Source organism: Ctenopharyngodon idella, chromosome 22 (assembly GCF_019924925.1).
Source record: "Ctenopharyngodon idella isolate HZGC_01 chromosome 22, HZGC01, whole genome shotgun sequence".
In the NCBI taxonomy this organism is placed as follows: domain Eukaryota; kingdom Metazoa; phylum Chordata; class Actinopteri; order Cypriniformes; family Xenocyprididae; genus Ctenopharyngodon; species Ctenopharyngodon idella.
Window position 1 is genome coordinate 2,572,145 of NC_067241.1, and position 72,089 is coordinate 2,644,233.

Genomic DNA, 72,089 nt, shown 5'->3' on the forward strand with positions numbered 1-72,089 from the left:
TTCTAAGGTGCAAATACATTCTCAGACTCAGCCGAACGCACAAGTGCTCTTATTCTTGAGCATTCTGTTAAAAAATAGCCTAGAGCGCAATCTTCTGTTAAAAGCTAAGCTCAGAATCGATTTGCGATGCTTTTAGAAAAATCACAATGCATCGATAGTATTGTTCCAGCCCTAATAATAGTAATGTGAATGTGTTGAAACAGAGTTAACCAGACTTAACCAGAGTTTTTCCATAAAAATTTAAAAAAGAAAAGAAAAGAAAAAAAAAGTATTGATTATTTCAAGGGGTTACTAATGACACATCATTTTGGATATTTTCATGTCTGGGAAAAATTTGGGATTAAACGGGTTAAGTACTGTTATAGTTAAGTATTGTCAATTATTTTTACAGTAGATATTCTCACAATACAGACGAATTAAGTTTAATTAAAATTTACAACATAATTTTGTGGATTGTGTTCTGTCAGAGATGAATTTGTTGTGTCAGAAATATGTTGCTTTGCTCCATACAGCCAGTGTGGTTTTCATTTTGTGTCATTTTATAGTCTATTTATAAGTGGTATACCGCCTGATTGTAATATATATATATATATATATATATATATATATATATATATATATATATATATATATAAACTGCTTTATTGTAATGAGAATTGGGTGAATTTGTTCTTACAGTTTTTTCAACTGCGTACACACATTTTCAAAACTTTCAAAACTCTTTTTTTCAAAACCTGACACACAAATCCAAGAATTGCACACACAAAATGCAAAATGCCTCACATCTCTTGCAAAATGAAACACTGCATTCAAAATATCACAAACACATCCCAAAAGCAAACATTTGTCTTACTTTGCAAACACATTTGCCATAATATTCTATTTTTGGATATATCATATACACACAGTTATTCAAAACCTAAAGCTCTTCTTTCATAAGATGCTATGTACATTTCTGTACAAGACTGAAAGTAATTGGTAGAGAGATGTTCATGGTAAGCATGAACGCAAGATTGAAACCAAACTATTTTATTTTTTATTTTTTACTGTAAGCATGTGTGGTTGTGAATACAGTATTACACAGTACGAAAGAAAAAAAATACATCAACCATGTGTAGTTGGACAAAAAAAAAAAAAAAAAAGCAACCAAAAAAATAGCATAATTTTGAAACAGGTGAATATTCCAAAGGAATGATGTGTATGTGTGTCCTGGTAGGGGACCAAATGTCCCCACAAGTATAGTAATACCAGTGCATTTTGACTTTGTGGGGACATTTTTTTTTTACAGTAAGTCCCCATGAGGAAACAAGCTTCAAATCCGTAAATCATACAGAATGATGTTTTGTGAAAATCTAAAATAGCAGAATGTTTTCTGTCATGGGTAGGTCTAGTGGTAAGGTCAATGTAGGGAGATAGAATATACAGTTTGTACAGCATAAAAACCATTATGCCTATGGAATGTCCCCGTAAAACATGGAAACCCATGTGTTTGTTGTGTGTGTGTTTGTTGGTGGGTGAGATGGTTGGGTGTATCTAAGCTCCATCTCTCCTCCTGGCTGGGTCCGATCACAATACTTCATCCACGTCACATGCTATGTTCTCTCTTGCGTATCCAACCTTGGATGGAGGCAGCATCAGTGTCTCCACATGCCTCCTCCATTGCCTGGAGAAGTGTTATGTTGACATAGGGACGACGATCATGCACTTTCCAGCAGCATGCGGAGAAAAAATCCTCAATAGGGTTTAGAAATTATGAATATGGAAGAGAGTAGACAACAGAAAAGTTGTTCAAAACCTATAACTTGACCTTTGGCCTATTTATAGGCCTATTCTAAAGACATGATTGGATGGTGTTAAGTAAAGCAATGAGTGTTTGCACATGTGAGGAGTTAGTGTGAGGCACTGATGAATTAGTGTGGCATTTTAATTGGTTGTGTTTGAAAAAGGAAATCAAGATACTTCCTGTTAGATTTTTGTGTGTTACATAGAGAATTGTGTGTTGTGTTTTGCAAAAAGTGTTTTATGAAATTGAAAAATTAGTCAAAGGCCAAGAATTAGTGTATGGTTTTGCAGATTTGGCGTGTGGCTCTGGTGTTTGAGTGTCAAGTTTCAGAAATTGTGTGACAAGTAAGGATTCTGTGTGTAAGTAGTTGAAAATTCATGAGGTCCTAAAAAAAGGCTTAATTTTATTTTTGTAAAAATGTCATATTTTTCTTTTTAATCTTTAGGAGTAATATAACCAAGACATGTTATTAAATTCACCTGTCATCCAATATTTAAAGACTGCATACATATTTATGACCACAAGATGGCACACGTACACTATCATAGACTTCTCTGATCAACAACACTGTTTCTGAGCTGCGAAAACACAGTTTGCCTTATTATAATATTATTTTAAAGCACTTTTAACCGTTTCTGCTGACAGATAAAGTGGCACTTTTGGCAGATGATATTTTAACGATAAGCTATGAACTTATACTTATTTTACAGTATAAAATAATACAAATGCTTTAAATATATAAAAACTTAGAGTTAAATAATTTCTACATAATTGTAGCTTGTTGTTATTCATCAAAATGTTATGCAGTAGAAGCGTTTAGAGTCTCTGTTGATGATGGAAAACTATAGGACATGTTCACATATTATTATGTATATGTAACTAATATGTAATCAAACCAGTATATGAGTGTAACAAACTTGTTGAAGTTATCCAGGCTTGAGGCAACTCAAGGAATGTCTATCACATAATTTCTCATTTCAAAGACAAGTCTTGGCATGACATAATTCTGGTCTCACAATATTCACAGAAAAAGAAAGTAAGAGTGGCAATGCGTTTTCGGCAGCCTTTATGTTATCTAATACCTGCTATTGTTGAGCGTGACACTGAAACTTGTCTCTGACAGTGACTCTCTCACTGGCCCGTGCAGCTGCAACAGTCTTTCCAGTCCAACCACCCACTGTGTTTCTGCACCTCGCACGACACCTTATCAGTTACATCTCAGGTGTACTTCCATGTGTTTTAATCCATTTGTAATGACACTGACAATGTAATTTCTACATAAGAAGCTGTTGAAGGTGCAGAAACAGTTTAGTGCTTGTGTGCCCTTGAGTTCAGCTGTTCTTTACAGCATGGCCTCGAGTTCAGTAACTCTGTTAAACACACATTCATTAAATAATAGTTATTCTTTATAAAACTCATTTTATACATTCATATAACATTAAATTAACATATAACTGTTAGATAAGTGAAACAATAGCAACACTTTATCAATTTATGTTAACTCACAATTAGTTAACTCATTGTTATTAGTTCATTAATGTTAGATGCTTTTTAATTTTAAATACACACACTACTGTTCAAAAGTTTGGGGTCAGTAAGGTTTTTTTTTTTAAAGAAATTAATACTTTTATTTAACAAGGACATATAAAATTGATCAAAAGTGAATGAAAATAAAGACATTTTTAATGTTTCTTAAAGATTTCTTTTTAAAAATAAATGCTGTTCTTTTGAACATTTTTTTCATCAAAGAAACCTGTAAAACTATTATGGTTTCCACGGAAATATTAAGCAGCACAACTGTTATTTCTTGCGCATCAAGTCATCATATTATGCTGCGTTCCAGGCAGGTTTTTGAGCCCGTAAGTCACGACTTCAAACCACGACTCACGACTTTGTAGCGTTCCAGGCAAGTCACGCCAAACTGCCTGAGAGCAAGAAATTGTGTAAACAAACCAGCACGGCGGACCGGACGGGGCTTATGCTCATTTACAATAATTTCTATCGCCAAAGGTGCTTACTCCTTTGCTTATTTGAGGGAAATGGAGGAGGAAAAACGACGCATGAGGCAAGAGAACCCTTTTATAGCTTTTATTTTGCGTTATTTGTCTATTTCTCACTGTGTACCACTTGCATAAACACCGCATCCGTAGGGGCTGCCATTGTTGTTTCGCGGGCTATGTGACGTCAGAGGGCGGAACTGGGAGTGCATCGATCTAGTACGAGTTCACGGGTGGGACGTCACGAGTTTGACTGCCGTTCCAGTGCCGTTCACGGGTAGAAGGCTGGAAAAACACGGGTTACGGTTTGCCTGGAACGCGGCATTAGATGGAGTAATGATGCTGAAAATTCTGCTTTGACATCACTGGAATAACTAAAAGCGAATTGAATAAGCCTCAGGCAAAAGGAAATGCAAATTCACGCCTGTACAGTAGAGGGCGCAGCTCAAACATACCTTTCAGCTGTGCTGCAGTTCTGGATCACAGAAGAATAGGATGCAGGAAAAGAAAGTTCAACACTCTTCAGCAGTAAATAAATAAATAAACAAATGTGCTTTTGGACTAGTCTTTTTTCTTATTAGTATGGTTGAATTGGATCATCAAAGGTCAGAAGCAAGGACATTGGTCAATAAAGTGAGATTAAATAAAAAGTATATTTGTGTTATTTAAGATATTGAAATACAGTACTGCAGGTTTGCGTAATATTCTGTGTCTGCATTTCACAGTTTTATTCATTTAGAGGAATACTGAATCTGTTTTTGTGCAAGTGAGATTAGTAAATGCATGTTCACATTTAAAGGGATAGTTCAACCAAAAATGAAAATTTGATGCTTATTTGCTTACCCCCAGGGCATCCAAGATGTAGGTGACTTTGTTTCTTCAGTAGAACACAAATGATGATTTTTAACTCCAACCGTTGCAGTCTGTCAGTCGCATAATGCATGTCAATGGTAACAAAATTTATGAGAGTTAAAAAAAACATGCACAGACAAATCTAAATTATACCCTGCGGCTCGTGACGACACATTGATGTCCTAAGACACGAAACAATCGGTTTGTGCGAGAAACTGAACAGTATTTATATTATTTTTTTTTACCTCTAATACACCACTATGTCCAACTGCCTTGAGCGCACACACGGCATCCGATGCGTAAGGTGTGTACGTGCTCTGGCGTAGTTTACGCAAGTGCCGGAAGTGATCTCTCGCATGTATACGTCACTCATTGTTTACACAGAGCACAAATATTGGAGGTACGACAGCTAATAAAAATGGTACTTGCGCTTATCCGGATTGTTCAAAAACATTTATTTGTAAAGCTGCCTTTACGAAAGTAGCAAAATAAAATGAAGCTTTGATGTCATAAAACCATGTTTTTTAGTGGTTTACTTTCATTTGTATAACAACTGTTGTACTACAGGCACCATGTTTAAACTACGTCAGAGCTCGTACACACCTCACGCACCAGATGCCGTGCGCGTGCTCAAGGCAGTTGGACATAGTGGTGTATTAGAGGTAAAAAATGATATAAATACTGTTCGGTTTCTCACACAAACCGATCGTTTCGTGTCTTAGGACATCAGTGTGTCGTCACGAGCTGCAGGGTTTATTTGGATTTGTCTGTGCATGTTTTTTTGACTCTCATAGATTTTGTTCCCATTGACGTGCATTATACGACTGACAGACTGCAATGGTTGGAGTTAAAAATCATCATTTGTGTTCTACTGAAGAAACAATGTCACCTACATCTTGGATGCCCTGGGGGTAAGCAGATAAACATTAAATTTAAATTTTTGGGTGAACTATCCCTTTAAGCCGTGTTTCCGCCAAAATGACCCGGAACAATTTGTCCCAGCAACTTTTTAACCCAGGAACTTTTTTCCCCCAGACCTGTTGCTGTCTGCATTTCCATCGCGGTCTAAAGTACCGTGAAGATTAGTCCGGTAACGTTGGACTACGCGTGACTTTCTAGTTCCCACTGGATTTCATCCTCCGCATATAAGTTTAATAAAGCCTGAACCTCATCGTCGGTCCATGTGTCGTATTATTTAAACTCCATTGTTGATTCGAATAGCAAACAACTCTTAATGCACACACCGCAACACATAAAATGCTGCGTGGAGTCAACCCATCAAGATGCTGCGTGAACTCAACTCAGCATGTTCAGCGCCCAAGTCCCACACCTGAAGGTTCCAGAACTTTGAAAAAGTACTGCCTCGCAAGCAGAGACTTTCTGAGGGGGAGAATTTTTACCCAGAACTTCATTTAGGCCCTAGACCCTGTGGTCGAAACACACAGAGTACCACTTCAAAGTCCCTAGTTCCTGGGGAAAGTTCCTTCGGTGGAAATGCGGCTTTAGTCTAGAACTGCAATAAGCATCATGTTCACACAGCACACACAATGCCTCTGAACTTACTCACGATTCCTCTCAACATGGGGACAGGAGAGCTGTCAGTCAAAAAATGGGATACTTATTTGAAAAAAAAAAACAGCTATTTTATTGTAAATTTAAAAGTAATGCGTTACTTTACTCGTTACTTAAAAAAGTAATCTGATTACATTACTTGAGTTACTTTTAATACATTACCCCCAACACTGATACTGACAATCAGTCAGCTGATTGTGTTAACATTACTCTATGATAAACTGTTGCTATTGTTTCACTTAACATAACTGACAGTAACATGTCTATGAAATAAGAATGCAAAAGCAGTCTGGCAACATTATAGATATTTCTTGCTCTGCCTCCTGAAAGAGAACTGCCTTATATAAACCTTTTGGCATTTTTAGATTTGAATTGAGACATTTTTAATCCCTTATGAAGTCAACCGTGGGACGGTCCCCACAATGTACGAGATTTCAGGTTTTACTATCATCAAGGTGACATTTGGTCCCCACCTGACCCACACACACATTCTCTCCCATGCTCTTCTCTCTCCGTCTAAACTCTGTAATCAGAATACATAAACATGTTCTTACATAGACAGAGGTTCAGTTGGGTTGCTCTCTCACAGACTGCCGCCAGGACCTTCATTAATTCAGGATGCCCGTGCACGATTCCAGATGCCGTTTAGCGTGTGCTCCTCACCACTGGCAGGACAGCTGCTATGGTTTACACGTGACCTCCTTTATGGCTGGAGTTGCACTACTAAAGCCAATCTGTTTTCCCCATTGTATATCTTCTTGATGTAACCCAAGGATCCAGAGCGAGATTCTAGCCTGAAATGTCTGCTAGATGTTCCAGGTCACCTTGCATGGATGATTGCACTATGAGTTTTGTCTAATTTATTTTAGCTCATTTTTATGAACCGACATGGACTGGAAAGGAAAGAACATGAGGGATCCCAACTAATCCCTTAGTAGCCTATTCCAGACAATACATTCTTCTCTGAGCGGGAAACAGACAGGGAGATGCTTTTTTTGAGTGCCAACTCTACGTCAGTGGATGAACTTATGATACACGCTTACACATCTGTCGGCACTGTATAAGAAAAACAGTTGTTGCTATGCGTTATAAACAGCGACTCTCTTCAATTTTACCTTAGTTAAAATTTGACAATGCATTAGATTGCTTTCAACAGCTTTAAAATGGACAATGCCAAAAGTCTGTAATAGTTTTCCAAATGAGATGTTTCATATTCCAGTAGTAGATTTGCATGTCAGGACTACTCAAATGAATAGTGTTAAAGCTAAGCTGTTTAAAGGTATATAAAGTTTTAGGTACTTCAAAGCTATCTGTTGGCATTCTCATTCATCTCATCTGTGTTTGTTTCTTGGCAAACTCAAACAGTTCTGGAAGTATGTGACCTGAATTCTGCTGTCAGTACAATGTAACCATTTAGCTTGGGTAAGGACTAACTGCTACCAGACAAACAACCTGGATCAGTTGGATGGTGCAGTGCAAGGATGAATAGGGAAAAAATACAAGGATTTGTGGAATTGTTTTCCTGCTTCAAACTAAACCCTTGTGCAATTTAGCATTTTTAAAAGCAGGTACTTAATGTAATGTTTCAGACACTTAATTGCATGTTAATTTAAATATATATAAACTGCAGTTAGTTGAAATTTAAGTACATCTTTGTATGAAATTTCATAATTCTATTGTCTTTGAGATATGGTTAAAGACGTGTAAGACTGCTAAATGTACTGACAAGCATTTATGGTAGAATAAAATATACTTTAAAAAAGAGTTCTTAAGTGTGTTGAGAAACATTATGAAAGTGCACATTTAATAGAACTAAGTGCATTTCTTTTTCACAAAGGGATACTGTATAATGCAGAGAATAGTTAAAATCATGCTCAATATGGAATGGAAGTTCTGGCTTACAAAATACAGGCCCCGTTTAGGTTATGTTAAAATGCATAACTTTTGCTTCGGTTACACCTATTGTTTACACTACTCTGTTTCTGAAACACTGTGGAAACGCCAGTGTAGACTAGGATCGTTTTCATTCTAAAACGCCCTTTTAAAAAGGCACTAGTGTAAACGGGGCCACACTCTGCGTGATTTGAGCTTAAGAAGCACAATGGTATTCCTGTTGCTCAAACAGAGAAAATTCTGCTAGAAATGGCAGCATTTGATGCAATCTAATTTGCATTCAATAAAAACATTGACTCTTTCCACACCTTAAAAAAAACATCATACTTGTGAAATACTAATCAGTGGGAGGTTTTCAAACTTTAATCTTTAATTATAGATAGATTTAATAAAAAAGTATAAAGATAATAAAAACTGAAAATAAACAGCACTCCCTAGACTTGTTAAAGGGATAGTTCACCCATAAATGAGAAGTCTGTCATCATTTACTCACCAGTTGTTCCAAACCGGTATGAATTTCTTTCTTCTGTTGAACACAACAGATATTTTGAAGAATGTCGGTAATCAAATAGTTGATGGACCTCAATGACTCCAAAAGTAGGCTATTTTTGTTTTTGACTATACTATGTTAGTCAATGGAGTGAACAGAATTTTCATTTTTGGGTGAACTATCCCTTTAAGTTACTCACAAAAAAGGTTGAAATTGAGTCTGTATGCAACACTATCTCATGGCAGTTCGGAACTATTTTTATGTTTTGGCCAGTTGGTGGCTAATTCATATGAATTTGCATGATCTCATTTGTACGTTTGCGTAAAATCCTCATACGCCTCACTGACGGTTTATGTTTAGGGGCGGACCTTCATTCACACTTTTTCCATACAAATTCATACGAAATCTGCATCTCGTAAAATAGTTATTTTGCACTAAATTAACTGCTTTTTTGAAAAATAAGTTTGAATGAGCATTTTGAATGAGATTAAGACAGAAACAGTCTTGCATTGACATACTGAAGTGAGGTGTTTAATAAATAAGAGCATCAACAACACAACAAAAGCTTGCTTTATGTATACTGTATATACACATATATATATATTTATATTTATATTCTGAACGTATAAACTATATAAATATGTCATGCAGTCCTCATAACTTAAACAACCAATAATTTACAGAGTGAGGTAGGGTAGGAGGGGACTGGGTTGCGATGTCATAAACAGAACAGAAAAGGGGAGGGGTCTCGGATCACCAGCGTTGGCAATACGGATGTTGTTATTGACGTGTGGGAGGGGCTTATGACAGGAGGCTGCAGTGGGTTGGCTGAGACACCAATCAATCCATCAATCAATGCCTCCATGAGTTGCGGCTGAGCACGCACACGCAAGCGGCATTGATTCGGATGAACCTCCAGGCGATCTGGTTTTTGTAGGATGTTAGCGCCCGCACGTAGGTATGCGTGTTGGTGCAATACGAGTTCCAGTGCTTGTTGTCAATCCCACGACAGCTAGAGGTTCCGGCTTTAACGCCGCTGGCTCCTTGACCTTGCTTGGGGGTCCCGACGGGTTTCGACACACGGCATGTGGTCTCGAAAAAGAGTTGCTTCTTTACGACGTTGTTGATGCGAACGTGTGGCAGCACCGTGACTTCATTGCCCGCTAAGTCTGTGGCACGGGTCAGGTTGCCAACCCAGTGCTCTTCGCTGTCGCACACCGAGTACTCACCACGATGCAAGAAGTCGTTAGCCTTCCGCCGGACACGTGGGCGTCTGGTAACTCCCGTTTCATTTTCCGTAGGGACCACGTCACTGAACAGCACGCGAGGTGAGCGGTAACGGCGCTTGTTGAAGAGTTTGGGGTCCACGGTGGGGATTAGGTCTTCATAATGCGAGTCCTGATTGGATTGGCCATGAGGCTTGGGTGAGTGTTGTGCTGCTGCATGCTGATTGGCTGGCCCCTGCGCCTGGGTGTGGCCTCCCATGATGAGTGCAGCCTGGACGCTGATCAGGACGAGCAGGACCAGCGTCAACGACCTCATGGGCACTTGTCCTGTTTGCAAAGAGACGGTGAAAAACAATCATCATCATGGAAATGTGCATATTAATTTCTCATGTTATTACCAATACTTTCTGTCAGTAATGTGAACTGGATTTCTGACTGGTTAAAATGGCAGCAGGAATAAAGAACTGTTCATATTGAAGATATTACTATGCTATGCATGGAGGAATCTGGCTGAAACCTGTCGAGAACATGGCTGGGGCATATTTCACCCAAAAATCAAAAGGAAAAAATAAGAAATATTTTTGAATAAAGAAAATGAAGGCTGTTTTAAGGCCATCATTTTTTTTTTATTTTTTATATTGAGATTATTTTAATGACTATTGAGAAACCAAAATTAGATTAAATAAAAATGAAATCAACAGAATTATTTAAGTTTAATTAAATTAAATTCAAATTAACTGACTTTACACTGGTTTACACTACCATTTAAATTTTGCAGTTGGTAGAATTTTTTTATGTTTTTGAAAGAAATGTATCTGCTCAAAAATAAAGTAAAAACAAATATTATGAAACATTATTGTAATCTAACATAACTGTTTTCTATTGTAATATATCTTAAAATGTAATTTCTTCCTGTGATCAAAGCTGAATTTTCAGCATCTTTACTCCAGTCTTCAGTGTCACATGAATCATTCTAATATGATGATTTGATGCTCAAGAAACATTTATTATGTTGTTGTTGTTCTAAAGAACAGCATTTATTTAAAAAAAAAAAAGTTTTTTTGCAACAATGTAAATGTCTTTACTTTCACTTTTGATCAATTTAATTGAGCTTTGCTGAAAATGAAAGTGATGTGACATGGAATTTGTTTTGTGCACACACAGCAGTGAGCAGTGAACACACACACACACACACACACACACACACAATTTTTGCTGCGACGCCCGGGGAGCAGTTGGGGGTTCAGTGCCTTGCTCAAGGGTCTCACCTCAGTCATGGTATTGAGAGTGGAATAGAGCACTGTACATTCACTCCCCCCACTGACAATTCCTGCCGGTGCTGAGACTCGAAGAAAGTGCATCCATCCATCATAAACGTACTCCACACGGCTCCAGGGGGTTAATAAAGGCCGAAGCGATGCGTTTAAGAAAACGTATCCATGTTTAACAAATTATAAAGTAAAATTACTAGCTTTCACCAGACCGCCTACCGTATTCAACTTACGAAGAAAGTGTAACTCCTCTCACAGTTCAAAACGCCTACGTTATGTCCTACGCCTTCCATATTCAACTTACGAAAAAAAAAAACATAAATGACACAATGTCAGTTACACTTTATTCATAAGTTGGCGGAAGCTAGATATTTTTCTTTATAATGTATTAAATATGGATATTTTTCTTACAAAAATGCATAGCTTCACTTCAGAAGGCCTTTATTAACCCCCCGGAGCTGTGTGGAGTACGTTTATGATGGATGGATGCACTTTTTTTTGAGTTTCAAACTGGTGTTTTCCATTCACTGCTATTATAAGGCTTTGGAGCATCAGGGTGATTATTAATATAACTCTGATTGTATTTGTCTGAAAAAAGAAAGTCATATACACCTAGGATGGCTTGAGGGTGAGTAAAGCTTGGGATAGTTTTCATTTTAAACTCAACTAATCCTAATGTCCTCACTTGTATAGTGAAATATTATGACAACCGACTAGTGTTGGTTATGACAACATTTTACTGGTCCTCACTAGTTATAAATAGGGGTGTGGTTGGGTTAGGCCATTGAAAATATCATTAACCTGATATAAAATCAATGGAAGTTTATGCAGTGCCATCACTGATATTGTTATACAAATTAACGTATGTGTTTGTGTGAGTGAGTTTGTACAGTATATGTCTCTGCTCACTGACCTGTGAAATGTTCAGAGTTGAAGTGAGGGCCCAATGGGCTGCTAGAGCCAGAGTCCAGTGCAGGCTGACCCCCAAGCGCCTGCCATCAGGACTGGCCTGTGTTCCTGCTTTTTTTCTGTAAAACACACACACACAGTGGCTCTTTAGGTACAACAACATCCAAGTACATGCATTCAGTGGTCTGAATATAATCTTCAAAGCTGCTATAATAATAAGGTCAATGACGAGTTATACATATTCTGAAGTTTTTATAGTCTAGAACCTGCAAACATATTTTTCTCTCAGTATTCACATCAGAAAGTATGTGGCTGCATGAACTCAAAGTGTGCAACAGTAGGGTTCTGAACGATTTTGGTTGTTAACTGATGATATACACTGATCAGGCATAACATTTTGACCACCTTACTAATATTGTATTGGTCCCCCTTTTGCTGCCAAAACAGCCCTGACCCATCGAGGCATGGGCTCCACTAGACCCCTGAAGGTGTGCTGTGGTATCTGGCACCAAGATGTTAGCAGCAGATCCTTTAAGTAATGTAAGTTGCAGGGAGGGGCCTCCATGGATCATACTTGCTTGTTCAGCACATTCCACAGATCTGGGGAATTTGGAGACCAAGTCAACACCTCAAACTCATTGTTGTGCTCCTCAAACCATTCCCATTTTTGCTTTGTGGCAGGGCGAATTATCCTGCTGACAGAGGCCACAGCCACCAGGGAATACCGTTTCCATGAAAGGGTGTACGTGGTCTGCAACAATGCTTAGGTAGGTTGTACGTGTCAAAGTAACATCCACATGGATGGCAGGACCCAGAGGTTCCCAGCAGAACATTGCCCAAAGCATCACACTGCCTCCGCCGGCTTGCCTTCTTCCCATAATGCATCCTGGTGCCATGTGTTCCTCAGGTAAGCAACGCACACACACCCGGCCATCCATGTGATGTAAAAGAAAACTGTAAGAAAAAAGTAAAATGATTCATCAGACCAGGCCACCTTCTTCCATTGCTCGGTGGTCCAGTTCTGATGCTCACGTGCCCACTGTTGGCTCTTTTGGCGGTGGACAGGGGTAAGCATGGGCAGCCTGACTGGTCTGCAGCTAAGCAGCCCCATACGCAACAAACTGTGATGCACTGTGTATTCTGACAACTTTCTATCAGAACCAGCATTAACTTATTGAGCAATTTGAGCTACAGTAGCTCGTCTGTTGGATCGGACCACATGGGCCAGCCTTCGCTTCACACATGCATCAGTGAGCCCATGACCCTGTCGCTGGTTCACCACTGTTCCTTCCTTGGACCACTTTTAATAGATACTGACCACTGCAGACCGGGAACACCCCACAAGAACTGCAGTTTTGGAGATGCTCTGACCCAGTCGTCTAACCATCACAATTTGGCCCTTGTCAACTTTGAGGACAACATGTCAACATGTTCACTTGCTGTCTAATATATCCCACCAACTAACAGGTGGCGTGATGAAGAGATAATCAGTGTTATTCACTTCACCTGTCAGTGGTCATAATGTTTTGCCCGATCGGTGTATATGTCAGAAGGGACTTAAACCTTAATAATAAATAAATAAAACATTTTTAAAAATGGCAATAGCTACAATACCCCACAAAGCATTGTGAATGACATCCTTGAGTAACTCCAGACACTTAAACAACGGATGGTCACACTTTAGATTAGGGCCCAATTCTCACTGTTAACTACATTTGCCTCAATAAACTTCTAATTACTGCTTATTAATAGTTAGTAAGGTAGTTGTTAAGTTTAGGTATTGGTAGGGTTAAGGGATATAGAATATGGTCATGCAGAATAAGGCATTAATTTGTGCTTTAAAAGTACTAATAAACAGCCGATATCCTACTAATATGCATGATAATAAGCAACTAGTTAATCATGAGAATTGGACCATAAATTAAGGTTTTACCTTTTATTTTATTTGCAATGCTAAACAAAGTCTTGTATCTTTTAAAAGTTTTAATATACTTTACTGTACAGTCTATGAAGTTTGTAAAATTGTGATTCATTTTGGAGCTGATTGGTTTGTTTCTTGTCTTTTTTATTTTGGAAAAGGACAAAATGAATGGGGAAAATACTTACAAAACCACACAAAAGGTCAGGGTTAATTACGCTGTATTTACCCATATGCTCACCCAGACCATTAGTCACTTCAGTTGCCTGAAGTGTCATTCCGTTAAAAGTGTGATATTTTACACTTCATTATGAGACCTCTGCCCCCATCTGAACCACACACTAGAAAGTGTTTCATTAGAAACCATCCATCAGACTGAGCTTTCTGAATTGACATTAAAAGCACCACATATGGAAGCTTTAATAAAGTTAACCAACGGACCTTATTATTGCGTCAACAACAATAAACAAAGTCTAAATTCAGGATGCCAAATAAATTGGATCATGATTAATATTACCTGCACAGCTTATAAGCAAAACATCCAAAAGCAATCCAAAGCAATTTAGTTCTAGTCCCTGCAAACATCAGCCTCTTCCATATTTACACCACAAATAAGAGACATCCAGACAAAATTTATTGTGACAAAAGGAACCAAGTAAACAGGTTCATTTAAAGTCAGTATTGTTTTGTCAAAAAAAAAACCCAAAAAAAAAAAAAAAAAAAAAAAAAAAAACACAGTCCCAGCACAATCCTGGTCACCCAGTGCCCACAAACGTGTTTACTCGAAGATCCAGTGTACTGTAAAACAGAGAGACAAGCCTATTTCCAAACACTGCCACTCTGTTTACATAAGGTAAAGCCAAAGAACAGGCGTAATGCCAAATCTGTGCTGGCATAATCTCATAGGCTTCCTAGTGTGCAAACTAGTAATGTTTATTGTGCAATAATAGTATTAATGATCAAAATGCACTGCACAGCATCTATGCAGGATTCATAAAGGTTTGATGGTGGGATATTTTAAAAAACGTGCAATGCTCACAATCAAATCATAAGCATGGACTAAAAAAGCAACCCTCAACTTTGATAATCAGGAGAAAAGTGAGCAGATGGTCTGCAATCTGCAAACCGTTGCTTTCAGATGATCACACTTTGTGTGTGATTGTATGACTATGTGTGCATGTACTTGTGTAAAAAAACAGAACACTCCACATGTACACTAAGCATGTACATCTAAGCATTCTCAAAACAAAATAATTTACTAAAAAACTGAAACACACACACACACACACAGATTGACAGACAGACAGATATGATGATGATAGATAGATAGATAGATAGATAGATAGATAGATAGATAGACAAGACTGTCCTCCTCCAAAAAACGACCCATAGGTCATTTTTTCAAGCACCTTATTATGACCTATATTTACGTTTTAAAGTCATGCGCCCTCTAGCTGGCGTAAAAATAATGACAGTGTCGTGTTTCGTCTATCGTCATGAAATGACATATGACTGTCGTTACCAATCAAAATGCGTGTTCATTTTAATGCAATGTGTGGACTTTTTATAAGATCACTTACCCGCCATTTGTCCTATTTCCATTTAGCAAAACTTATTTATTAATTTTTTTTATTAATGGCTACACCTACACCTACACCAACCCTAAACCTTACCCTTAGTGATTTATAGTGCATATACATACACTTTATGAGCACATGCGTTCCCTGGGATCGAACCGGGTGTGCCTCATACGTCCTGAAAAGTGAAGCAGCGGGCTCTTTGATCGCCCCGCTGGTGGCTGGATGCAGTACAGGTCATAAACCTCGCCCTCTCCATTCAAACGAACGGGAAAACGAGTCAAAACCAAAAAATAAATTACGCTTCAAATAAAATTTTCCGAAAGATGGTTTTGGTCATTTAAGGTAGTTGTTATCACGCTGATATATATTCAATTGTTCGTTTTTGTGATAAGTTTGATTTTAGCTAGCAATTTGATGCTAGAAACGGGGCATCTTCATGACTGACAGTTGTAACTGACAGCTCCTCTGAGGACTGTCGGAGCTTCGAGGGGAGATTGAAGATATATAACTATTAATTTTCGATTTCTGTGTTATTTCACACCAACAAAATGAGTTGTTCAGCAGTAAACTGTAACCGACCTACAGGATCTGATGGATCACTGAACTTTTTTCAGTAACATTAAATGTGGGCTTTATAAGCTAATTAATAAATGTTATTAGCTAAGATAACACGCCTAACGTTAACCATGACGGGAAAAAGCAGGTGATCGTTATCTGGCAGTAACTAATTATTTTTATGAGTATAAAATAATAATTAGCAGAACAAAACTAATGATGGCCTACTCTTATTAATTATAGAGCACTGTCTACAGCAATCGATCTCCTGTAACGTTAGTTTAACTTTATTTAAAATGGCAGGACCGTTTATGACATTTTAGAGTTGTTTCTAGTGGCATATTATATTGAGTTTATCTACTGAATTTGCGGTTTCAAAAATATTATTGCTCTAGAAACAGAATAGCCTATTATTTTATAGGTAAAATTTTAAATTGTGTATAATTTATATAGCCTATTTAAAATACATCAATGATGACACAGTCGTCTGGGCGGAAGTTTGATACCGCGACTCCGCCTCCGGGCTCCACTGACGATTCCTTCTGCGCATGCCCAGGCTCCAAACTGACGTTTTTGCGTAACATGTCAACGCCCATCGTCGTATGTTTTACATTCAGTTCATTACAATGGAAGGAAGCGGCGTCGCGTCGTCCATCTTTTTTTTTTACAGTCTATGGATCGAACCCACGATCGCATGATCATATGATTGCATATTGTTTTATATTGCAATGCTCTACCAATTGAGCCACGCGAAAGCCCAAAACATGACGCAGGTAAAAGGGTACAATGCATTAAAATGAAAGTGTCCTGTTGTCGATAGGGGCGCAACTTTAGCAAACGGTCCTATGGGTCGTATTTCAGGGAAGTGACAAACAACCTATATCGGCGTATTGGTTGGAGAACATGTTGAGATAGATAGATAGATAAATAGATAATAGATAAATAGATCAGACAGACAGACAGACAGATAGATAGATAGACAGACAGACAGATAGATAGATAGATAGATAGACATGTTAGGGACACAGAGAGAAAGAGCGCTTTATTCACAGTCACCACTAGAGGGCAAAACTGCACTAACATTTCATCCAAACACATCTGGGGAGCAAATAGAGGCATTCATTGTCACGGGTACAACTCTGCACATGGCAGCAAGGGCTAGACTAAACTCTCAAGCAAACAAACAGGACGGAACCAGAACATAAAAACAATAAAGCAACGCAGCCGCACATACTGACTGTATATGTTTCCCTGTATATGTTTTGCAGCTGAGGGATTCAGCTCACAAACTGAGGCCACACCCATTGTTTGCGTCTGGGGCTGCTCTCACATGCATGATATTGCCCAGATGTCACCTAATGTTGTGCTTTCAGTTAGAAGTTTGTCACACAAGGAGAAGAGAAAGCCTTAAGTGTCTGGATTGCACCGTGTATGAACGCCAGCATTTTCGTAAATAATATAACATAATATAACATGACAATTTAATGTTGATAACATTAACAATAATATTAATATTAAAACACTTTTGTGTACATCAAATGCTGTAAACACATTGTGTGGGCTCTTCTTTGTGTTTGAACATTTGTTACAAAGTTTTAAATCACACCTGGTGAGGAATTTTCCAGGTTGATCACAAGTTAAGCTCAATCAACTGCATTTGTGGCATAATGTTGATTACCACAAAAGTTCATTTCCACTGTTGAAAAAAAAAAGAAAGAAAAAAAGGAAATCTGGGTTACAGTGAGGAACTTACAGTGGAAGCCCTTGTGAAAAAGGAGTATGCTTAATTGTATTGAATGTGCACTTGTAATGTACTTCAAATCTTCAAATTATATTTTTAAAAACCTGTACTTGCAGATAATATAATATTAATGAAATAAAAGGCCGCTTAGAGTAAGGAAACTTATAGAGAGATTTCAATTTCACAACTGTTTCTTAACACACTTAAAAGGGTTAGTTCCCCCAAAAATGAAAATTCTGTCATTTATTACTCACCCTCATGTCATTCCACACCAGTAAGACCTTCGTTCATCTTCGAAACACAAAGTAAGATATTTTTGATGAAATCCGATGGCTCAGTGAGGCCTCCATTGCCAGCAATGTTACTGCACCTCTCAAGGTCTATAAAGGTACTAAAAACATATTTGAAACAGTTCATGTGAGTTCAGTTGTTCTATCTTAATATTATAAAGTGACAAGAATACTTTTTGTGCTCCAAAAAATATAAAAAATAAAAATAAACAATTATATATTTCAACAATATCTATTTGGGCCGATTTCAAAACACTGCTACGGAGCTTTACGAATCGAATCAGTGAATCGGAGCGCCAAAGTCACGTGATTTCAGCAGTTTAGCCGTTTGATAGGGGATCCGAATCACTAATTTGAAACAAAAGATTCATAAAGCTCAGAAGCTTCATGAAGCAGTGTTTTGAAATCGGCCAATATAGATATTGTTGAAATTCATTATTTTGTTTTTTTTGGCACACAAAAAGTATTCTTGTCGCTTTATAATATTAAGATAGAACCACTGAAGTCACATGAACTGTTTCAAATATATTTTAGTACCTTTATGGATCTTGAGCGGTGCAGTAACATTGCTGGCAATGCAGGCCTCACTGAGCCATCGGATTTCATCAATAATATCTTCATTTGTGTTTCGAAGATGAACGAAGGTCTTACGGGTGTGGAACGACATGAGGGTGAGCAATTAATGACAGAATTCTCATTTTTGGGTGAACTAACCCTTTAAGTACACTTTTAAAAAGTGCAATTTGTAAGTGAAAGTTTTACTCTAAAGTACATTTTAAATCATTATGTTTTAATAATCTTTTGTCGTGCTTTAAAGAAGTAGCCTACACTTATTTTGATGTGTTGACTAATGTGTGTTCACACTTGTAGTTCGGTTAGTTTGGTCCAGACCAAAAAAAAAACAAAAAAAAACATTTAGTCCTGGTCCGATTAGCGTTCACATTGGCAATTTTATCACCGAACCAAAAGATACCGAACCTAAAGCCATACGTTCACAACCTGATTGGTAGGATCTTATGACGTATTGCCTATTTTGAGACGGAACTTACCAAACATCCAAAACAATGCTGTGTGCTGAGATAAATGCGCTTGTTGTGTGCGCGTAGCCTGCATATGATGGTATTTTGGCCAGCTGGGAACTCGTGAAGAGCTTATAAAATGTGTAAAGGAGTCAAAACAGCAGCGGGAATCCATCCGTCACACATAGGGTGACCACCTGACTATTGATCTGTTGCAGGACAGTATGTGATTTTGCGGGACAAGGGGGGACACGTGAGACAGATAAATTTACAACCATTACGCTATGTAAACATTGATTTAAATTTGTTGGCAAACTTGGCATATGCGCCGATTAATGTTTCTGCTGGTGGGTTCCCGAACTATAATGTTGCGCTTATGGCAGCATTAAATCCTGGAGAGAAGACAATTCTAGATTTACGGCTGCACATGCAGGAGGAAAAAGTTTGAGCACGCAGGTGTAATATCTGAGCGAGAGCGCGCGCGCGTCCAGTTTTGTGCAAGGGAATCCGCCTGTGAGTGGAGAGATTGCTCGCGCATTTAATGCGCTCTCTACATTTTTCATTATAATAACGCCATAGAACCCGCATTAAATGAACTATTAACGTGAGAAGAAAGTTGTGTCTGAACGTCGCAATTTTGTATTGGTTAAAACAAATGAGGAATATCTCGTTTTTCCGTAGGTGCTCGACCATTTCCGTGGGTGGCGCTTGATCGCCGCCGTTCGTTGGAAATATTTAACAGCAGGATGGATGATTACATGCTTTAAATCATCGATCTGGACAGCTTTGAGCAGCTCTTGAGGTTCTTATCCAGTTTGTGAGATGAAATCCTTGCTGGTGTAGTTGTGTTTACCGACTTTGATGAGGCCTGCTCTTATCCCTTTGCGCTGTCCAGTCAGTTGTCGAATATGACGGCTGCACAAATAAATTTTTAAATGCCAGTCACAGTTTTTATTATATTTTCTTACTGTAGTGTTGTAATTTCAGGGATGAAATTTTTTTTTACAGACATAAATGAAATGCGGGACACTAGTGTTGCGGGACGCGGGACAAAGCTCCCAATTTCGGGACTGTCCCGCAAAGACACGTGTCTGATGCCTGTGATGGGCAAACTCGCGACTATGACGAAAAAAAAAAAAAAAAACAGTAGCCTATGCGTGAGGATTCTGTCCTTTTTAAGGTCTCATCTTCCTGTTTTTGGTTCGTTTACATGTCTTTGGTCCGTGTTGCGTTCATATATCATTCGAACCGCACCAGAGTTCGTTTGGAAGCGGACTTAGACCCATCTTTTCATTGGTCTTGGTCCGCTTGTTTGTTGCGCACCAGGGTTCGGATGGCAGCGTTCACACGTTCAAATGAACCGCACTAACAGAGCAATCGCACCAGGGTTCATTTTAATCGAACCAAACATGACAAGTGTGAACACACCATACTGAAGCACATGAAACGTACTTGATTATAATTTTAACTGCAGTGTGTTATTATATGTTAATACAGTTTAAATATACTAAATTGTAACTTCATCATTACAAATGTGTGATTACAAATATATTTTAATACATGATATCTAAAGGGTACAATAGAAATTACAATAAAGTATATTTAATGTATATTTAATATGATAGCCATATTTCAAAGACAATAGAAGTAATTATGCAACTACATATAAAGATGTACTTAAGTGGGTCAAAAAGCACTCGTAAGTTCAACTTATTGCATACATACTTGTTCCTTAACAAAATTTCATTTTCCAAAAACACATTATTATTTCTGTAACATTTATTTATTTATTTATTTATTTTTTTTAAAGTATGCTGAAGTGTAATTGTGAGTGAGTGAATGCGACCAGCCTATACGTTTTAAAATACTTATTGTTTCAAAAGTATAGCCAGCCACAAGATATAAACAATATGTGTATTAACATTATTTTAGTGCAACTCCTTTGCCATGACAACACCTAAACCCCCTTAAAACAACCATAAAATGACAAGAACCGTTTTACAGCTCAAGTTTTAACCGAATAATTAATGGTAGTGCTTTTATAAAATTATAACACTTCTGCTCTCCAAAAATTGACCCCATTCCCTGCCATTATAAGTGTGTTACAGATGTTACACATAGAGCTTAACTTGTTTTAAACCCGGAACTTTGCTCTAAAAGGCTGAAAATATTAACCAAGTCGTCAACTTCTTTCATAACCTTTATGTCACAGTTTAAAGAAACATTTTGGCTTTTGACCCTAACACATTTTAAGGAACCTGATTATAAAATGTTATGATTCTTATTTCGAAAGATATGAAGCTGCTGCTCTCTTTTGTACCCGTACAAAAATCCCCACCAGCACATGTGCAGCATGTATAAACACACACTCATCAAACTGATACACAACGACTAGTCCTTTAAGTCCTGTAGCGCTGAGTACACTTCGTATTCGAATGCTACATAAATTACCTCCGAACTGCCTTTGGCGAAACCTATATAAACACACCGCGCAGTGCAGCCACCGAGGGTCAAAATGGTTTACTGAAGACCTCCAACCCGCGGTGCTCAGAATGCACTTTTTCTTCTCTCACAGACTTTCCTAACATCTAACATTAATCACATGACTTTAAAACACAGGCTGGTACCTGAAACAGTCTCTGCCAGAAATTGGTGATGACAGGAGGGGTTTTGTGAGAGATTACATGGTTTGAGGTTTGTGGTTGTTATCCATTCTGTTTATTTTAATGGTAAAAATAACACAAGACATCATGGCCTACCTTCCTGTAGAGGAAAAGAAAAATGGAGGTAAGAGGGAAGCTGATCTGCACGTGTAAATGCAGATATTTACTTTCAGTTTTCAGTGCAAATAAACATTTTAAAAGCCAATTAAATGTTTTTCCCCAAAAACATATATATATATATATATATATATATATATATTAGAGATGCACCGATGTATCGGTACAATCAGTATCAGATAAAAGCTATTATTATCACTATCGGCCATCGTCCGATTGTTTAACAACTGCCGATGGTCAGAGCCGATTATATCCTGTCGATCAAAAGGGTGCGGAAAGACGAGTTAAGACTGCAACTCATACATACTGTGTGTGAAGAAAATCACTCGTGTTGAATTTGAACGCATTAATAGTTTAAAAACAGTGACCCTTTTTGACCCTATGAATGACCCGTAGTTCAAGCCAGGGTTGCCAGGTTTTTTTTCCTACATCAAATATTATTTGTAGCGCCTCCCATCCAATAATCGCAAAAAGATTTGTGCTTTATTACTTCTGATAAGAATTCAAGTTTCAGTTTTAAAATTCTGTCCATTTTATCATGAAATTCAAACAATAAATGGCGTTTTGACGTTCTTAAATGTGACGTGTCAGATTGCTGTAATGCCTCAGTTCAGGCGGCAGCTCGGAGCGCAAGTCTTGTTTTCCTCACTAAACATTTTTACTTAAAAATTGGTTAACCTTTATTTTGATGGTCCACTTTAGACATTCTACTAACTTTAAGTAGCTTTGCAACTTCTTGTCAACTAACTCTCATTAGAGTATTAGTAGACTGTTAAGTTAGGGCCAGGTGTTAGGGTAAAGAGAGCATCAAAATAAAGTGTTAGCAAATATTAAGCAGAGAGTCTACTATGGCTACATCTACATTAATCCAGATATTTGAAAAAACACATTTTCTTTTCAACACTACTGAAACTCAATCTACACTAGTATTTTCAGTCGTTTTCCAAATGCAATTTCGAAAAAAAGCAATTGTGAGTAAATATTTTGTCATCTTTGCAAGACTGTAATATGAAGATTATACAAAGGAACATTTATCTTTAGCAACACTATGAAAGTAAATAGCAGGCACAACACTGATAATATAACCATAGATATTATGGGTACAATACACCAATCAGGCATAACATTACGACCACCTTCCTAATAATGTGTTGGTCCCCCTTTTGTGGCCAAAATAGCCCTGATCCATCGAGGCATGGACTCCACTAGACCCCTGAAGGTGTGCTGTGGTATCTGGCACCAAGATGTTAGCAGCAGATCCTTTAAGTCCTGTAATTTGCAAGGTGGGGCATCCATGGATCGGATTTGTTTGTTCAGCACATCCCACAGATGCTTAATTGGATTGAGATCTGAGGAATTTGGAGGCCAAGTCAACACCTCAAACTCGTTGTTGTGCTCCTCAAACCATTCCTGAACCATTTTTGCTTTGTTTCAGGGCGCATTATCCTGATGAAAGAGGCCACAGCCACCAGGGAATACCGTTTCCATAAAAGACTGTACATGGTCTGCAACAATGGTTAGGTAGGTGGTGTCGAAGTAACATCCACATGGATGGCAGGACCCAAGGTTTTCCAGCAGAACATTGCCCAAAGCATCACACTGCCTCCGCTGGCTTGCCGTCTTCCCATGGTGCATCCTGGTGCCATGTGTTCCCCAGGTAAACAACACACACGCACCCGGTCATCCACGTGATGTAAAAGAAAACGTGATTCATCAGACCAGGCCAACTTCTTCCATTGCTCCGTGGTCCAGTTCTGATGCTCACGTGCCCACTGTTGGTAGTTTCGGCGGTGGACAGGGGTCAGCATGGGCAGCCTGACTGGTCTGTGGCTATGTAGCCCCATACGCAACAAACTGCGATGCACTGTGTATTCTGACACCATTCTATCAGAACCAGCATTAACTTTTTGAGCAATTTGAGCTACAGTAGCTCGTCTGTTGGATCGGACCACACGGGCCAGCCTTTGCTCCCCACGTGCATCAGTAAGCCTTGTCTGCCCATGACCCTGTCACCGGTTCACCACTGTTCCTTCCTTGGACCACTTTTGATAGATACTGACCACTGCAGACTGGAAACACCCCACAAGAGCTGCAGTTTTGGAGATGCTCTGACCCAGTTGTCTAGCCATCACAATTTGGCCCTTGTCAAACTCGGTCAAATCCTTGCGCTTGCCCATTTTTCCTGCTTCTAACACATCAACTTTGAGGACAAAATGTTCACTTGCTGCCTAATATATCCCACCCACTAACAGGTGCCGTGATGAAGATATAATCAGTGTTATTCACTTCACCTGTCAGTGGTCATAATGTTATGCCTGATCGGTGTATGCATCACATGACTAAAGTATAAAGTCTAGGAATGCCTCCGTTTTCACAGTCCATACTACAGTGCCAAAACAGCGTTTTCAAATTTATCCACATGGGAAAGCGTTTTCAAAAAGCTTCATCTTCGTTGACAAAAATGGACTCTCAATGTGGATGGTAGGCCAAAATGGAGAGAAAAAATGTGATTTCAAACGAAAACATATTAGTGTGGACAAGGCCTATTATAATAGTCCCACTTTATATTAGATGCCTTTAACTACTATGTACTAACATTTAAATTAATCATTTGATACAATGCACTTCTGTGTACATACATGTTTTAACATTATACATCTATAATTACACTGTTAACCCTTCCTTTACACCTTAACCCAATCTTAAACCTACCCATACCACCAAACCTGTCCTTAACTTTACCCGTATACCACCTCAGTAGCAGCACAAGTTTTTTTTTTTTTTTTACAATACAATATGAACACAAAAAGTACATTGTACTTATTTTTGATGTAAGTACATAGTAGTTAAGGCCGCCTAATATAAGGTGGGACCTAATATTCTAATGACTGCTAGTTGACATGTAGTTGCAAAGTTACTTATAGTCAGTAGAATCTTTGAAGTGGACCATTGAAATAAAGTGCTACCAAAAATCACACTGCACAACCATTTACATTAAACTAGTGAATGCAAAAATTTTGATAGTCCACTTTAGACATTCTACTAACTCTCATTAGAGTATTATAGACTGGGTAACACTTTAGTATGGGGAACACATTTTCACTATTAACTATGACTTTTGCCTCAATGAACTCCTAATTTACTGCTTATTAATAGTTAGTAAGGTAGTTTTCGTAGCATTTAAGTTTAGGTACTGGGTAGGATTAAGTGATGTAGAATGTGGTCATGCAGAATAAAGCATTAATATGTGTTTTATAAGTACTAATAAACAGCCAGTATTCTAGTAATATGCAAATTAATGAGCAATTAGTTAAAAGTGAGAATTGTTCCCCATACTGTTAGGTTAGGGTTTAGGTTAGTGGAAATAGTTGACAAGTAGTTACTTGTAGTTAGTAGAATGTCGGTTGAGAGCATTAAAATAAAGTTTTATCAGATATTAAGCAGACAGTCTACTAATACTCTAATGAGAGTATACTGTTAGGTTAGGGTTCAGGTTAGTGGAAATAGTTGACATGTAAGTTACTTATAGTTAGTGGAATGTCTAAAGTGGACCATTAAAATAAAGTTTTACCAAAAATAAGCTGAATAAAAAAACTTAAAAGCAATGATGACCATGAAAATATCCGCTTTTCATGTCCCATAATCCCCTTTAACCATAATTCCTGAAATCATTCCCATCACACTTAACTACAATAACGGCATGTTTTTATATGAGGTTTAATTTATGCTTAATGACATGGAGAAAGCCACAAATGAGCCTCATAAAACAAGGCTCTTAAATCTACAATGAGCGATTCTCCATTAATAACCAGCAACACTGAAGCAAATGTTGTCCAATTGATTTTCTTTTACGAGCGAAAAAACTTTGTGCTAATTAATGTTTAGAGTATTTTGACATCATAGTTCTCCAAAAATGTGTCTGTTTGTTTTAGAAACACTTTGCTATATGAAATGCCATAGAACATTGAGGTTATTTTCATAGCTACAATCTGATGTTAAACTTTCTGCCATGTATGATACTATGGCAAAAGTGGTGTGTATCTTATATATCTTAAGTATGTATTTGCTGGCCATAAAATTGCAGACCCCTGTTTGCATTTGCATTAAGCATTAGTGAAAATTAGTAAATTAATTTCCTTAAAATTCATTATCACTTCAGGTTTAAAAACTGTATAGTAGCACACAATTGTCACAGACACGCCAGGCTCCATCATTCACCAATCACAGCGCACCACTTCCCCTGAGTACTGATCACCGGCACCTGCACCTCATCACAGCCTCATCAACACCAGTATATAGAGCACTCACACACACAGCCACATTGTCCGGTCTCGTTTGCATCTAAACCTACCTGTATGCTTACCTCAAGGACTCTTACCGAACTACTTGCCTGTCTCCAGCGTCTCCAGCGTCTCCAGTCCTCCTCGTGTGATTCCCAGTCTGTGTGTGAGTGTTCTCCTCGTTCTACGTTCATCCATACCAACGCCATTCAAGATCACCACGTCTGCAACCACAAAGGACAGTATAACTCATCTGCACTTCAGTATTTCATCCTCACATTGTCATATACTCACCTGCACTGCTGTTTTCACTCTGCTGGTATCAATAAACATCCTTGTCTGTGATATCCTGTCTCCGACCCTTCTGTACTGTAACAGAAGACCGGACCATAACAGCTAGATACCAGCATGAGTCACCCGGACCCCTTCCAAGAGCTCGTGGACGCCCTGCGCCGAGCACTCACCTCCAGTTCACCGTCACCCGCTCCAGCGATCACTTCCGTAAGCACCGTCTCCACTCCTTCACCGCCTGTTCACGCCAGTCCCATGGCCAAACCAGCGCCCTACTCTGGCTCGGCGGAGGACTGCAGCGGATTCCTCCTGCAGTGTGCACTGGTCCTGGAGATGCAATTGCACCTCTACCCCACCGAAACCACAAAGGTAGCGTTTATTATTTCCCACCTGCAAGGCAAAGCGCTTCAGTGGGCGGACTCCATCTGGTCCCAGAACAGCCCAGTCACGCAATCCTATTCCAGCTTCGTTGCCCACTTCCGGGAAGTCTTCGGCAGACCGGCCTCAGATTCATCAATCGGTGAGAAATTATACAACCTCAAACAAGGTGCTATGTCCGTCAATGAATATGCTTTGCAATTTAGAACGCTAGCTGCCTCCAGTGGTTGGAATGAACAAGCTCTTATTACCACCTACCGGCAAGGTTTGGATCCTCGGGTGCGGTTGCATCTCGCTGCATACGAGGATTCCATCGGCCTCGAGCGCTTCATCCAGCTTTCCATCCGCTGTCGTGTATCGAAGAACACCAGGGCCAGTCACTGTTTAACACCTTCCTCCGTCGGCCAGAATCCGTCAGCCCTCCAGAACCAGCCAACGAGCCCATGCAAGTGGAAAACTCACGTCTATCTTCTGCTGAGCGACAACGGCGGCTGACCCTGAATTTGTGCCTTTACTGTGGTTCCCCTGGGCATGTACTCTCCACATGCCCAACCCGTCCGCCGCGTCCTATGGTGAGTGCTATCCTTCCCTCCATAAATAAATTGAAGCCACTCACCACTGTAGTAAACCTTACTGCCGCTGATGTTTCCCTTCCAGTGGTGGCGCTCCTCGACTCAGGGTCAGCCGGCAACTTCATCTCAGGCGCCCTCTGCCGACAACTCAAGCTCAAGACCACGCCTTCTCCGACCATCTACCAGATCCACTCTGTAACGGGCAGACTCCTCAGTAAAAGACGCGTGAGTCGCTGTGCTGGCCCTATCCAACTGCAGATCGGCATGCTGCACCAAGAAGACATCCATCTGCTGGTTCTGGAGGAATCCACCTCTGACGTGATCCTAGGGCGTCCCTGGTTGGAGCAGCATAATCCCGTCATCTCCTGGAGCAACGGCGAGATCCTGAAGTGGGGCGAAACCTGTTTCTCCAAATGTATCTCCAAGATTCCTGTTCCTTCGTCTCCTCGTTCTGAAGAAATCTCCCTCTGTGCCACGTCCATCGAGAGTCCTGTGGAGAAACGTTCTGTCGATATTCCATCCTGTTACGCCCCCTTCAGTGATGTCTTCTGCCCGCAAAGAGCCTCCAAGCTGCCTCCACACCGGCCATGCGACTGCGCCATCGATCTGCTTCCGGGTGAGTCAGTGCCCAGGGGAAGAATCTACCCCCTGTCTATCCCGGAGGAGAAGGCCATGGAAGAATACATCAAAGAGGCACTAGCTCAAGGTTGGAACATGGAACATCTCCGTGGACACCCTGGAACATCTCCGTGGTGCCACTGTGTTCACCAAGCTGGACCTCCGCAGCGCGTATAACCTCATCCGGATACGTGAGGGGGACGAGTGGAAGACCGCCTTCGTGACACCTACCGGCCACTATGAATACCTCGTTATGCCGTATGGCCTGGTCAACACCCCCTCCGTATTCCAGGATTTCATCCACGAGGTACTCCGGGAGTTCCTCCATAAGTTTGTTCTAGTCTACATCAACGATATCTTAATCTACTCCCGGAGCTTGGCCGAACATCGCCACCACATTGCGGAGGTCCTCCAACGCCTGAGGAAATTCCATCTCTTCCTGAAAGCTGAGAAGTGTTCCTTTCACCAGTCCTCAGTGAACTTCCTTGGTTACATCATTGACCACAGTGGCATCTGGATGGACGAGGGGAAGGTGGAAGCCATCAAGACCTGGCCCACTCCATCCACTCTCAAAGAACTCCAGCGCTTCCTTGGATTTGCAAACTTCGCCATTTCATCAAAGACTACAGCTCCATCGCCCATCCACTCACAAATCTGCCCTGCAATAAGCCCAAGTCTCTGTCCTGGACATCGGCTGCCACCAACGCCTTTGAAGCTCTCAAGGAAGCCTTCACCACCGCTCCCCTCCTCGTCCACCCCAATCCAGACCTGCCCTTTGTAGTAGAGGTGGACGCCTCCACCACCGGAGTGGGAGCGGTGCTTTCTCAGCAGCAGGGGACCCCAAGTAGACTTCACCCATGCGCCTTCTTCTCCCGCAAGCTCAACCCGGCGGAGACCAACTATGATATCGGGAACCGCAAGCTTCTGGCCGTGAAGTTGGCCCTTGAGGAGTGGAGGCATTGGTTGGAGGGAGCTAAACATCCTTTTGTAGTTCTCACAGACCATAAGAACTTGGAGTACCTAAAAGCTGCAAAAAGACTGAACCCGCAACAAGCACGCTGGGCATTATTCTTTACCCGTTTTGACTTCTCCATCTCCTATCGACCCGGCTCCAAAAATGTCAAGGCGGATGCCCTCTCTCGTCTCCATGCTCCAGAAGAACGACCAGAAGAACCAGAAACCATCCTCCCTAAATCCATCCTCGTAAGTCCCATTACTTGGTCAGAGGAAACATTGCCCTCCTCCAATGCCTCCACCAACACTCCGTCGGGTTGTCCTCCAGGCTTGCGCTACACCACCAGGGCACAACGCACCCCACTGATTCACTCTGCCCACACGTCACTTGGCACTGGCCACCCGGGGGTCAATGAAACCCTCTCGCTGCTAAAGGAGCGCTTCTGGTGGCCTAACATGGCAGCTGACGTCAGAAGGTACGTGCAGGGTTGTAGGGAGTGCGCCATCTCCAAGAGCCCTCGCCATCTTCCATCCGGCAAGCTCCATCCTCTGCCCGTTCCCAATCGACCCTGGTCACACCTAGGAGTAGATTTTATCACCGACCTGCCAGCATCCGATGGATACACCTGCATTTTCCAAGTCATGTCATCTGATTCCCCTGAGGGGCTTACCCACTGCCATGGAGACCGCTGAACTTATGTTCAATCACGTATTCCGATACTTCGGAATCCCCGAGGACATCGTCTCAGACAGAGGACCCCAATTCATTTCACGGGTATGGAAGGCCTTCTTCTCGCTCCTAGGTGTGACCGTTAGTCTCTCATCCGGCTACCACCCTCAGTCGAACGGGCAGACGGAGAGGAAGATCCAGGAGATCGGCCGCTTCCTCCGTACCTTCTGTCACGGCCACCAGAACTCTTGGAACCAGTATCTGGGTTGGGCCGAGTACGCACAGGACTCCCTGCGTCAGCCATCTACTGAAATCACCCCATTCCAGTGCGTACTTGGCTACCAACCCCCACTGTTCCCCTGGACCGGGGAACCATCGGACGTTCCAGCAGTCGACTACTGGTTCCGAGAGAGCGAGAGGGTCTGGGACTCTGCACACCACCAACTACAGCGGGCCCTGCGCAGACGCAGGATGACGGCCGACCTTCACCGTTCCAATGCTCCCTCCTACCAACCGGGACAGAAGGTCTGGCTGTCGACACGGGACATCAGACTGCGTCTGCCCTGCAAGAAACTGAGTCCCAGATTCATTGGCCCGTTCACCATCATCAAGCAGATCAACCCCGTCACGTATCAACTCCAATTACCTCCACAATACCGGATTCATCCCACATTCCATGTTTCCCTCCTTAAACCTCACCACCCTTCTGTTCCTCTCTCCACAGGGCCTGGCGTAGCAGCTGCCAAACCCCCCCTTCCACTCATCCTGGACGACGGAGCTGCATACGAGGTTCACGAGATCCTGGACTCCCGACGCCGTGGTGGTCTTCTAGAGTATCTTGTGGACTGGGAAGGCTACGGCCCCGAGGAACGCTCTTGGGTCCCCAGAAACGACATACTCGATCCCAACCTGCTTCACACCTTCCACTCCAACCATCCTGACAGACCTGCCCCACGTGGAAGAGGACGGCCACCACGACGTCGGGGTCCTCGGCCCTCAGGAGCGGGCCGTGGAGGGGGGGGGGTACTGTCACAGACACGCCAGGCTCCATCATTCACCAATCACAGCGCACCACTTCCCCTGAGTACTGATCACCGGCACCTGCACCTCATCACAGCCTCATCAACACCAGTATATAGAGCACTCACACACACAGCCACATTGTCCGGTCTCGTTTGCATCTAAACCTACCTGTATGCTTACCTCAAGGACTCTTACCGAACTACTTACCTGTCTCCAGCGTCTCCAGTCCTCCTCGTGTGATTCCCAGTCTGTGTGTGAGTGTTCTCCTCGTTCTACGTTCATCCATACCAACGCCATTCAAGATCACCACGTCTGCAACCACAAAGGACAGTATAACTCATCTGCACTTCAGTATTTCATCCTCACGTTGTCATATACTCACCTGCACTGCTGTTTTCACTCTGCTGGTATCAATAAACATCCTTGTCTGTGATATCCTGTCTCCGAACCTTCTGTACTGTAACAACAATATCTGAATGACTTACACTTTCCAAAATACAACAGAGTACAGTATCCCACAATGCAATGCCATCAACTTATTGATGAACATAAATCCACCACAATTTTTATCTTTTTGTTGACTCATTATTTGTCTGGACCGTACTGAAAATAACTCTTTTTATTTCCGAGTTGATTACTGGACACAAAGAATTAATGTAGTAAGTCATGCGACCAAAATGTACTGTTTGAAATGCGTAGCGTTACATAATGTGTATTGTTTTGCATACTGTTTTAAAAAATCTCACTTTATAATAAATGTCTTTTGGTGGAACCAAAGAGTTTCCAAAACTCATTATACTGTGCAGTTCTCAAAACTTTGAACTAAAACAATAAAAAAAAAAAAATATATTAAAAAACTAACAAATTAAAACTATAAAAGTACAAAATGAATTTGCAAATGGAAAAAAAACCCATTCTGCACTATGTGCACGTGTGCACTTTAACACATATTATGTAACGTAACATCAAGAGCAGAACAGACAGATGCAATTTCATTGCATGTCAGTAGGTTTAGTGAACTGTTAAAAGATTTGGTTGTGAGTGTCAACAGTGTATTTTGTCAAAGCACACACCTCTTCTGAGGTGCTGACAACACAACAGAGATAATGAAGCAGTGCTAAAGACAGATGGCCTCTTTTATCAACAAATGACAAAAGGAAAGAGAATAAGACAAAAAGAAATGGGGGGAATGAGAGAGAAAGAGAACTAGAAATTGAGAATGAGAAATGGCTGAGCATTAGTCTGACAGACCTCACAGATTTATTCTCTTACAAAAATACCAAATTTGAACTCCTGCTGGCACAGAACGTTGCCTCTCTCCTAACTAAGTGTTGCAAATGTGTGTGATTAAGTGTTTAATGTCCTGCTATATAAAGAAATCTAGAAAATAAAACAGCAACATAAACTGAATGTGTTTTTAGAACAACGTAAGTGTGATTAGATTGTGTCGCAACAGCAGTATGTGCTTTGTAATGCATATGCAATTTCACCCTTACACACAATAATGCATCATAGCTGGAATACGCCTAGTTAACTATGCTAATCTATGTGAGTATAAACTCATCTGATTACTATTTTGATATGTAATTCTTTTGTAATCATTATAACAGCATTTCACAGCTGTTTTGAACTCAACAGAGACTGATACATGCCAGAATTGCTTTTAAAGGGATAGATAGTTCAGCCAAAAATGAAAATCCATGATGTTCCAAACCCATATGACTATTTATCAATTGTGGAAAGAGAAATGTTGAAAAATGTACGGCCACTCTTTTCCACATAATGTAAGTGAATGGGGACAAAGACCTTTTTTTTTTTTTTTTTAATTCCAAAAAGTACAATTAAGATTTAATTAAATAGTTCATATGTTTTCCAACATATTCACTGAAAAACGTGATCTCTTTATAATGAGGCTCCATATTTGTATGCATTTGGACAGAGGAGGGGAAGATTTTACTTAAGATCCAAACTTCTCGTCACACAAAGCTAATGACTTCAGAAGACTTGGAAAATAGTGTACTTTTAAGATATTTTTCTGTCCGAAGGACATTCAAGACATTCATATTCTACTTTTGAATTCCATACAGGTTTGAGGATGAGTAAATATAGTGACAACATTTTTATTCCCGTTAAACATTAAAGAATATGAATTGTTTTTTGTTGTAAATGGTTCCAGTAAAAGCCTTAGCATAGCAAAAGCATAAAAAAATACTTTAAATTAAAGGAATAATTGTAAAATTAAGTTTTGAATAATTGTGAATATAGATATACATATGCACATGTACACATTCTATTAAAAGTACATGATGATACTCTTAATTTAGCACAGCCCTTCTTATTTCCAAAATCAATTTGTCATCAAATGATGCTTGCTGTACCTTGAGATGTACTTTCTGCCAACAAGTAAACAGTACAACATAGACTGTGTAAAGGCCTGATGCACTGCTACAACAGTCTTTACTTCAAGGAATCATTTTGGTAACACTTTACAATAAGTATACAGTAATAAAGTATTTACAAATCAGATCAAATAGTTAATAGTTTATAAACTATAGGTAATACATTAATAGACTATATACAATCAGTAGTCAATTAATAAATTAACTATAGTTAATAAACAGTTTAATAAACTATAAACTAATAGTTTGCAAATGACTTATAAGTGCTTTGTTACTGTATACTTATTATAAAGTGTTAATAGAATCATTTTTACTCGCCCTCATATCACTCTAAGCTTGTTTGCTATATATAACTTATGATTTCTCTCAACATGCGGTCAGGAGAGCTGTCAGTCAATACATGGGAAAACAAAGTAACTTGAATTACTTATTTGAAAAAGTAATTTAAATATTTTATTGTAAATTTAAAAGTAATTTGTTACTTTTCTGATTACGTAACTCAAAAGTTGTATTTGTTAACATTAGTTAATGCACTGTGAACTAACATGAACAAATAATGAACAGCAGGATTTTTATTAACATTAACAAAGATTAATAAATACTATCACAAATGTATTGCGTATTGTTAGTTCATGTTAGTTAATACATTAACTAATGTTAACAAATGAACCTTATTGTAAAGTGTTACCGCAACTTGTATTGCTTTATATTAATTTCTTAATATTTTCAATACCACAGGAATATATACAGAATCAGGGGAATGGATCATAAATCCTTTATAATATACCTAAAAAATCTTCAACATCAGTACAATTTAAAATCATTTAGTTTAGATTTAACTCCGAAATCAAACTCAATTCATGTAAATACCACTGCAAAATTTACAACAGAAAAGCATTGCCCAGACCTGTGTCTGCACCACGATCTGAGGCATCCATCAAACATTGCATAATGTAAATCTTTCACGGTTATCTTTGGGGAATAGGCATGAAAACGAGACTTCCGCACACAGAACTCAGCAGAGGATGTGTCCAAAAGCTGCAGTGAATTTGAGGAATGATTATTTTTGTTGAAGAGCTAAAGAATAACATCAGACCCTCCAGATGGAATACCAACATTATTATGTTAATGATGAGTTGCACAAACACATATGGACACAGATACATGTAGTACGTACACACACATGGATATCTGTACATCGTAAATTTGGCAGAAGACAAAGCCACCACTGGGGCGGCTGTGAAATCGTATTTTAAACACAGCTGCTGTTTTGTAGACAGTACAACATTGAACAGGATGTAGCGTGAAATTTGTTTAGGATGTGAGAGCATTGTGGTAAAAATCTACCTTTCGACCACTTTTGCTCAAAAATTCTCATCGGCTGAAAACGAATACCTGAAAATCCATCCAGATGCATTAACTCAAAAATTACAAACTTGTACAATAGCTTTTTATTCTTATTATTTGATAGGGAAATCACAGAAATGATTAACATACAATAAAGGAACATATGAAACCAAGTTTTTTTTTGTTTTGTTTTTCAAATAAAACAATAAGCTAATTTTGAACGCGATATATACAATGTTTCTTATATATGCAATGTTCCACATTCTTTGGGTCAGTGATGGTTGTACAGGCTGTTGTCTTTCTCAAAGCTCTCAGGCATGAGAAATCACTTGAGGTGAGCTCTCCAATAGCTCACAGGACAGCCAAATGTTTCCCAAACAAACCTGAAGACTTCCTGGATAGGCTGACAGCTAAGATCATTTAGAGCCTTTCCTCCAAACAGTTTAAACAGATGGAGACGAGAGGACAAGTGCTGTAAGCGAGCATTTTACATAATTTGTGTCCCCTGGTCAAGTTGGACGAGTCTTGGTCAGAATTCAGAGTAGTGCTTTAGAATTATATGAGTTTCTTGATTAAATCTAAAACATCAGCACTGCTGCAATGCACAACTCCCACTCTGAAGAGCTGATTTGATATGGCTTTGAGCCTTGTGTTTTGGTGCCAACACTAAATTATGAGAACATTAGTTCATTTGTTTTCACATTGTGCTGCAGCCAAATTGACTCATTGCTTTTTGTTTCCGATTTTGCTGTGAGATATTTGTTACCAAATACTTCTGCTTGCTAGAGAATAAGACATTTTGGTGGAAAAAAAAGAAGTACAAATTTACATTATTTAATAAATAATAATAAAAAAAAAAACACTGAAGCAGCAAAGTCTGGAGAAGTTTGAAGCATTGCTCAAAAGTGATGTGTGTAATTTTCTTCAGTGTTAAAATATGTTATCATATTTCAGCTTAATATGCAGAGACGTCTTTAAATAAACCATTGGTAAGTTGACTACCTAAAAAGTGTAAACACTGTGGTGCTATCAAAACATTGGTCTGTTTGTTTGAGTATCCCAACCAGAGGTGTGTTTTCAAAAAAACATCATTAGCCAACTATGGGAGCAAGTTCCATCATTACTAATATTCAAAGATTCTGTGTTTCCCTAAAGCATAGTACCAATGAACATTCCCAAACAGCATCTCAAGTTTGTGTGGTTGGAACTACAGCTCTAGACTTGTGGTTAGAAGCAGTTTCTTGTTAGGATTTATTGATCTTGCGGTAACACTTTAGTTTAGGGTCCAGTTCTCACTATTAACTAGTTGCTTATTAGCATGCATATTACTGGGATATTGGCAGTTCATTAGTACTTATAAAGCACATATGACTTATTCTGCATAACCATATTCTACATCCCTTAAAGGATTAGTTCACTTTAAAATGAAAATTACCCCACGATTTACTCACACTCGGGCCATCCTAGGTGTATATGACTTTCTTCTTTCTGATGAACACAATTGGAGTTAAATTTATAAATATCCTGACACGTCCAGGCTTTATAATGGCAGTGAACAGGGCCAATGAGTTTGAAGCTAAAGAAACGTACTCCACAAGGCTCTGGGGGGTAAATAAAGACCTTCTGAAGTGAAGCGATGTGTTTGTGTAAGACAAATATCCATATTTAACAAGTTATAAAGTAAAATATCTAGCTTCCATCAGACCGCCTTCCATATTTAACTTCTAAAGAAAGTGTAACTCCTTTCGCAGTTGAAAACACTTATGCTATGTCCTACGTCTTCCGTATTCAACTTACAAATTTTTTTTCATAAGAAGCCGTGTGGAGTATGTTTTGCTTTGGATGGATGCACTTTCTCGAGCTTCAAACTTATTGCCCCGTTCACTGCCATTATAAAGCTTGGAAGCATCAGGATATTTATTAATATAACACCAGTTGTGTTTATCAGAAAGAACAAAGTCATATACACCTAGAATACCTTGAGGTTGAGTAAATCTTGGTAATTTTCTTTTTAAAGTGAACTAATCCTTTAATTCTACCCAATTGGCAGAACTCAGAAAGAACTGAATGAGCTGGTTCTGTCAACGTTTTCAGAGGAAGGCTCATTTGGTTATTTTTGATTTGTTCATTTCAAAACGGTTCAGTAACCCGTTCGGACATGCTCATTGGTTCATTCCGTGCTACTTTGGATTTGTGTCTTGCATCACCATCATGGAACTAAAGTTCGATTCAGTTTGATCAAAGTCCCTTTAAGGCAAGTCATTTCAAGCCATCTTTGAAACGCCTCTCGGGCAGCTATTTCAGTCATGCAAGTACAGCTCCTATCTTTTTGAATGAGGAAACGTCATTCTCTAAAACTGTTAATGAAAAGCTTATGATTACATTTCATATTTGCAATCACCAATGAATTCTGACAACTGTCTCATAAATTTTGTTTTTAAATGCTAAAATCACAACAAAACAACTGCATTTATCCAGCTGAACCAGCCAATGCGCATGTCTCAAAACAGTGACTGTTTCTATAAAAACAAGAGCTTCTAAAGGCAGCTGCAGTGAAGCAATGATTTTACCAATTGTTGATCGGCTTTTTTATTTAGAAGGCGGGACTTATGAGTTGTCTAGACTATATATATATATAGTATTTACTAAATGCAGCATTCCTTTACTGTGTGTTCTTTCAGTGTTCTCAAGAACTATTAAGTAGAAATGTATTGACTGGTTCTTCAACATTGTTCGCTAGTGGATAAAATAGAATTCCTTTACGCAATTTCTGCCAAATTGCTAATTCCTATCTGGCAAGTTCGATTTTATGCATGGATTTCAAAATAAATTTTATGGTTTGCAAAATGCTATATTATATATAAATGCTATACTATATATAAATGCTATAACAGTCTCATTACAAGAGGAAATGTGGTGCTTTGTTATAAAGTTAGCATTAACATTATGCTTACATTTAGCATTTTTAGCTAGTGTATGTAAAAATACATTTTTCCATTTAAGGAAAGAAAATTCTACTGCCTTGTAGAGCAGCAAGTCTTCTGAATTAACAGACCAGACTATCCTATTCACCAAAGCTCTGAGAGGAAGCTGTAATTAGCAAATACAGTCAGGGTGAACGGTAGCAGCTGATTCAAACTCATAATGATAGACATTTTAAGCCCAAGGCGAATGTTTTATCAGTTTGTTTCAGGAGATTTTGGCATGTCTCGTTAAGAGGCTGTTATGTTGCTAATTGAAGTCTGAGTGAGGTTGAAATTGTATGGTGGCATGAGGAAGTGGGAATCATTTTTCATTGACATTTCAGTGAATATCACATTCAATGCAATTATGACAAGAAGATGAGCCAATACAGCACAGTTTTAAAGATTATTCAAATGGTGGCTGATTGCTAACTGATAGACTATCTGTTCACACGGTTCAGGACAATCAGTCTAACTTACACAACTTCAGCTTTAATCTCAAATGAGCCATGATATTTAGTTTCAAGCATGATTTAATGGTGTTTTAATAACACATTTGAATTCCAAATTAAATTGAGTTGCTTTAGAGAAAACTAAAAGGTTTGGTACTACACATCCATGAGATCCCATATAAAGCCACAGTTAATGTACCTATACCAGGGCCTAAACATTCAAAGGGAGGAATTCACTAAGAACAAATTGCACCTGATGATAATGTCATTTATTTTCACTCACTACGATGCGACAAACAAGCAATAGCCAGCACTATGTCATCACTTGTAGTCCCTGGTTAAACTAGATTTCAGGTGGTTATTGAATAAGATGCAGGTATAAAACCATGTGCAAAAGTGCTGTTAAGTGAATTCACCCCACTGAGTTCAACCTGCTTCAATTTTCTTACACAAAATATCCTGATCCTTCAGCCTACTATTGAGATTTCTGAACTGTAAGTTCCTGGCTCATGCTCTTTGGGAACACATTTATTTGTCTCTCCTGTCTCGTGAGGCCCATAACATCTCAATGGCCTGAGAATTTCAGAAGTGTGACGGTGTTTAATGTTCTCCTAATGAACTCTCCCAAACTGTCATTGCAAGAGCCAACCAGTCAGGCCTCGAGAGCTATAAAGTTGACCAGGAATCACTTTTCTCACTGTTCGACATTCATAATAGTTCCACTGTTTTTTCATTTCCTGAATGATTGTTGGTGGGAAAACCTTGAACGTCAGACTAACGTCTTTTCCATAATGCTGGAGTTTTACAGCCTTGACATTCAACAGTTTCTGCATGACACATGGCTATGTTTTAGTTAATGCTACGCCATATTTCCCCTCAGTTGGTGAGAATTTGATTGTTCACTCTGGAATTGGAGACAGGCTTGCCAAGCAGGAATTCATTGTCGTTACGCTGTTGGAAGGAGAGCTGCACTCGTTTCTCTTGACTTAGTCTCAATGGGTTTAACATCTTTCATTGTGACCATTCCTGTTCAAAACAGTTGCTTTAAACTTGACCTTCGGCTGTCTGCACTCATCTTAACATAATTTACCATAGCTGACAGCAAAGAAATATATATGGTTTCATGCACAGCCCTCTACCAGACGGCTGACACAAAGGTTCCTGGATTTGGTAAACTAACAGAGTTTTATAAGTTGGTTCATAATACTACACTGCAAATTTTGTAGTTGCCTGAACACGTATAGTAGTGAGAGTAATGCACATCCTCTGTATGTCAATGGATAAAAGATGATGCTTTTGAACAAAAATATGATGCTGCATGATGACCTCCCTTTTTTTTTTATTTTTTTTTTTTTATTAAAAAAGTACAATTTATCATATTTTAAAAAGAGAACTTATTATGGAAATAATATACAATAAATGAATATAGTGTGAACGGAATGTAATGTTTTCAGAAAGTTAATTTCATGTTATTTACAATTAATGAAAATGTATTATATAATTTAAATTGTATATTAAATGCAATTACTTGAACTTAAGAGTGCTTTTTTGACTTGTAATCACTTCTATTGTCTTTGAAATATGGTTAAAGTGTACTGTTGAAGCATTTGTGGTAAACTAAAATTGCTCTTGTCATTTCTATTGAAACTTGTATGTCATATATATAAATATATTTGTAATTAAACATTTATAACAAGGAAGTTGCAATTTAGTACATTTAAATAATATCTTTAAATTATTGAATAACACACTACAGTTAAAATTATAATTAAGTACTTTACATGTGCTTTAGTATGTTAGTCAACACATCAAAATAAGTGTACTTTAAAGCATGACAAAAATCATTAAAACAATGATTTAAAGTGTACTTTAAAGTAAAACTTTTAATTTGATATTGTTACAGTACACTTTTTAAAACTTAATCTTATATCATCTGCAGTAAATATACTTTTAAGATTTGAAGTACACTACACGTGCACATTCAATACAATGTACCCAAATCTTTTTCACAAGGGTTGAGCCCAGCTGTTCATACATACCTCAACAAATATGAGATAAAGTGATGTGCGACAGATGTGCTAATTCCTTCTTGGCTAATTCTTATCTTCATATGCACATATAAATTTGATTAGAATAGTTGGATTGAGTTGTCTAAAATAATCACATTCTCATGAAAATGCTTGCATATTTAAACTCAAAATGAGTGATAAAATTTTGGAGTAGGCTAACTAAAAGTAGTGACAATTAGGGATGCACCGATGATATTTATCGGCTGATTTTGCTCATCGGCATATCGGCTGTAGCAGGAAAAAGGCCGATATAACAAACCGATAGTTTATTAATTAACTGTGTGAAGGCACTGAGCTGTATAATGTCTGTTGCATAATCCTAGAGCTGCTGTCTGCGCTTAAATGTTAATCAAATAACAAAAGATGGCACACTATTCTTGACTAAATAACTTCTGTAACTTTCATAAGTGTAGCGGACCCCATCGGAATAATGACTAAAACTTTACTGATGTTTTATTAAGTTTCTTGTGTCCGTTTTCACTCCAAAAAAATCACCGCAAAAGCTAAACAATACAGAGCACAAGAAGTGCACATTAAAATCTCTCTCTCCGTTGCATTATCATCAACATACAGCGAATTACTCAAAACACTTATTACAACTAACAGTAAACAAGTACATACAGATCTTATGCCTTTTCGGGGGTGCTTAATAAACTGACAAACTTTAAATCTGCAAAATATCTCAGAAGAACTGCGTGCTCTCTATTAACCTTATAGCTCCATAGACCCGTCAAAATAAGACTCCTGCCTTAGTAAAGGAGATGCAGATCTCATACATATTTAAACTTACAAAAAAATATTAAAATTTATACAAAAACAAATTAGAAGGTTAATCACAAATTCTGTTACAATAAAGAAGGATTAATATGTATATAATTTATACAGTGAAGAACATGCAGTGTTATTTTACATTTGTTTACTTTATTTCTGTACCTGAAAACTATTAAACCTACCTAAAAAGCACTGTTTATTTCATATGTATCTTTGTTCTGTTGTCTTTATGTAGGCCTGATGAATGTTAAATGGATCCAATCCATGTTCATTAAAATTACTTGATGATGCAGCAATAAACCTGCTAGTATATTTTAATGCAGGTGTTTTTGAACTTTGCTGATTTAAAACATGATCAAAATACTATCTATTTTAATGACAAAATTTCAAATAAGAGAGGAAGTGACAAATATCGGTATCGGTATTGGTATCAGGCAATAATTGTTTGTTAAAATCGGTATCGGTATCGGCCCAAAAATCATATCAGTGCATCCCTAGTGACAATACTTTTTTTTTTTCAGAAGCATAACTAGCGCTGCGGTTTTCAACTGCGGTGTAACTTTTCCAGTGACAAAGTACTTTCTACCACAATTACCAGGGTAGTGTTACATTGTTGTTCTTCGTTTCATTGTATTGCAAGATTTGGTGAATCATGATTTAGTGAATTGGTTTGTTTGAGCGCTTCATGTAATTCATTAACTTCCCTGTGATTTGGTTATATAAAATTTAAGTTAGAAATTGGACTAGATATTTAGAAATATCTATTTGTTTTTGATTTGGTTAAATACATTATTGTACTTTATGTGCGGACCACCAAAAATATGAAGGCGGTGCTTAAAGCTTGAATTGCTCATATGATAGGAAAAATCGCTATATATGACAACAACAACAACACTGACGTGAGCGTCAAAAGTTGAAAAAAATCTAACTCATTATACTTTTCCTAGTATCTGACTGCCACGACTGACCAATCAGATTCGAGTATTCCAGAGAGCCACCTAATAACAACAAAGAAAAACAAGTGTTGATGTTGAAGCTGCGATCAAGGATCTTTGGTGCTTCTAAAAGTGAAGTTAAGCTATACATCTGCATTTCTGCAGATTTCTGATCTTAGATAATGCATAGAAGTACTGTTGTAAGAATGATAACATCTCAATGCAAACATAAAATTAGGCTTATCGAAAGGAGGAGGTGTTCCAGCTAGTGAAAACCAATGATCCATTGAATATCATGACTCTGTTTTTCAGGTCAACAAAACCAAATTTCATCATTACATCTATTTGCAAGATCTACATCAACATCTCTTCAAATTGCCTGAAGGTAAAAGCAGGTAGAAAGCTTCACATGTCTGTCTACAGGTTGTTGCTAGTGAGCGTTTTTGACTACAGGAAATGGGCTCTAAAGCCATACAACCAATGCTAAGCAGCTGCGAGTGCCAACAGAATGACTCAGGCTAGAAGGTTCACGCAGACCCAACAGGCCAGACATGCTCTGTAAAGGTGCGTGATAATTCTTCCCAGGCCACACACAGTGGAAATGTGAGAGATTGCAGTAGATCCCTTAGATCTCAAGGCTGTAAATCCAATGTGGAATTCATTTTGTGAGAAGTTACCAAGAAGTCACATATTGTCAGACATTATGAAGGATATCTACCAGTGCGATCTGTCCGTAACCAATGCACATGCTAAAGACTAAAGGAATCACAAATCGTAAAAGAGCAAACACACTCGCAACATCTGAGCTGAATGCAGTTTGCACGGTGCAGTTAGGCGTTTCTTGAGCTATCTAGAACATTTCGAAAATAAACTATATATGCAGACATTACAGGAGTATTCCGTCATTTTTTCCATTTTTTTTCCAAATTTATCACCATGTCATTTACACGAGATCTCAAATGATGTATTGTGTTTAATAACGGTCTAAGGTGGAAATGAACGTGATGCAAATGACTTTTCAAAAAGGAATGTTTTGAATAAAATGGCTGACTCATTTGTCTTGCATTCTATGCATCCTATATGCACACAATTAAATACTATTTTTTACATCTTTGCACAGTTTGTCAAAATTACAGCTTGATTGTAAAGGATACACAATAAAAAGTTTGGTAACGCTTTAGTATAGGGAACACATAAACTATTAACTACGACTTTTCCTCAATAAACTCCCAATTTACTGCTTATTAATAGTTAGTAAGGTAGTTGTTAAATTTAGGTATTGGGTAGGATTAAGAATGTAGAATAAGGTCATGCAGAATAAGGCATTAATATGTGCTTTATAAGTACTAATAAATAGCCAGTATTCTAGTAATATGCATGCTAATAAGCAACTAGATAAAAGACCCTAAAATAAAGAGTTACCAAAACCTTGATTTCTCTTTATTTTCTTCACACATCAATTATCTCAAGCTTTTCACTGACACTGTTGTCTCCTTGGTAAACTTGTACAACTTTTCAAAGTCTTTATTAGGGGCAAAATTGTGAATTGTCGCAAATATTATGACGCAGCTGACATGAGTTTTTATGTTTATTTTGTTCTTTATTTGGATTAACACAGTTTTCCACAAGTAATAATCCATATTTTTATGATGCTTTTAAGATAGAAATTCTAGGGACAAGAGTAAAAAAATATAAATGATGAAGGGATTGTAAAAAGTTAACAAAAGTTTGACCTTCATGTAACAAAAAGAAAATCTGAAATCTGTTAGTTTTAATGAAATCCAACCCTTGTGATATAAAAGTTCCCAAGCAACACTTAAAAATTTGATGAAACAATTACTGATATTGCCAGTCAGTTATTTAGGATGCAAAAGATGCATTATTTGATCATTTTATGAATAACTTCTGCACAAAAGTGGCACAGCAGTTTAGTGAATTCACATCTTAGTTTCCAGTTTTCAAAAATGGAATTGTCTGCAATTTTCCATTTTATGACTATTCATGAAACAAATAAAACAAATTTCTAAAATCATTCTTATATAAGTTGTTGCATTGATTTGAATGAACCGAATCATCCACAAGATCTAATTTCATGAAAAGGATGATGGGTGCCTTTGTATAGGAAGTAGTTATCATGTTCTGCTCAGTGGCAGATATGTATTTTTGCATATTGAAGTGATTTTAATTTGTGTTAATCACAGGAAAGCTTTGAATGTGGGTATAGTCGACATGCTCTGCGGTGCAACTACAATTAGCTATTTTTAATATAATTATCAGTATGCATTCAGCTTTTGTGACCATTTAAATTGAATAACCGAGACATTTGTACTTATACAAATTAATTTGAAATTTAAAATAAAGTCAAGGTAATTTAAAAAAAAAAATGGTCAAAAAGAAATAGTGATAAGACAAGATATCCGAATACATTCACATGCATTTAACCTAAAATCTTTACGTTGATAAAAACGCCCATGGACACGTTTTGCACGAACTACCAATGTATGCATTGAGCGAGTCATTCATTAAGCTACACGATAACAGTAAATATTCTCACAGCTGTCTGAATCATCTGTTAATCTTAAACATGAAAATACATGTCTATTCACCCACCTGCAGTAGCAAAAGACAAAGTAGTAATGTAAAGTCAGGGCCCACAAGGGGAAAGTGGTTGCGGCAAGTTCAAAGCCTGCTGATTGTGTGTGTCAGTTCAGTGTATGTTTTGCAGACAACCTCATGTAGAGACAAGCACTGCAAAACATGTCATCTGTCCATGAAATGAAAACAGAAATGCAGTGGGTGGGGTACAGGTAAGGGCATCATGCTCTGCGGTCGAGTTGAAATTATAGGGCATATAACATCTGTTAAGCAAACTTCTCCCAATTGTTATTGTAGTGTCGATTGTCGACCCGAAAATAAGTCATTAGTCACTTGTGCACATAAGTCCAAAACCTCAGCTCTCAGGAATCAGACGAAACATGCTTGTGTTTTAACTGAATGAAAGGAAACATTCGGATCTGTGAAAGCAGATTTAACCTTTACCATACTGTACAGTAAGAAGAAAATGACAGTGTTTGCAAAATATGAAGTACAAACGGTGGGGTCCAAGTTTAAGGGTATGTTTACGCGACAATAATGAACTATAATTGGAAAAAGTTTGTCCTTTTACGTTTTCCTCGTACAGAAGACAACGTTGTCAAAAAGATCCCCGTTCACAAGGATCTGCGAAAACGACTAAAAACATTGTATTATTCATGCCAGGCCAGTAGTTGGTGATGTCATTTTGTAAAGAAACACTACAGACTGAACATGTAATACGCATGCACATGATGTCACCGTTTTCACAAATTTGCATTTTTGTAGTTTACACAGAGACAATAATGGTATCATTTTCAAAAACTTGCACTTTGAATGGCATAAAAAGTTTTCTGTTTTTCAACAGAAAATGGTGATATGTAAACGGCCCCTAAAACCACATTTAAAATCTAGGATTCAAATTCTAATTTAAACCTGGACTTAAACAGAACATTTTAGAGTTTAAATCTTTAAAAACAAATAAATGTTGTGATGTAAAATGAATATGAACTATTTAAACTATTTGTAAGTCACCAATCAAATAAGTAAGTTTGTGACATGTGAACCCTTTTATACAGACAAATATATTTTCTTGTTTTTCTTTTTTAATTAATGATGAATAAAATCAGATGCCACTCTACACCATAGCAAAACTATAGACATCATTATGTTTTTCCCTACTTTCTTAGGAAAACTGTGTAAAAGCATTTTTTTACAGTACTGTTTTATGCTCTCATGTATCAGCCAGCACAGCAATTAAATGGAAATCAAAGGGCATTCCATCTAATGAATGATGTGGAGAATCACAATTCACACAAATCACAATTCAGATTTTACACTAAAATGTCACATTCTGTGACGTTGCTTCAGCTTTATTTTTTTTTAAACCGAAAGAACAAAATGTCTAAAAAAAGATAAAAACTTTTCTTTTAATGTTTAAAATAATGTGATATCATTCTTTTCAATAATAAAACAATGTAAAAAAATATGTAAAATAGGTAGCAACAACAGTTCTCATTGAATTTACTGAAATTTCAGTCATTAATTACTCACCCTCATGTCGTTCCACATTCGTAAGACATTCGTTCATCTTCGGAACACAAATTAAGATATTTTTGATGAAATCCGAGAGGTATATAACAGGTTCTATGTCAGAACACTGACTCAGTATTGGCCGGCTCCTGCGTCAGTATCACACGCATGCGTCGTGCTGCTCACATGAACAGTGTCGGCCAATATTGAGCCGGCATTCTGACGTAGAACCTGGAAATGCTGGACGTAAAAAGCGTAGAAGAATGACAGGGTAGAGAAGATATTGTTGAATAAAGTTATTTTTGTTTTGTTTTTATGCACAAAAAGTATTCTCATCGCTTCATAAAATTAAGGTTGAAGCACTGCAGCACTTTCTGGACCTTGAAAGTGGTGGTTAAATGCTGTCTATAGATGAGTCATAAATATCATCAAAAATATCTTAATTTGTGTTCCGAAGATGAACGAAGGGCTTACGGGTTTGGAAAGACATGAGGGTGAGTATTTAATGACAGAATTTTCATTTTTGAGTGAACTAACCCTTTAATAATAAATATAATTTACAAAGAAAAAAGCAAAATAGAAGCCTTTTCTATAGTTTCAAACTTTTCAACCCCACTGTAATTTGAAAATCAAAAATATGAAATCAGTTAAAAAAAAATAGCTGTTGTCTTCTTGAATTTAAATATGACACAGAACCAAAGCTGCAGCACATTTAAATTGTGTAATTCCTGCAAAAAAAAAAAAAAAAAAAAAGAAACAAAAAAAGGTGCAAGTATTGTCAACCACTTGGGATGAAATTCATAGCTTGACAAAGAATTTTTTGATGTATTTGGAACAGCAATAATATCTTATAAACATTTAGGCCGAAATCGCATCAGGGTTCTAAATGAGATACAGATTTCTGGAGTGAGTTTATAGGCTTCTTGCGAATGAGTTCATGAATACATTCAAGCATCTGTCTGGGCATGTAAACAATCTTCTTCGTACAAAGTTTCTTTTTACATTTAGATGTTATTGCATGATCTAATTTACTTAGTTTTATCCAAATGAACAACCCCCATCTCAAAGATATGGGAATACTGGCATTGCAATGATCTACTAATAATTAGGCTAAACTTCTAATGCTTTTTTGCAGAATTTGTCTGACTTAACCTATACCAGCAGTCATGTTTGTCAAGCAAGTTTTTGTTACCTATTAGCACTTCTTTACTGACGTTGATGGATTCCAGTGTCATACTTCATTTTACAGTCATTCTATTAATTTATCACTTTCACTTCCCTTCTCAAATGTTGCATGAATCACCATGGGAACAGTTTTCAAGCTCTTGTGTGGCCATAGGGGGCATTAAATTTTGCTCTCTGTCGGAGGTCGGCCTTCTCTGCACAAACAAACACAGCTTATCCTAAACAGAAGCACTCCAAAGCAAGCTCGAAAACTCATAAAACTGTCTTGGCAGTGCACACAAGAGTTCTAGGGCTATCTAAACTCTGAAATCCATCAGAAGATACTATATATTCCAGATAATTTCAGCCGGGTGCCAGAGAGAGTCAAACAGGACCCTGGAGCGCATGTTTAAGACACATTTTTAGGCTGAGCACAGCTATTGGTCTGCAAAAGTATTTTGTGTGTGAACATGGAATGCTGGGTGAGTAGAACTAGATCCACCTCATCTACTTTGTTTGGCCAGATGGTCAGTGTGGTCTTATCGGGCCATATAGTCAATGGGTTATTTTATATATACATGTACTAAACTATAGGCTCAAGTCATCAGCTTGGGTAACTTAAACACCCAGGGGAGTTGCTGGCAGTGGCCCACCTGCCTCATTAGAAGCCCTCATTACCTCTCATTACCACAGCGGCACGCTACGCTACGTGAGCACAGATCTACAGAGAGAAACCTTTAATTCAGGCTCAATGGGAAACCTGACCCTGCTCATGAATAATAATAGCCAACATCATTGTATGGAAGGAAAATAGCACTGTCCATCTGCCTCAGGACAAGAGAGCATCTGGGAATTTGAAAGGCTTCACTCACTCAGTGTCAAGTAAACTTTGGGTTCTGTCCAAACCGATTTCAGGAGGGCCGTCAGCTTACATTTTGACTGAGACACCAAGGCAAGCGGACGTATACAGTTCTAGGAGAATTTCAAGAGATACATTATGCAGTACATAATCACACCTATCATTTGTCTAGGCTTCAAGAGGCACTTTATCTTTTACAGATGTTGACTGAATTGCCCAATCATTTCTGGACTGTATGGTTTTCAGTCCCTAAAGAGACAAGTCGTATTTGTATATTCCAACTTAACTGATCTATTACATCATTCTGACAAATATTCATAAAATCCCTCTGCCTGGGAAACACGTCTGTGTTGATTTCTCCCTGCTGTTCGCATATTCAGACTTCAACACCGGTCCTGAAGCCGGCTGACATGTTAACCACAGCTCCTGCCCAGATGAAAATGATAAAAATCTGTAACGTGTTCCATGTCTCAGAGAGGAATGAGGCAACGATAGCGAGACCCTCTGGTTGTGTAACATGAGTGGCTTGACGGATAGATGGAAAGAAAAAGAGAAAGGAGGATTGAGAGAGAGAGAGAGGTTTGATGTTTTAGGGGTCTCTACCTTAGGAAAGAATACTTCTCCAAAGTCTGCAGGTCACCCGTCACCTATCAGACCACCTAGTTCATCTCTTCATGCCTCAACTACATGTCATCTCACACCCCAACACACTCGAGTTTTCATAATACCACATGTTATTCTTTTACAAACCACACAATTTGGTTTGGAATTCATTCAGAAACGGCTTGGGTTTTTCTTCTTTTCGCTTTTTTAAATCCTTTAACTTTTTGAAGTTGATGAAGTAAGCCCCACTTTTGCTGGTCCTCTCCCCTCCAGATACCATCTAGTATATCACTCAAGTTATTTCTTTTCAATGCATGCATTGCCTTTCTTGTCAACAGCACCTTGAGTCTTCCTGTCATAGGATACGGGCTCATTTCAGATTAAAAGCTTCCCCTTTGCTTGTTGACAGGTAGCAAGTCCATTCACAAGCATTCCACGAAACTCATAATTTTAGACATCAGCACCCTGTGCTGCTTACCTCACAGCTGCTCTCCTCTCAAGTTTGTGAAACGTCAAAACCCCAAGTTAGTTGTATTCCAGCTCTCAAATTCTCCACAGGTTTATCCCCAAAGCCTGGTCTTGTTCAGCATTACAAAATGTGAGTATCCAGGTCCCGTGCCATCCACTCCAGCCTTGCTCCCACTCTCTCTTAAGGGAAATTGATTGTTCTGAAAGTTGGAGTCCCACAGCTACTCCCCTGACCTCCACTGCAGGAGCCAACAGGTCCTAGTGCCTCCCCTTTCCCTCCCTCTCTGCCCCTCCTTTCTCCCGTCACGTCTATAGGCTGCAGAATCCTCTGTGTAGCGCTGAGAGTAACAGGAAAGTGGAGCATTGTTTAGGCCCCGTTCACGAGATGATTCACTGTTGTGATTTGCTTGGCCCATATCAGCCATTCAGATCTTGACATTTCCCTAGTCCTGTTAGTCATCATTGGAATTACTTACCTCAATAGTTGTTTCAAACTCTTTTCTTGAGTCATTCAGTCACGATCCATTTTGCTCCAGAAATTCAAAAGCGCCTCAGGAATTTGCATAAGAAAATATGAGGCAGTGTATCGCAGATGCAGAAAACGAGAAACATAATAAAGGAATGACAGAAATGGCATTTCTTTTTTTAGTACAACTCCCACAAACAAAGCCACAAGGAGAATAAAAGCCAGCAGATGGAACCTGCTTTGATAGGGGCTCCAACTATAGTTCAGAGGCCCTGAGTTGAATTGAATTTAAAGAAGAATTACGCTCACAGGAAGTGGAGTTGGCCGATTGTACTAAGTGAGTATGACATGAAGAGTTTTCTCACAGCAAACAAAAACCTGGTATTAATAATTTTGGATAGGAAATTCCCACACAGAAATGTAAATCTCTTCGAATTAAAGTGGTTCCATTGTTTTATTCATGTCCCTTTGGGTGTTCAACTTAAAAGCATATATAATGCAATTCGATACCTATAGCACACACCCAGCTTTGAACTGGGCCAGTCCGCTCATATATCATAACAGAGGGGTCTCATCTCATTTTTACCACTGTGTCTTTCCTTTAGCTCTCTGACTTTAGTGAAACCAGATTCGAATATTCATCTGCCTATTCAATTCAAATAATAATGTATTTAGCTGAAAAATAACTTTTAATCAGCCAACAAATTGAAATTTTCTTTTGGGATTGGCTTTACTACAGTTCAGCTTTAAATATGAATTGACCTAGCTAGCTGCTAACATTAAACAATACAACCTCTTAAAACCAGCCTAAAGTGGTTTGTGTGTCATTGCTGGCCACCACGCTGGTTTCCACTGGTCTGGTATGATACATTTAGTGGTGATTTAGGCACTTTTTAGCTGTTCAGACTGGGAGACCAGCTATACTGTACCAGCTTAGGCAGCTTGGGAAAAATGAACAGTTAAATCAACTATCTAATACCGATTAAGTCTTACACCATGTTAACACTGGACACGAGCAGCGGGATGCAACAACAAAATCAAAGAAAACCTATTATAATCAGTGATACTGTTCTTAATTACTACAAACACTTGCACCACTTCTGTCAGCAGTACAAATGGGTTTGGAACTTTTGCTTCGGCGTGTTCAGTTTAGACAGTCTCAAGCCGTTGTAGTTTAGCAGGGGCATAGCCAACATTTCAGAAGTGAGGGGGTCAGGTGTAATCAGGGCATAGGCAGGGTTTTATAATTACCGAGGTCCCAAATTTAAGGTAGTTAGGGGGGTTCATTATTAATCTTATATGCCTAATATGATGAAAATGGCTTCCTCACATTGACAGTTACTATATAATACAATTACATGAATCACGTAAATTAGGCCTATTTTCAATTTACAATGGCGAAATTATACAAGTTTATTAGTTTGCCCCTTTTTTTTTTGTCAGTCGTTTAACATTTCTGTCTTAAAACAGCTGTCAAATATGAAATGTTTAGTTTAGCTACTTACTGTACATCTTACCTTGCTTTATGATGGTTAAACTGAAGTGTTGTGCAGGAATTCACGCTCAGCAGCTTCTGTTCTGTGAACATAAAGCCCACCTAGGTGCCTACTTTGATTTGATTGGTCATGATCATCTCAAATATTTTGACATTGAAAAAAAAAGTGTGTGGGACGAATTTACGTTTTGTTAAAAGTGCAGGGGACACGTTCTACACCCATGTAGCATTGTGCGAAATGACAGTTGTCGTGTCTGGTGTAGATATGGTGTTGGCTGGAATATGAATGGTGCTACTGTAAACATGAAACAAAAGAAGCTGCTCTCCAAGACTATGAAATGTTGATGAAGTCAATTAGTAGCAAATCTACATGAACAAGCACTTGAAGCAACAGATGGTAAAACTTTCAAAACTTTCTGCAGCATCTGACCCTCTGCTCTTCGTATGTTCATGACAATGTAGGAGAGCTGTTATTGTTCTGGGGCAATAGACCAAAGCATTCAAAGATGTGTCAATTGCATTGTTGGGAGCTGTTCTTACAAGACCAGTGTTTTAGTGGTGTTGAGTTGGAATGTGACCCGATAGCCATGCAGACCCCTTGACCCTTCCCACTGGTTCATGGTCGCAGGAGTGGTTGGAGACAGCAAAGTCATCATAGGTCAAGTGTCTCTGCATTTCAGAGCCATAAATGCCATAACTGTGTGCAGTGCGGCAGCTGGGGTTGAAGACTTCCTACCAGAAGTGTTTTCAAATGATAGACAATGATATAGTACTAAACTTCGATAAACAAAATTCTTTAGCCATCCAAGGATTACCAAGGTCTGTCTCCATGGTAATGGACCCAAAATGGCAAAACACACACTATATTTATCTTAGCAAGCATGCTTGAAATAAATTGACAACTCCCATGTGACTATGGTAATCTAATGGTGCTTTCACATTTGGCAATGACCCAAGTCTATTACTCCTTAGAGTTACATTTATGCAGATGTCAGTTAATGTATTCCCAGGGAATCAAACCAATGACCTTGGCATTGCTCGCACCATGCTTTACTGTTTGAGTTATAGGAACTGGGGTCTGCACCAACAAACTGAGTGCACTTAAGGAGGTGGTCTGGGTACAGTTCATGTGAACTAAAGTACAAGTCAGAGTTGTTATAAATGCAATATGTCTTAAATCGCAAAATGGATCTATTGTTGATCTTTAAATTGCATCTTTGCATTATAGTATAGTAATGTATTTTTTTTAGAAGAATGTCTTTGAATAAATTGTCTTTACAGAGCAGCTCAATTTCTTTGCATTCTTTTGCAATATTGTGGTTTGGATCCAAAAGTACAATGTGAAATGAGACCAGTGGGACAAGTGGAGAGAGTGGAACTCGGGAACTCGGGTTTGCACAAATCAATCAAACCAAGTATAAAAACAGACTTACATGCACATGGTCCATCAGAACATGGATGGAGATTCACTACACAGTAGCATTATTGTCCAAAGTCTTATCGCCCACTTAACTGCTATACCACAAGGAGCATATATGCACTGCAATGAGGGTTGTGGTTAATAAAAGTGGTAGGACGGGTTTTCCCCAAATGACGTGGGCGATGCACATTATAGTCTTTAGGGTATGTGAACCTGAATGCGCACTTTATTTTCCACTATGTAGTCGAGCATGTGACTTTGACAACCTGCCAATCATCTTTATTCTCAAGCCTGGAGCTCTTTCTAGGGGGTTTGCCTTAGTAAGTCACTGACTGTAGTCAAAAACTGTAACTCCTGTGGGGCCATAAGGTTGAGTCACTGGCTGAGGTTGGAGCGGTTTGTAACGTCAGAGGGGCGTGGAGGCACAAGCCCTCTGAATCAAGGATCAAGGCAGAGGGAGAGGCCCAAGGTATTTCATGTTTATGGCTTCCATGCGCTGGCTCCGTGCCTAGAGAGCTGGAGGCAATGAAAGGAAGATTCTGAGAAAAAGATGAGTCTGTGATGAAGATCTTTCATGCTCTATCAGATCTCCTGCAGTTCTCTCTTGGCTCTGATGTCAGACTCTAGAATCGTGATTGACTGTGAAAGAAACTCCTCAGTGTATGAATGAACTAAAATGCAAAGTCAGTCAGTCAGTCAGTCATATTTATTTATTTTAGTTTTATTTTACAGGTAGTTCTTTAAGCAAATGGTTTAATATTTTCCTTGCAGCATTTATTCTTCTGAGATATTTCACAATCGTTTTATGATTTCTGCAAATGTTTGACAGGCATCCTGTGAGTATGAAAAGAGAAATAGTGCTGTCTGATCCGTGTGGAAAAATAAAATTTTGTTAATAAAGTGGACTTTCAACAAATGTGGTACACTTTGGTGCCCCACTTTTGACAGTTAAAGAAACAGAATGTATCGTTTTTTTGTGAGTAAGATGAGTAAAGAGGATGGTTGCCTAAATTTAAACTGTGAGCGTCATCCAGAAAAATTGCTGAAGCTAATAATTACACATAAGCCTTAGTTTTCTTTCCTTAAAAAGAAACAGAAAGAAACACAATAATGCTTACTTAAAAATACATGAGATTAATTGGGATTAAGGAAAAATTACATAAAAAATATGTGAAATATAAACCAGCAGCCATATCACCCTGGGGACACTATACTGTAACAAGCACCGTCCTTCGGATGAGACATTAAACCGAGACTGATTCTCTGTGGTCGTTAAAAATCCCAGGATGTCCTTCGAAAAGAGTAAAGGGTGTAACCCCTGCATCTTCGCCCAATTTGCCCATTGACCTCTGTCCTTCACGGCCTTCTAATCATCCCCATACACTGATTGGCTTCATCACTCTGTCTCCTCTCCACCAATAAGCTGGTGTATGGTGGGCGTTCTGGCGCAATATGGCTGCCGTCACATCATCCAGGTGGATGCTGCACGATGGTGGTGGTTGAGGAGATGCCCCCCTTCCATGTAATGCGCTTTGAGTACCCAGAAAAGCGCTATATAAATGTAACGAAGCACTATATAAATGTAGCCTATATTAAGTTCCCTTTCAGTCGGTCACGTACGATGTATGTCGGAACTGACCAACGAATTGGGGATCGTTTTGAGAGACCAATCTACTTCAAGTGTAACTAAAATGAGCCAATGCACATTGGCATGCGATAATTGCATCAGCTGCTCTGTGCTGCACAGCGATATATATATATATATATATTAGATATATATATAATGAGCAGCAGGTGCATCGCATATTTGCTTTTCGCTTCGGAGACGAGTGGATGTGTTGTTCCTGTTCTGAAAATTTACTGAGAGTGTCAACTCAGACGAGTTGTTCTTCAGGAAGGAGCCTCTGCGAGACTGGTGTTGGTGTGACAGCGCAGACAGTGGTGGCTGTGATCTCACGAGCAAAACAAAACCAGCTGTTTTCACAGCTCTCACGGAGTGTGCGCCTTCAACGAGTCTGCTGTTAATTCAGCCTTAAAGAGGTAGTGCCTTCAATGAGAGTGTGAGTGCTCACAACAGGCTTGCACTATCGTCCTGTTTGTGTAGCCGTGGCCATTTCCATATCCATTTCATGTGCTTCAGCACCACAGAGAGCAAATTCCTGAAAGAGCATACACGGTTTGACCCTGTGTCTTTTTCAAGATGTCATTCAAACCGTGTGTTTCTGGATGTGGGCATTACCTGGCTCCATATTGCGCAGCTTCTCTCACAAATGTCTCCATGGTTGCAAGGCATGCTCCCTGTGCAAGCAGGGGGTCACAGGCACTGCGTAATATCATTGCGCCTGCTGCACCCATGGTATGGCAGCAAAGTTCCTTGATTATTACGCCGGAATGAGAGTATAGTTTCTAGCCATATCGGCCTATAAAATCGCAACTTTTCATTTTCCGTCGGTCTTAGTACACGATGTAACTACAGAAGAGTCAAGTTTTAAATAGGAAAAATATCAAAACTCTTTGGTCATTTTTGAGCGAGATGCTAACGGTCTAATTAGATTCAATTAACTATGCTAAGCTATGCTAAAAGTGTACCACCGCCAGACCCGGAGATTGGCTGAATGGATTCGAAAATGGTAAAACTCAACTGTTTAACTATAGCCTATGAGCCTATTTTCAAAAAAAGTGGAGTGTTCCTTTAAATTACAGTACCAGTCAAAAGATTGGACGCATTACTATTATAATGTTTTTAAAAGAAGTCTCATGCTCATCATGCTGTATATACAGAAAAAAAAACAGCAATACTGTGAAATATTATTACAATTTAAAATAATGGTTTTCTATTTGAATATACTTTAAATTATAATGTATTTCTGTGATGCAAAGCATCTGAACATTCATGTTACCTCTATGGCACTCACATTTTTGTAAATATTTTATTTTATCTTTTCATGTGACAACACTGAAGAAATGACACTTTTCTACAATGTAAAGTAGTGAGTGTACAGCTTGTATAACAGTGTAAATTTGCTGTCCCCTCAAAATAACTCAACACACAGCCATTAATGTCTAAACTGCTGGCCACAAAAGTGAGTACACCCCCAAGTGAAAATGTCATAATTGGGCCCAAAGTGTCAATATTTTGTGTGACCACCATTATTTTCCAGCACTGCCTTAACCCTCTTGGGCATGGAGTTCACCAGAGCTTCACAGGTTGCCACTGGAGTCCTTTTCCACTCCTCCATGATGACATCACAGAGCTGGTGGATGTTATGGACCTTGAGCTCCTCCACCTTCCATTTGAGGATGCCCCACAGATGCTCAATAGGGTTTGGGTCTGGAGACATTCTTTAGCAAGGCAGTGGTCGTCTTGGAGGTGTGTTTGGGGTCATTATCCTGTTGGAATGCTGCCCTGCGGCCCAGTCTCCGAAGGGAGGGGATCATGCTCTGCTTCAGTATGTCACAGTACATGTTGGCATTCATGGTTCCCTCAATTAACTGTATCACTCATGCAGCCCCAGACCATAACACTCCCACCACCATGCTTGACTGTAGGCAAGACACACTTGTCTTTGTACTCCTCACCCGGTTGCTGCCAAACACGCTTGACACCATCTGAACCAAATAAGTTTATCTTGGTCTCATCAGACCACAGGACATTGTTCCAGTAATCCATGTCCTTAGTCTGCTTGTCTTCAGCAAACTGTTTGCGGGCTTTCTTGTGCTTCATCTTTAGAAGAGGCTTCCTTCTGGGACAACAGCCATGCAGACCAATTTGATGCAGTGTGCGGCGTATGGTCTGAGCACTGACAGGCTAACCCCCCACCCCTTCAACCTCTGCAGCAATGCTGGCAGCACTCATACGTCAATTTCCCAAATACAACCTCTGGATATGATGCTGAGCACATGCGCTCAAATTCTTTGGTCGACCATGGCGAGGCCTGTTCTGAGTGGAGCCTGTCCTGTTAAACCGCTGTATGGTCTTGGCCACCGTGCTGCAGCTCAGTTTCAGGGTCTTGGCAATCTTCTTATAGCCTACGCCATCTTTATGTAGAGCAACAATTCTTTTTTTCAGATCCTCAGAAAGTTCATTGCCACGAGGTGCCATGTTGAACTTCCAGTGACCAGTGTGAGAGAGTGAGAGCGAAAACACCAAATTTAACACACCTGCTTCCCATTCACACCTGAGACCTTGTAACACTAATGAGTCACATGACACCGGGGAGAGAAAATGGCTAATTAGGCCCAATTTGCACATTTTTACTTAGGGGTGTACTCACTTTTGTGGCCAGAGGTTTAGACATTAATGGCTGTGTGTTGAGTTATTTTGAGGGGACAGCAAATTTACACTGTTATACAAGCTGTATACTCACTACTTTACATTGTAGCAAATTGTCATTTCTTCAGTGTTGACACATGAAAAGATATAATAAAATGTTTACAAAAATGTGAGGGGTGTACTCACTTCTGTGAAATACTGTATGTGTATATATATATATATATATATATATATATATATATATATTAGGGGTGGGACAGTTCAGATTTCTCACGGTTCGGTCTGTATCACAGTTTTAGTGTCATGGTTTCGGTACAGTTCGGTATGTGCTATGTTCAGTAAAAAATAAGACAATTGTCAAATAACTATAAAGAAAATAAAAACAAATAATCTAACTACAAGAAACAGCACAAATAAACACATGAGAGCTAAGATACAAATAAAACAAAACAATGCTTTACAGGTTTTTCAGATATCTAACAGCGTTCAGGTACAGAAATTGAATAAAATAATCAAATATAAAATAACACTGCATATAAACTTCTTTGACTTGTTAAATAAAGATGAAACATTACTGAAGTTACAAAAGCTCTTGAATAAGTCAAGAGTGATTTCTTGCCCTGAAACAGGCAACCCAGAGATGGGAGGATTTGCTCTTCGGGAGATGGTGACCCACCATGGAGAATCTTTTGTTTCCTTTTGTCTCTGTTCTGTCGCTGGCTCCCCGAAGTCCAGCGGTACCCACATTTTCAAAAAAAAGAGAAATTTCCTCTATCTCTGGATCACGAGAAGGCACGGTTGGCAGTGTGCGATGCAGTACAAATGCCTTGCCACTCCCTTCCCCCTCTTCCATCACCAGCAGGCAGCAGTGTGCGGTTCGAGGACACCACCAGGCCTTCTCACGCACCCTCTGCCCCACCCTAGAACCAGGTAAGTGTTGCACAGCACACTCAGACTCCACTTCAGGCCACCTCAGTGCCTCCCGATTCAAGTCCCTGTGTTCCAATTTGCTGCCCCACCCCGGGTACATCTGTGGTCCCGTTGGGCCTGTCATCAGACTTGGCTATGCGATTGAGTTCACCCAGCACCAGCGATGCCTCTGTCTTATGAACAGAGATTGACGTCCTACTGGTGAAGGATGCGATTGAGCCGGTCCCTCCAGCCGATATGAAGACAGGGTTTTACAGCCCCTACTTCATTGTGCCCAAGAAAGGCGGTGGGTTATGGCCAATCTTGGACCTGCAAACCTTAAACCGGGCACTGCACAAGCTCCCTGTCTCTGGTGCTCACGGCACTGCAGAGACCTCCCTTTGAACCTTTGCAGTCAGCTGAGTTGAAAATTCTGTCATTGAAGACAGTTCTCCTGACAACATTGCATCATGTTATCCTGAGACCCCGGCCTGGATATGTCCCAAGGTTCCTACCACTCCCTTCAGGGACCAGGTAGTGAACCTGCAAGTGCTGCCCTCAGAGGAGGTAGACCCAGCCCTGGCTTTTCTCTGTCCCGTCTGCACTCTGCGGCTGTACGCCAAGAACGCAAAGCTTCAGGACCTCAGTCCAGCTCTTTGTCTGTTACGGAGGCCAGCAGAAGGGAAAGGCTGTCTCCAAGCAGAGGTTAGCCCATTGGATAGTGGATGCTATTGTCTTGGTGTACCAATCCCAAGACGTGCCTTACCCATTTGGGTTGTGAGCACACTCAACTAGAAGTGTTGCTTCCTCTTGGGTGCTGGCTCAAAGTGGCTCGCTGACAGATATTTGTAGAACTGCGGGCTGGGTGACACCTAACACGTTTGCTAGATTCTATAGCCTTAGTGTAGAGCCGGTATCTTCCCGTAAACTCACCCCCAGTGGCCAGTAGCGCCGACAGAACGGATCGTTCTAAGTGTCGGCTTGCAATGCCATTCTCACCCCCTGGGCCAGATATGTGTATCTATTACTCCAGTATTATTCCCAGAAATGGCTAACCCTGTTGAGTTCCTCCGTCACCTCCCCGGCAGTCAGACGTGGCAGAGTGTCTGATGCCAGGCCTATACTCATATGTGTTGTGGAACCCGTGTTAGGCTGGGTGTACATATGTTGTGATCCCATATATGTATTTTTCCACGGTAAGGCTACCCAGTCCAGCTAGCCCGTGTCTTTACCTCAACAGAGTCCGCTCTGTCGTCTCTGCTGGTATTCTTTCCAACCTAGAACTAGGCTGGAACCACCCCCGAGACTTCAATATGTTTAACTACCCTGCTTGACTAGTCCATATGTGTAGCCACCACATTTCACCTCCCTACGGGGAGGATGTGGCTTCTGCAGCATTCCCTTTTCCTTCAAGGGTATGCTTTCCCAGCGTTATCCAATAGTCACACTGTTGGGTCTTGCGGAACAGCAGTGACTGACCTTCTCTGCTTAGAGCCCTGACTTCCACTCCAACAGTTGGGGGCGGACTGGAGGTCTCAAGCAGAGTGCTGGAAGGGCCAGCGCCAGTGGCGTGTTGGTAGTTATCCCCAATCCGTTGGTCAGTTCCAACTTATGTCTCTGTTCCCTCCTTCAGGGAACGTCATTTACATATGTAACCCTCGTTCCCTGAAGGAGGGAACGGAGACGTATGTCCCGTCGCCACAGTTGCTGTACCTCCGCTGTATGGCCGAGTCACTAGCTCGGCTCCTCAGCGGATAAGCAAATATGTAATGCACCTGCCTCATTATATACTTGCGCTGCAGTGCAGAGCAGCTGATACAAGTATCGCACGTTTTAGTTACACTCAAAGTAGATTGGTCTCTCAAAGTGATCCCCAACTTGTTGGTCAGTTCCGACGTACGTTTCCATTCCCTTCTTCAGGGAACGAGGGTTACATATGTAACCAAGACATTTAATTGGGTTTATTGCTAGAAAATATCAATATTATGCAAGTTAGGGTTTTAAACTGTGTAAGGTATTTTTGGTATTTATAGATATAAATTTTGGTATCAAGACTGAAAATCTCTTAGAAAACATCCCATGTATGATAAAATAGTATTTGTTAAGCCACTGATATGACTGGAGTCTTTATCTAATTTGAGTAAGGATAATTTTTTTCAAAAGTATTAAAATTGATTCAGTGGGTTAATGTTTTATCATAGCTTTAACCCTTTCAAACGTGAGTTTAAAATATTCTAGCTGACCCCCCAGAGTGAGTTTTTTACGGCGAACGTTATTTTAGAACATTTGCCCTTATTGTTTCCATTGCGACGCGTCATGCTTGTCACATAACACACCGCAGCCACAATAGCACTGTATGACAGATGGATCGCTATTATTTAGTTTTTCCTTTTTTATTTAAAATATTCACAAACTTGCTTATCATGTCATCAACTATCTGATATTCCGATTCTCAAATATGTGAGTGTTTTTTGTCATTTGGTATATAATGTTTTATTTAAAGAAAATCCTGACTTTGGCCGTTGATCTTCTGTGCATGATGCACATTCTGAGACTCTATTAGCGCTGCATAAATGACAACTAGAGTTCCGGTCCAAGAGATATTAAACTCAGTGAAGAAAGTACAGTTTTTGGAATTTTTGGCATTGTATTTCATGTCGCACTTTTATTAATCTTGATTTCTCACAACCTGTGTGCTTTTTCTGGGTGAGTCAAAGCGAACTGTGGCACTAACAGAGTGTCACGCCATGCACGGAAGACCAACGGCCAAGGTCAGGATTTTCTTTAAATAAAACATTCAATTTTGGTTTGTTTTTCACCAAACTCTATTGTACAGCCCCAGAACACTTGGGATATATGACACGTGTTGCACTGGACCATTCTGTGATATTTTTGCATCTTTTTTAAAGCTTGATGCTAGTCACTATTCACTGCCATTATATGGGTGAGCTCCTTTTGTGGTTCGAAAATGAAAGAAGGGCATACTGTATTAGAACAAAACCAGAGTGAGTAAATGATGACTTAATTTTCATTTTTGGGTGAACTATCCTTTTAATAATGCACAAATTTAAAGTGTGTGTAATTTCTGATAGCACAGAGCCACAGTGTTACACTTTTCAGAGGAATCAACAGACATATTTTTAGGCTTAAGTCAAAAAGCAACAAAACAGCCAAACAGGAAACTGATATTTGTTGCAAAATAATAAGCATTTATCCCATATTCCAGTCCTGGGCTGTACTGTGTAATTGAGTCATGCCTCCTACATTCATGGCTAGGTCAAGAGCTGACATATCGCTGCCTCCTCTTCACTCATTGACTCCTCATCTTCTTCATCCCACCACTCTGCGCTTCAAAAGCTCGCTATTGTCCCACCAAGGCCGGCAGCAGAGAACAAACACCCTCCTCCAGACACCCATCCAGCTCTTCACATTCGCCTGCTTTCCAGACACTGCCGGATAGAAGGATTAAGCAAATTAAACAAATGCAACAAAGCCAATAGATATCATAATATTTTATCCACAGAGAAACAAAGTATAGACCTTTATAAATAAGTATAAGTATTAAACCTTTCTATACAGACCTACCATGAGATCTGAAGTTGTTAGTCAGTTGTATACAGACTTAATTAAAAAAAAAAAAAAAAAAAAAAAAAAATTGTACTATATTTTTTAATTTGGGGGGAAATGTAATATTTATTAATTTAATAATTCATTTATTTATTTATGATATACTTTTTGCTTCAAATCAAAGTTTGCAATGTTGCGATCCATCTCAGAGCTGGGTTGTTTGGTTAAAGGCTTATAACTGTTCACGGAAGAATTTTTAAAATCCCTGTGGAGAAAATGAATGGAAAGAATATTTCCAAAACCATGAAACAAGTGGGGCATCACTGTTGTGCTCAGTGACATTTAGAAAGGACATTTCATCAAAATTTTAAAGATAACCACAAAAAAAAAAAAAAGAAAAAAAAAAAAGTGGAAATTATGCTAGCTTGAGTTTTTGTGGTTGCTATGGATTCAGTCAAGTATAACAATGATCTTAGTTTATTCAAGAAGGCAGCACTTTACTGACAGAGTCAATTAATCCTCATTCTTTAAAATTATTGTATACCATAAATTGTGAATCACTATTTATTACCAGTTATTAAATGATAAACTTAAATGCGTCACATGCAGGGTTGTTGGCTTATTTAACTGCTTCAGAACAGACAAGCAGAGTCAAAGTGACAGCAATTAGACGCATTCCTCAAATGCCTAGTCAACCCACAAATCCTGCAGGGCAAATAGGGAGTTCTCATTCACATACTGTGTGTGGTGCTATCAATGATTTACCCTCTACCTAATGTCTTCCCGTCACGGGGATAATGCTCTTCAGCATACTTTTGAAAAGAATACTTATTACGTAAATTACTGTTTAAAGTGCCCTTGTTATGTTATTTCAAAGGTTCCTAATTTTGTGTTGGATGTCTCCTACAATACATTTACGTGCATCAAAGGTAAAAAAAATAAATAAAATAAATAAAATTTCTCATAATACTGCATGCATTGCACATCACCTCATTTCTCAACAAGTCTGAAAACAGGTCTCTGGCCCAGTCTGTTGTGATTCCCTGCTCTGATTGGTCAGATGGCCCATTCTGTTGTGATTGGTCTACTCTGCTCTGATTGTTCAGATGGTCCAGTCTGTTGTGACTGGTTTACTCTGCTCTGATTGGTCTGTTGTGGTTGGTCTACCGCTTATAGCATGTGTTGGAAACCAAACTCCCATTACCATAACTGAATTTCAGCTCTTCCTCAGCAGATGATACAGTGATACGAACAGTAACAATGTTGTTGTTTTTTTCCCTTATCAATTCCAGCACGAGTCCTTGGCTGCTTTTCTCAAAAGTGTTTTTCTCATGTCGACAATACAAACCAAACTCCAGTCTCAGCAACAACTACAGATTTTGAGGGTCAAAATAGACAATGTTCACAGGCAGCCAATGAAGACTATAGAAAGTCAGACTGGAATCACTGACGACGTTTTGGCTGTTCAGAGTCGATTCTTTCTTTTAGGAGACAGTAACTTTATTTGTGCACTTTGATCTTTATAACTTTGCAGAGCTTTTACATTTACAAACAGCAATATTACTGCTTGAAAGGTAATATTAGAAAAAGCATAATGGGGCACTTAAAAGAATACATTTTTACATGAATTACATGTTTACAATTATATTAAAATGTTTTGTAGTTCAAATTTATATGCAATTAGTTGAACTAAGAGTGCTTTTTGACCCAGTTAAGTTGGGATTACTTTAAGCACATCTTTATTTGTAATTTGATAATTTTGAATTTTTAAATATGATTAAAGTGTACTGTGCTGAATGTTCTGAAAAGCCTTTATGGTAAACTAAACTATATATAACTAAACTACTTTAATGTCACTTCTGTTAAAGCTTGTATGTCATGTATTTAAATATATCTGTAATGATGAAGTTGCAATCACGTCTTTGCTAAAAACAGAAGATTGTTATTATAAATATATATATATATATATATATATATATATATATATAGGTGTATATGCACTTGGACATATCTATGATCCATTCGTGGTCTGAAATAGCATAGGGATCTGGTAATGTCTCACCATTACTGAGAGTTAATTTCTTAATATAATTGGTCCATGCTACCTAGGCTTCCAAAGTAAATGAAGCTAGCCATTTCCTCACTGTCACACGCCTAACTAGCTGTCACACGTCTCATGTCTTGTACAGTATGTTTACAGTATCAAATTTCTTTCAAATGTGACGGGTTGTGATGTAGTCTTGTTGTAAAGATAGAAGGATTATAGGATAGAAAGGCTCAACAACCAACAAAACTAGGTAAGTTCATAAATTCATACGGTATGTCAGGTTTTTATGATTAGCAAACTTAGTTGGACAATTTCATTCATTTCATTATGCAAATGAAACAAACAGATCCAACTCTGAAATGGCAGTTTATTATTGATTCAACAAGAATTTACAAACAATGCAAAACGTCTCAGGTTACGCATGTAACCATGGTTCCCTGAGAACAGGGAACAAGACGCTGCGTAAAACACGCTAGGGGAACGCCTCCGTGTGAACCGGTGTCTGAAACACATATCCAATCTTGGCAATATCATATTGACCGACGACAGTCCAGGACATCACAATGCGACCCGATAGTATATAAGGGGTGCCCAGATAACATGTCATCCACTTATCGTCTGAAGGGACTCTAAGCAGGCGGGCCCCGATGCATGGCAAAGAGACGTAGCGTCTTGTTCCCTGTTCTCAGGGAACCATGGTTACATGCGTAACCTGAGACATTCCCTTTCGAAAGTGAACTCAACGCTGCATAAAACATGCTGGGGGAACGATATACCCACGCCGCCATGCTGAGGGGAGTGCATGCCAATGCAGTGGCAGTGACAACTGTCAGATTCCGGCAAATTCAAATGAAACGCCAGACCCACTCACCCTACGGGTCACATCAGGCCTGTCAGTGACAGCGCTCCCAGCCGTCAAAGCCTCAGCTATAGGCCTAAAAGCGGCCTTCATATTTACATATGAAGGCCTGCCAAGGCCGCACAAAGGCCTGGAACAGAATTAGCCAAGTCAGCGACACGTAATAACGTGCAGTCTCAGGAAGGCCAGATTAAAAGGCCAGCCATCACATTGCCAGCAATCAGAGTACTTCAGTAAAGCATCCTTTTTACAAACATGTGGCAACATACCCTGAGGAGGCCCACTTGGGCCTACTACTCTAGATGAACATGGCCATCAGCTTGTGACACCCACTAACAATAAGACCTTGCTGACCGATACCCAACCACAGAGGACTCGCATCAGGGCGGCCTACAACGGCCAGCTACCTGGTATCAAGTCTTAACTGGCAGAGAACATACCCGCATAGTGGGAATTTCGGTTCCAGGGGACCCTAAGGTCACCCACCTCAAACACACTGGCTGAAAAAGGTCGATGCTAGCTGCCATGCACCCACTTAACGGGGACTGGTCCTCAGGAAGGCCTGTAAAGGCCAATCAACCTGATAGCTAGTTGTCTAAGGCCTGCAACACTGGGGCTCGCCCACATGGAGGCCTGCTAATACACAGGGAGGCCTGTTAGGGCCAACTACATGATAGCAAGACTAGCTAGCTGTCCAAAGGCCTGTAACCCTGGGGTTCACCCACAGGAATGCCTGCTAATACACAGGGAAGCCCGCTAGGGCCATACATCTAATAGCAGACTCGCCAGCTGACCAAAGCTTCTCTTTTTTTTTTTTTTTTTGCTGCCAGTTACCCACATTGCTGGGGACTCGCCATAGAGAGGCCTGCTAAGGCCTACTATCTGGAAGTAAACCTACATGCTTCTACCAGAGAACCCATACTGCTGGGAACTAGCCTCCAAGGTGGCCTGCTAGGGCCAGCTACCTGGCAGCCAGTTCAACACGGCTAAATGCAACAACATTGATGGAGCACACTGAGGCCCGTCTAAGGCCAACGACCTGATAGCAAGACGTTGCTCTAAATACCCATAGGGGACTCGCCTGCAGGGGCCTGCTGAGGCCACAACCAGCGGCAAGTCTTGTTGCTAGCACACTACTGGGGACTCACTCGCAAGAGGCCTGTTAAGGCCTGCTTGTCTAACAGCAAGTCTAGCTAGCTGCTAAACACTCCCCAAGAGACTGGGGGCTATCTAACAGGAAGACCTACCAGGGCCTGACTACCTGCCAAACGCCTCTGCTAGCTGTCGCAAGACCCAAAGTGCTGGTGACAACTCACAAGGAGGCCTACTAGGGCCAACTATTCGGAGCATGTCTTATTGCTACCGCATCCACACTGATGAGGGCTCACCACAGAGAGGCCTGCTAAGGCCTACTATTTGAAAATAACCCAAAGCTACCAGAAACCCATTTCATGGGGGCTGTACACAGGGAGGCTTGCTAAGGCCACTACCTGACAACACATATGCTGGATGCTAGGAGCCCAACATGGTGGGGACTCACACTGAAGGGAGGTCTGTAAAGCCTACTGCCCTATAGCAAGTCTAGCTGCAAAAAAAGTGAATAAACAGCGCCTAAGCCTGGGACCTATCACATTGCTCACAAGCATTACTCAGTAAAAAGCACCTTTCACCCTCTAAGTGAAGGGAGTACAACATACGCCAGGTGCCCCGCATTTGGCTCATTTGGGCCAGCTACTCCAGACAAACACAGGCATCAGCTCGTGGCAATACTCGGGCTACAAGGGACCGTACTAAATGACCAGCCTCCTGAAATGAAGGTCAAATACTGCTCAACCTGAGCCACAACGGTGAAGGGCAGACAAAAAACAAGGACTCATATAAAACCTTGTATTTAACAAGGAAGTATGGTTCACATGACCCTGAGAATGCTACAGGGTGAAGGCATACCATAGCGACTCCAAACGTGACAGAAACAGTATCTGCGCTCAGCCCTAGGGGAATGGGGGCCTGTTTTCTAGAAACGGCCACACAAGATCAACCCAACTCTTGAACGTCAGTTCAGCGGGCTTAGAAGAGTCAAGCTAGGGCCTAACAGTAACTAGCTTCTAAAAAGCAGGGCCAAAACAAAGAGCAATTATTTCTATTTGCAAAGAAAAAAAGGCCTAAACCGCCTATTCTGCCTCTACACCAGCCTGCATTAAAGAACCCCACTGCAGGAGGGGGCGGGCCTTGGCCGAACAACTCTCACTGAGAGGAGGCCAGCGCTAGGGATGCACCAAAGGCAGAAATGCATAGCAGACTGCCCAAAATTCCTAGCACTAGGCCTAGGCCAGCTATCAAGGCAGCCCTAATGAGGGCCAGCCCAAAGCATAGATCTACCTGGCGCTCTACAGAGCAGCAGCCTCACAGAATAACTCTCACCAAGGAGAGGAGGCACAATCACTAGCTGAAACTGCTGAGGTGGCAGTTCAAAACTCCATTAAAACCTTAGCTATCCTAGATAATGTAGGAATGATGCTAACCAGGTAACAATGTCAGGCGGCCCCGAGGGCCGACGCTAGACATTCAATCTATCTGAAGTCAAGCGCTTATCTCAGTATACAAAAAACAGTTTGTAAAAGAGACAAACTAATCTAATCTGAGGTGGCTACCAAGGCGGCCATATACATGTGTGAATATATATATATATATATATAAAAAAAAAAACTCTTTATATGTCTCTTTTTAGGAAACTATTATATTTTTACAAAGATAAAATAAAATAAAACTTCCTTCCTAATCTCTCACTGTCAAAGCCAAAGGCAGACCAACAGCCACAGGCCTGATGTAAGAAGCACCTGGGGTTGAAGAACGGAGCCTTCTGGTCCCGTCCACGGCCCTCAGGTTGAGACGGGCGAGGCCCAACCTGTCTAGTTGAGGACTCAGACCTAGCAGCATGCACGTCTTGAATGCCGCTGGTCTAAGTCACTCAGCAGGTGCGTCTGCCACACTGTATTATTAAGCCTAAAAGCCTTTTTTTTTTTCCTTCTTTTTTTTTAGGAATTGGGTTCTCCCATACCGCCTCAACCTCAATATGCAGGTCAGGAAGGAAGGGAAAGCTCACTTGAGCTGTAGGATTATAGCTAGAGAGAAACCGATCAAAGAACCGTCATTCTTAGTGAATGTGCGCGTTCTCTCTCCTAACGTGCTGCCATGGCAACTGTAGTCTACCAGCAGCGCGTACCATAATCTCTAACAGCTCAGCGTACGCGGGACAGGGTGAATGAGAGGATTCAGTGAACTCACTCTCTCTATCCTCCTCAGCCATCTCCTGCTTGGCTGGAAGTGCAGTCGCAGCTGGACCTGAGGATGCAGAAGACAACTCACTCTCGCGAGCTGCCGAACAGCGTGAGCGGTCACGCCCTCTCAAACTGTCCGGCAAGCTCCATCTGCGAGCCCTGTGATCTGAGTCTCCGCCCTGCCTCAGCACGAGTGGGACCGAACCACCAAGCCCAGATGCTGAACTCTCTTCCCTCAGGAAGAGACCAAGACGAGAACGGAGCGTTCTTAAATGAACGCACTCACAGTCTGCATAGGCAGCTCCCTCGAGAACTTACCATGCGTGCTCTTCCCCAGACAGAGAACGCACAGTTCGTTTGTGTGATCTAGCGTCAGATAGCGAGGACACAGATCCAGACACTTAATAATCCTCTCTGTGCATTTCAATTTGCCAGATAGTGCTTCACACAAGACAGTCCCTGAAGACGATAAGAGGATGACATGTTATCTGGGCACCCCTTATATACTATCGGGTCGCATTGTGATAATGTCATGGGCTGTCGCAGGTCAATATGATATTGCAGAGATTGGATATGTGTTTCAGACACCGGTTCACATGGAGGCGCTCCCCTAGCATGTTTTACGCAGCGTTGAGTTCCCTTTCGAAAGGGAATCTACATTAATTACAATGGTTGATTAACATTACAATCTTCTACAGGTGTTATGCTGAGTTCTGCATAACGTTACATGCCAAGAATTGCATGTACCTCCAAATACTGTTTAAAAACGATATATTCTTTGTGGGGTTCATTAATGGTGATAAATAATTCGGCAGAACAGATGTTGTAGGCTACCTTCAGAGATTTGCATCCATCTCTTTTCGCAGCATAAATGACTGTTACCTCCCGTGAGGTGCTTACAGAACTCGGCATAACACCTGTTAGTGGTTTTGCCCCCTGAATGCGCGCGCATCCAGTATTGTTAGTATACAAGAAACCTGTCTATATAGGCTGTCTGTTTCATTACAGTTAATCAAACAATTGTGGAATTATGGAAAAAAAGTTGAATATATACTATTTCTTCCTATAGATATGGGTTTTGACTTGGTTTGTGCCAATATTTGGTTTGGTATTACCAGGGATTTTAAAGGTAGGATCAGTAGATTTTGAAAAACGCTGTTGGACATTGTTGACATTTGAAATCAACCCAAACAAACCCACCCCTCTCTTCATTGCTCCGCCTCCAAAACTCACACTCCAATCCTTACCACCCTGCTCCGAGTCGGTCTCAAACCCCGGCCCGTCCGCTGTTGGCAGGCGAGGTGAGTGCTCTAACAATGACGCTAAACACCACATTCTCTAGCGGTCGTCAGTGTGCAGTAGTTTAACTGCAAAACTCTCACCACCTGGCCACTGTTACACACGCAATTCGAGAGTGGATGTCTGTTTATCATAACTGACATGCAACAAAATGCCTAACGAAAAATAAAGCGCAGTTGATGAACGAACGACAAGGAAGCACAAAAAAATGAACATACAGTACACAAGAGTAAATACAAAGTGTTCGTTGTTAGTCGCAAACAGCACAGCAGCCCCAGACAATCAAAACCGTGTTACTCACATGAGAAGTGGAATCAAAGCAGCCTCGGCATCTGTTTTCAGGCCTTCCCACTTAGCTCTCTCCAGAGCTAGAAAGCTTTTCTAATATAAATGCGGTCCTAAAGCGTTTGCCCAGTCATAAACCTTCATTCCAGTGATATTCTTTTGAGCTTTTGTATTGTGTCCCATCTCTCATTCTGCAGTTCTTTTTTTCCTTCTTATTTTCAAATCTCTCTCTTGCTCGTTCTCTCTCCTCGACCGTCATATGCCTCCTAATGCTGATTGGTTAGATGTTTGTTGTTGGTGTCAGCCTGACTAACTTCCAAACAGTGTTTTTGAAATTCTAAGAGCAGCATTCTAAGTCCACCTTTAAGGTATGGTTGCTAGGTGATTTTGTTTTGGAACCTTCAGAAAACTTTAACTCAATTTCTCTCAAAATTGACTTTGCTGACTCTATCGACTTCAAACAGGTGTAGCTCAGTCATTTTTTGACAAATCATATACCATTTTGAAGGCTTTTTAATAGAGAACGTGAAAACTCATTTTTGATCATTTGCTCATTGCGAATCATTTTGCCAGCATAGGTCACGTATTATATTATCTGCAAGTACAGTTTTTAAAAACACTTTAAAGAGTTAAAGTACACTACAAGTGCACATATACAATTTGACCCTGGAGAGAGTTTGAAAAATTATCATAAACTAAATTATGACTTTTTGTTGTTATACACTTAACATAGCACCTTTTGTGTGTAGAATACTATATGTTGGAAAAATTTTTGAAAATGAAATGGGATTTTCCATTCAATGGGCCTCAAAAATGCACCCGAGTGCTTTTTGAGGTGCAATCTTTATGGTCTCACTGTTTTCCCTTAGCAATAACATCAGTAATATTCTAGTCAACAATAAATACAAGTAACAACAGCGAAATACCCTGCAGAAATAGGGAATTCAATGGCATCTTGGGTGAATTTGTTGGTTGAACAGTTGCCAAGGAAATAGCTTATGTGGTGCTTGACAACAGAAAGCTTTCAAAACATGAATGGAATATTACCAGACCCTTACATCCATCCCTGTGTTGAGGGTCTTTGATGTGGGGTTCTAAGGTAAAATATGGAGAATTACATGTTTGGAAGCATAAATGCTGCTTGCCTGTGCCAAATTTTGTATTACAATGCCAGGGTGTTCTATGTGGTTTACAGTGCTTTGTTAAGCGGTTGCTTAGTTATTCTGAGTGGCTGTTTGCATATTGCTATGGTATTCTGGGTGGTTGCTATTGTTATAGCTTTTTTAAATGCTTATTGCTTGTCCAAGTCAAAAAAGCCACCCCGTTCTCTGAAAGTATACTGCAAACGAAAACAATAGATAACATTATAGAAAATAATCAAGCACCTTTAAATTCGGCATGAAACAGAAGTTACGATAGTTTTTTCTTCCCTATATTGTGACGTATATCCGAGTGAAACAGCTTCTAGAACAAGGAAAGGGAAGGGGAAAAAAAAAAAATTAGTAGGGCGGGACTCGAATTTAGTCCATGGGGAATTCATTGGATGGTTGTGGTTTGCTATTGGTCAATCTCATGTGAGTGACAGGTTGCCCCGCCCTCACATCAGTAAACACTTTATCAGAGAAGAGGTGTCGCTGCAAGAGGGAGGGGAAGTGATTTTGATTCAAGATTTCCAGACACATGAATTAAAAATAAATAAAATAAGGATGTGCACCGATAAATCATTTATAATAAACACTGCAATATTCCATATAAAAATAATTGTCAATTTTGATTTCATGGTGACTTTAAAGGTGCTTTATGGGCAGCGTACAGCCTAACATGCTTGAACAACTTTATGAAAACCATTAAGGTGAGATTTATCTAAGGGTTTGTTTACTTTGCCACACCTGCTATCAGGGAGAAATCCTGATGGCTTGTCTTGTAGCTGATTTAGCCCGCTCATTCATGTTTTAATTTATTTCACGTGCCCAATGTAGCCAACCCAGATAGTGCACGTACACCTACAAGATGACTGTTCAAGAGCACTTCATCTGGAAAACATCTACTGTATATATATAAAAAGCTGTTTTACATACGTTTTAAATCATACCATCTTAAAGACATTTTCTAAATGTCTACTTAACATCTGACAGAAAATGTTTTAGAAATGAACTGCAGATGAGTAAAGGCCCTAAAAATAAAGTATATCTTCCAGATGAAAACATGCACATCAAAAAGTCATCTCAAGGTGTGCGTGCTATCAGAAAACTTTTGAATTCGACATTTTTCATATCTTTGTGAAATAAAGTGAACAACATGCAAGTTTCAATAGAAATGATATTAAATTTTACCATAAATGCTTGTCAGTACATTCAGCAGTGTACACAAACACAATAGAAGTAATTATAAAATCACATATAAAGATTTACTTAAGCCCTACTGAAGTGGGTCAGAAAAGCACCAATTCAACAAATTGCATTTAATATAAATTGGAACTTTAATAATTCTTTGTCTGAAACATTACAGTTAGTTCAAAGTTAAGTATATTCTTTTAAAATATATTATAACCGTACTTAGCACTCTTTTTAAAAGTATGGTAAAGAGTACTTCTTTTTCAGAAGGATAGTCAAGTGTAATAATGAATCTAGTGGTCATCATTAGCCTCATCTTCGCACGTCCTGATTTTGCAGAGTTAGATGTGTTCCTTGGTCAACATATTTTGTAGATCCTAGAACAACAAAATATGTCTGAAAATTTAGTCTTAACCCTATCCCTACTTAACCTAACCCTACCCATAAGTTATCCCTAAAATCAGAGGGAAATCATAGGTGAATAACACTGATGTAGAAGCACCTAACCCTGGTTGTAAGCCTAAACTGGACAAACTGTAAACTTCTCCCTCAAATCTTTGAAGCCCCTAAAGGGACATGGTGAAGATAAAAAAATTGAGGTTGGAGGAAAAATTATTTGGCAATGCTTTTGCGTTCTCCCCCTAGAAACTTTACGTTCACTCGCAAAGAACAAAAGTTTTGCAAGCAAACGCAAAACATTTGCAAGAGAACTCAAAACCATTGACTTATTATTTTTCTTCCCATCTCATATTTAGGGGCTCCAAACAAATCTGATTGGTTGATTGGAATGTTGTTTCAGGATTAACACAGATGTAAAAGAGGTAAAATCAGGTTCTGCTTCATCTTAAAATGGTTTCTGTAGTAAATGCAGATCAATCTAGTAAAAACTGTTGCCTTGCTAACATTTGATAATTAGGCACAATTAGTCTACCTAATGCATGTTATCACTATTACCAGGTGCGCATGTGTAGCCGGTTTGGGCCCCACGTGTCTGTGTCGCTCAGACTCGGCTACCCCTCTGTGTTGTGTGGTGTAAGTGAGTAATAAAGACTGGAGTCGGTC

The 72,089-nt window shown here is 39.5% G+C and overlaps 1 protein-coding gene across 2 annotated transcripts; it reads right to left on the reverse strand.

Annotated features, from left to right (window-relative positions):
• Positions 1–9,091: 9,091 nt before the first annotated feature.
• On the reverse strand, positions 9,092–49,102 carry ngfa (nerve growth factor a (beta polypeptide)). Of its 2 annotated transcripts, XM_051881033.1 has the most exons (3): positions 48,807–49,098; positions 11,998–12,112; positions 9,092–10,140 (listed from the first exon to the last, which is right to left on the reverse strand). In XM_051881033.1, exon 3 carries the CDS (start codon positions 10,127–10,129, stop codon positions 9,440–9,442), a length of 690 nt encoding a protein of 229 aa, XP_051736993.1. In that variant the 5' UTR covers positions 10,130–10,140; positions 11,998–12,112; positions 48,807–49,098; the 3' UTR covers positions 9,092–9,439. The 2 variants fall into 2 exon arrangements, with proteins under 2 accessions (XP_051736993.1, XP_051736994.1); XM_051881034.1 differs by lacking the exon at positions 11,998–12,112 and having other exon boundaries at positions 48,807–49,102.
• Between the last annotated feature and the right edge of the window lie 22,987 nt (positions 49,103–72,089).

What these genes read in the sequence shown, in the direction of transcription:
- ngfa (XM_051881034.1), bottom strand. Translation starts at nt 10,129, where the DNA reads ATGAGGTCGTTGACGCTGGTCCTGCTCGTCCTGATCAGCGTCCAGGCT.